Source organism: Tympanuchus pallidicinctus, unplaced genomic scaffold (assembly GCF_026119805.1).
Source record: "Tympanuchus pallidicinctus isolate F22 unplaced genomic scaffold, pur_lepc_1.0 scaffold15, whole genome shotgun sequence".
NCBI classification, from domain to species: Eukaryota; Metazoa; Chordata; class Aves; order Galliformes; family Phasianidae; genus Tympanuchus; species Tympanuchus pallidicinctus.
Genome location: NW_026294669.1, coordinates 5,499,150 through 5,571,238, shown reverse-complemented (window position 1 = coordinate 5,571,238; position 72,089 = coordinate 5,499,150). Strand labels below are relative to the sequence as shown.

At 38.8% G+C, this 72,089-nt stretch overlaps 1 protein-coding gene across 2 annotated transcripts; it reads left to right on the top strand.

The window, feature by feature from the left end:
• Positions 1 to 31,953: 31,953 nt before the first annotated feature.
• SPOPL (speckle type BTB/POZ protein like) lies at positions 31,954 to 65,669 on the top strand. Of its 2 annotated transcripts, none has more exons than XR_008204754.1 (11): positions 31,954 to 32,158; positions 46,805 to 46,938; positions 47,102 to 47,223; positions 47,482 to 47,633; positions 50,636 to 50,763; positions 54,897 to 55,074; positions 55,173 to 55,228; positions 56,730 to 56,852; positions 59,034 to 59,176; positions 59,262 to 59,420; positions 61,429 to 61,543. XR_008204754.1 is itself a non-coding variant. In XM_052675581.1 (11 exons), the coding sequence occupies exons 2-11, from the start codon at positions 46,861 to 46,863 to the stop codon at positions 61,571 to 61,573; spliced, it is 1,179 nt and encodes a 392-aa protein (XP_052531541.1). In that variant the 5' UTR covers positions 31,954 to 32,158; positions 46,805 to 46,860; the 3' UTR covers positions 61,574 to 65,669. The 2 variants fall into 2 exon arrangements, 1 of the variants encoding a protein (XP_052531541.1); XM_052675581.1 differs by having other exon boundaries at positions 59,262 to 59,315; positions 61,429 to 65,669.
• The last annotated feature ends 6,420 nt before the right edge of the window (positions 65,670 to 72,089 follow it).

Genomic DNA, 72,089 nt, shown 5'->3' with positions numbered 1-72,089 from the left:
TGCCAGGTTACAGAGAAATTTGTACATCTGATTAAAACACTGAGGCTTTAAAAAAAAAAAAAAATCCAGTCAAGAAGACAAAACTAACTATTTTCTACACTATTGCAAGACCACAAATTCTTTTAAATTCTAGTTATACTAAAACAGTTTTACCTGATTGTCACAGAAATTGAGTGCAGAGTTAATGCTACTTGGTTTAATACATTTTTCCAAATATTCTTAAATAATATCACTGGGTAAAATGACCATTTCTCTCAGTTTCTAGTCCTCTTAAAACAACCTTCAACAACCTCAAGTCATAAAGGACATATACTATAAACCACCAGCTTCATAGACAGACATGACAGGAATATTTTTTGCTGTTCTCACTTTCAATGTTTTCTCATCATTCAAGCTACTTAAAGTTACGACAAATCAAAATGCCACTGTGAAAGAAAGAGTATACCAACTATTTTAGCAGTCACTCTTTATAAAGTTTATAGTTTATAAAGAGTGGTTTTCCAATTAAATAAAAAAATCCAACAGGTATAAAACAGTTGTTATGATTTCAGAACAGGGGGAAAGATAACAAGTACTTTCAGGCTAAGGAAGTGTGTCCATGGAATATTGATGACTAGATCTACTTCTGAAGTGGGATCTACTCAACTGCACTTCTTTGACTCAAACATAAGTTTGTTTTAAGAATGTCTTCACAAGAGAGCACTCTCCCTTCCTCCTAATCCCCAACAAAATCTGACTTGAGCAATATTTTGGAAAGGATTAATATGTTTATAGCATAAATTAAGCAAGATTCAGGGTTAAGATATTTCTCATAAAGGATCCACTAAGTAGGATGGACAGAATAAAATCCAAGGTTGGTTGGTGTAGAACCTTTTCACTTTTTTCAGAACAAAAATCAGTTTGCAAGAAGTTAGCAACTAGCATTACAAGGAATTCTCCCTGACATGAGCCAGCCATTTGCACTTCACAAGGTTTCTGCCCTCCATGGCTAGAATAGGTCTAGGCACACTCCAGAGGGATGGGACCTCCTAAAAGTCCTCTGAAGGAAAAGAATTTTAGCAGAAGCAGATCAGCTATAGGAATTTCACACCTTAATCACTTACTGCTTTTCCTTTCTTCTCCTAGATGTGTCCTGTCATATGGCCATCTTTAACTGAGAAGAATGGGATGAGAGTAGAATGCTGTTGGTTTTTCCCTGTTATCGGGGAAAATAGTAGAAAGCAAAGGATCCTAGTTAGAATCCCAATTAACAATCTACAGTTAAATAAGAAGGTGATCACCTCTGCATTTCTGTTTTCATTTTGTTACTGACATTAGTAGCCTCATTCATGACTTTAGAAACTGATTAAATGACAGATTTAAACAACTGACATTAAATTAATTACCGAGTTAGTAGTAACCATCCTAAAACACTGCTTGAGTAGTGGTTGAAGCACTACTGAATAACAAAGTGGATGACCTCCATGCTTTTATTGTTTCAGCAGCCTCTTCTAGTGTCTCAAACCACACCGTGGGATTTCTCTACCTGGGAGGAGAGAGAGGAATACAGCACTCCAGTCTTTATGTGGAAAATAAGCTATACAGAAATATGAGCATTAAATGAATGAAGAGACACAAAGAGAAGTCAGCTGTCAAGATATTTAAAAAAAAAAAAAAAAAAAAAAAGCAACAAAAAATGTCAGTGACATTTAAAGAGAGAATCCAGTCAGCTTGGCATTGCAGACTAGCAGCTTGGAAATGACAGCTGGTGAGATGTTTTATAACATAAAGAAGCGTATCCTTTGGGTACCACATATATTATTGATCTTCAGGTATAAAGTGGGGAGACCAAAAAATACAGATTAGAAAAAAAAACTCTAAGGAAATCTAAATTTCAAGTTTTATAATAAACGCAATTGCAGTTTTCTACTTGAGAACAGCTTTTCTGACGCAGCACCTTCAGAACTGCTGCCACTCAACAAGATATTGTTATGCACTGGGAATTCTCACAGGCCTCAGCTGATGTCAACACTAATTGGAAAATCCGGTGAACAATGGAAACTATAAAGAAGTTATTTTTCAACATACAAAAAAGTATCCTCAGAAAAAAAAAAGTCACCCGGAGAACAATAGTATAGTGTAAAAGCTTCAGAAACCTTACTACCCTGCAAGGATACATGGGGAAATACAAGTACAATGCTAAGCAGACATAAACAGATTGAGCTCTGAAACAAAATGAATCTAAAAGAGCAGCTACCACAGCTCTTGGTGGCCTACCAGTAATATGCAAGAGTCAGAAGACAGCAAAAAATGTATGGAAATAATTTCTGAAATGATTACTGCAAGGTGTGACCCAATATGCAATTGCATAATTCTGTACATAGCTAACTTACTGAAATGTGACTGCTCATGGGGTAGTATGAGAATGTTGTGTGTGTGTGTAGTGGAAATGCTGAGTCACAGCTTAAAGCAATGATTAAGCACCTGGTGGGAAGGCAGGACCAACCCAGGGGAGCTCAGCTGCATGCAATGTACCTGAGTGACTGGAAGGGCAGGAGCCAGGATCCACCCCTTCCCAGACCTCATTTAAGGGCTGGCAGCAGAGGTGAGGGTGTTTCCTCTGGAGCTCTCTGCATACTTGAGGACTTCACAGGCCTTCTGAACCTTCTGAAGGTAAGCACCTTCTTTCTCTTATTTCTGTGCCTACTGTTATTTCATCTGAGCAGATCCTCACTTGCTACAACCTAAGACCTTGCTGCTTTTCCATCTTGTTATGCCTTCTATTGTATTACAGCATCCCTTGCTTTTTGTTTAAGAAATCACAAGCAACTGCCCCCCAGATAAACCCACACTTTGCATAATTCATTTCTAGCTTAGTATTGCATTCAGAGAAGATAAAAAGACACTGCTTGTATGTTAGGTTAGAAAAGAAGAATTTCAATGTAGGCATGTAAAATTGTATGTCTTACTCAATAATACATTATCTAATTTTTCCATCAACTCTATCCTATGTAGTTGAGGTAAGTTAGACATGAAAAACCAAAATCTATACTTTTTAAGTCAGGTGTTGAAAATTTCCATGAAATTATTATCTTACCTGGAAATGTGTTGCCTCATTAGAAATATGTCTGCTGCATAAGTATGCACCTAGCATCTAGTTCCCATTCTCAGGAACAATTTTCATGTGATAGTGGGGAACAGAGACTAAAAATAGTTTCCTACACAAAATTAATAGCATTCATTACTTTTCAATGTCTCTTCATGAATGATTTCAGAGGTACTCCAAGTGTTGTTACATTTAAATTAAAAATTAAGTGTGCGTAGTTACTACCCGTTATGTAAATTCACTATGATTGCTTTGTTTACTTAAGAACCTTTTTAACAATGTGGTTACAATAGGCTATCAAGTTGTAAATGCTGCAGCTATGAATAATTACTGTCAAACTGCACAGTGAATTATTAGACATCTTACACCACTGCTGCTGTACAGTTTATATTTTGTCCTGGAAATGCTGCCAGAATTGATGCTAACCAGAAAATTAATGAGATCTCAGAAAGCAGAGTAATAAACAAGGTAACAAAACAGACATATTAAGTAACTGTATGGATTAAGTCCCATTTTTCAAACATGAATATATCTAAAATTAGAATTTTACCTTCACATTTGTGAACCTAATTAGAAATCAGCTGACTGGAAAAGATACCAGAAATGTACTGGTCCAATGGGAACTGATATTCTCCAGTATTATGAAAACCCTGGCCTGCTCTGTTTGTGAGCTTACAGTTAATGCTTCGCTCTTGCAAAATTTGAATGCCTGCCTATGGGTTCTTTTAAGCATCTATTACTGAACTTTGATGCCTTTCTATGGAACCTGAATGTTTGCCATTTTGTTTTCCAAAGCTCCCTTCCCTTATAGGTTTTTAACTTGAAGACATTTCCTGCTTTGAGAAATTTTCATATTGTATCTTCTACACTGACAGCACACTGCTAGGGTTCTGGAAATCAACTGTATTATTAAATGATTATTTTTGTATGAGGTCATGATAATTACCATTCCTAATGCCTTGCATACCCTAATACCTTCAGGCTGGTAATCTTTAGCATGTCTTCTTCCAGTAAATGTTAAGAAGCTTATGCTTGAGAGTTTCAAACAACTTGGAGGACAAGACACATTCCTGTTGCATTTCCAGCCTCTCTTTAAACCAGCACGCTTTTCCAGCTTCAGTTCTCACGTGTTATCATTCTTTCATATATATCCAATCTTTATAGGAAGTCTGCAGGGTTCCATCAATTCTCAGGCACAGCCTTTGCACAGTGAATAATACACTTCTTTAAATTCCAAGACAACCCTACCAACCTATTATTTCCATACTCCCAGCCCTATTTGTTTATTCGTCTCAGCAAGATCATCTGAAAAGTATAAGCAACCTCTTCTGAAGCCAGATACACTTACTTTCAGCTTGTAAGAGCTGTAAGAGTACCCAGGAGGCATATTGAATAGACTAATGCTTTTTTGAATACGTACACAGATTTCTGCTCCCCTTTTTGAGCACCAAGAGAATCGCTACTACCTCGCTCGTCTTTCCTCATTATAGATACATTTGATTTGTCCACATTGGCATTTTGCTAACTAATGCCACTTCATTTACCTCCATATACATGATTTCAACTAAAATATCTTCCATTTACCACTGGCTCTCTGTTCTTTAGTTCCAAATCATTTTTAGCCTTTTACTCTACTACTTCTTTTTAGCTTATTATTGATAGCTAACAGTTCCAATCTATCTGCTACAAAACCTCTTTCAGCCCCAAACCAAACCTGGTTCCTATTGCAGGTTTCCAACTCAGATCAGTGACTTGCCAGCACAAAACAGGGATTTTCAGCATTCACTCACTCTTCTCAATCCTGAAAATCACACAAGCCAGTCACTCATAGAAGCGCTGGTCCCAGCCTAATATCTAAGTAAAATGCAGTTTATTTCAGGGAAACTATTTTGTTATGAAATTCTATTAGTTCTTGAAGGCATCTAGATATCAAAACAAACAAATGAGGATCAGGAGTCTTTGAGAATGCTTCCTGCCACTCCTAAAGACACAAAGCCTCCAACACATCCTCCCTTCCTTATTATGGCTCTGTAGGCAATTGGGAATGCAGGTAGGCTGACCGCAGGTATCTTAAAATTTTGATCCAAGCAGACAGCACTTCTAAGGAGAGAGATTGTAGTGGTCAGTTGCAGGATGTATTTTTGTAGCGATTGTCCAGCATGGCCACAGCCACGCTGCGTTTAAACCGATGCAACTGCATTTGGCTACAGTCAAACTATGCCCCTGGACAATGCCTGGGCTGGTAAGGAGAGCAGAGAAACCTGCTGCTGGTATTATATGCCTCTAAAGAAAGCATTTTCCCCAAGTATGTGTTTAAAATGCTTTGTAAACAGAAATAATCATGGCATTGTGACTAACGTCTAATTCTAACTTCCAATCTAAACTTGGAAAACTGATGATCCTTATGGGTCCCTTTGGACTCGGGATGTTTTACTATTCATTGTTGCAGGTAGACATCTGAACAGGCTGGTTTTGCAACAGGAGGGCTGGTACCCTCTCCTGTCTTCCTCCTTTGTCCCTCACTTGCTCTCCAGCTGCTGAACCTGTGCTGATTTGGCAGAAATTCCACAGGTGGGCAGAGTGAACTGCTGGAGAAAAAGTGGCAACATATTTTGAAATGCCAAGAGTGGATGAGCTGGAGCTCATTTCATCATCCTGCTAGGACACTCAGTGCATTCTCCTGATCTTACTTCATGCAGAACTGAACAAACTCCACAATAGAATCTGTCAGCTGAAGCAAACCGTGTCAGTGACATCTGCATAAAACAACCCAAGAAATCAAAGCAATGCATTTCTGTGGGGACAGCACGTAGAGCTTCAGCTGGAGCCATCTCCCCATGTCAGCATTGTGCTCTGCTGACTGTCCTCTTAGCACACAGGATTCTAGGCTCACAAGCAGAGAGATCTTATGGCTGTTGGTACCAAGTGCAGAAGCACATGCAGCTTACAGCCAGTGTGTACAGCCTCAGTGTACAGTGTGTAGCCCAAACCTTTTGTCTAGTTTCTACCAAAGCAGTGGAATAAGACTACTGCAGCTGCATTTCCTTCAGGAGATGTCCCTGCATGTGACAAGAAATCAACTGTCACAGTGAGATGCTGTAATTCCATGTATGATTTTGGTAGTAAAGGCTGATGCAGAGTCCGTATTCTCCAAAATGTATCTTCTATCTTTGCTTTGTATTGCCTACTCTCTTGCAAAGCACAAGTGTGATCACAGTATGAAATGAAGAAAGGACTGAAAAAGCCTTTTAAATGTACCTGCACTGAGTGTTCTTTTGACACATCTGCACAGATTCTTGTGCTGACACCAGCCTGGTTTTTGGTTTTTGGTTTTTTTCCTGGAAGAAGTTCTCAGAACTCATAGAACTACTCAGCAGATATCCCTGCTTGTGTATTAATGACTTGCTGATTACTTGCAATTCCTGGGATTTGTTTTCTGTGGTAAAATGTGAGGCAGTTCATACAGGCAGATTTTTACTTCGTTAATTTAGAAACCGATTTGAGAATTTAAAAACAAAGAGCCTGGTTTAAGTTTCAAAGAAATGAGGAAGATCTTAATTGCTTTGGCATCCTTTTCTGAAGGTTTCCCCATGCCTTTCCAGCTCAGAGTTGCATTAGAAGTTATTTTTTAGGCTGAACAGTCATATTTCTAAATAGCCAGATGAAAAATGGCTAAATATACATTCATTTTAAATAAAAGAGCATTTTAGGTATTTATCATCTCTACAGGTATTTATAATCCTTGACACTAACAGGTAACTCCATATGATATGTAATTTTGTAATTCTGTGACTATACTTTCATATTTATGCAAATGAGCTCCTCAGTGCACTGCAGCTGTTCCCTCAACCACATAAAGTGTTTGCTTGTTGCAGGAAAACACGCATAATCACATTAGGTTGGCTGCCAAGAAGTAACAGTGGTAGAAGGAAAACCGATCAATCAGACAACCGGTACATCGCTCTGTGCTGCAGCACAGCTGCTGGTGCTAGAAAGTGTGGGATTCATTTCTTTACAAACTTTCCAACTTTTAACAGATCAGTGCTATGTTTCTTTCCCTCCTTAGAGCAGGATGGTTAAGTGTGATACAAGCAGAGCCCTTTATTCTTCCTGAGTAATGGCAACTACTTTTAGAATGGCGTATCTTAACCACTTTCTTTCAAATAAATGTATCAGGAGCACTTATACAGATCCACATCTACACACACAGGCTTTACAGTATCAAGTAGATTTTTCTCTAGAGGCAGTTATGCAGAAGAGAGTCTCAGTATTCAATTTTGAACTGTGAAAATCATTACAGAAATATAATTGTAGGGGCAGACAGGTTTCAGACATCACAAGCTTGGCTGTTCATCTGAGGACAGAAGCTGTTTTACCCTTCTCTGGGTCCATCTTGCACAAACAGCCACCAAAAACTTCAGACATCAACTGTTCAACAGCGTAAGTAGTGCTATCTTATTTGTTGCCCTAGATCATATGGCATAGAGGTAGCTTGTCATAGAATGGCTTAGGTCAGAGGACATCTTTAAAGATCATCTAGTTCTAATCCCCCTGCCATGGGCTGGTTGCCTCCTACCAGCTCAAGCTGTTCAGGATTCATCTAACTTTGCCCCGGGCACCTCCAGGCATGGGGCACACGTAGCCTATCTGGGCAGCAGTGCTAGGGCCTCACCATCCTCTGAGTAAAGAGTTTCTTCCTAGTATCTAATCTAAAATTTTCCCTCTTTTAGTTTAAAGCCACCACCCCCTTGTCCTGTCACGATCAGACTGCGTTAGAAGTTCGTCTCCTTCCTGTTTATAAAATCCCTTCAACTACTGGGAGGCTGCATTGAGGTCTCCCCTGTGAATGGTAGTGTGTTTGAAGCTTTACAGTATGATTTCAACCTTCTCTTAATGTCAACGTGTTATAACAAGGCAGAATCAGACAGTGACTTACACTGACCACTTTTTGTCCCTACAACCATTCTGGGGTGGAGTGACAAGCAAAAAAATTTTCTGGACTATGAGATTGATGTTTTTGGCAAGCACAGGACAAAAAAAAAAAAAAAAAAAAGAAGATAACCCCTTAGAAACTATGTAGTAATAATAATGATCTAAAAGAACACCGGATTTCTGTTCTGTGGGTATACGTAGCCAAGGTTAGCAGCTTCAGTGACATATTCTCATGTTAAATTTGTAGTATTACAGCTTGAACGTGAGTTTTAGTTAGCATTTATTTAGCAAAGATACAATTTATTTGTAAGCTCCTTTGCAAATCTCATCTGTGAACTTCTCACATGAAAGCTCACAAGTGAAGGGCAACGTTTTATTGCAGCAAAGTATGTTTTGCCTTCTGTTCTCTATTGCCGCATCTCATAATCTGTCCCTCAAAAAATGAAGGTTCCTCTTATTTTTATCACTACCTTAGACTTCCCCTTTCATCACAACCAACAAAACTCTCATGCTGAATCACCAACCCAGTCATGGGAAGTTGGATATACCTCACACTAGAGAACAGCTGAGATACAGTGAAATGGGATGTGTTCTGTGCCAGCTGAATACGTTGCCTTATCAGCACTCATAGCCCCTGCCAGCTTGAGGGTGAAGGACTGAACCCAAGTTGGTGATTCATTTCAGTGCAGCTGAGCCACCAGCTCTGATCCCACATTGTATTAGTGTTTTCTCTTTGGCCTCTGTTGTCAAAGCTTTGCCACCCACTCACAAGAATGGGCTGCTGGTGTCTGGCTCGAACAAGTGCAGCAGCGTGCATCCTGTGGAACAAACGCAGCCAGCTCAGCACTGCCAAGCAGCCTGACAACAGGGGGATGGCTTTAGCAACTGGCAAGTCAGAGCCTGCAAGCCTCTGCTGAGATACAAGCACACAGAGATGAAATGCATCAAGCTGAGGCTTGTTGTTGGAGACGTTGTCTCTGGTCAAAAGGAGCGCTCTGACTTGTTGCCTACTCCATTTCAAAGAGGGCACAGGCATCATTAATTAAGCCTGGGTCTGCGGCTATGTGGCTGGAAACACAGCCTACCAGGAATTACCATTTCTGCTGAAAAACAAGTCAGAAATAACAAGAAAGTGTTGTTACCAGAAAAAAGTAACTGCATAATACTATTTTCTTTTATAGTGAATCTGATTCACAGTTTAATGCACACACCAGGTTTGTGAACCAAAGCTTGATGGGGCACAGAGGGCTGGCTGAACTGATCCAAAGGATGTCACAGCTCCAGAGAGGCATCCTACAGTGCACTCTAAATGAACTCCTACTCAACTATTGTAGAAAAGGCAATGAAATGCTCATTTACAACACTGCCTAACATCTGCAGGTAAAACCAGTCTCTGTGAGTAGACTGTGAACCAAAATCCGGTGATTACGGAAGTTCTTATGAAATAGCAAGGATTACTTGTTGAAGCCACTCAGTGCAGGTAAGGCCTAAGGCAGAGACAGTAACAGAAAAGGGACAAACCAGTGCATAAAGAGTTGGTCCTCATCAGCAGTTGGTGGCCGTTTCACTGCAAATAGATTGAGGAGAAGTCATCAATATATCTAATTACAACAAATCATGACTATTGTCATCTGAGTAACACGACAGATCTACTGCTGATTTACTATTTAAATAACAGCAATACATTTATTTGCTGAAACCTGGGCCCTCTACATCCCATTAAGCTCAGCAAATGGCTACATCGTAACTCTGAATGGGAGAGCCTTTTCTTTACAGTAGTCAAAATAATAATTAAAAACACAAGAAACAGCTAGTGTGTGCTGGGGACTGATTTCTCTCAATTATGCAGTGAGAAAATAATGAGTGCTCAGCAGCTTCCAGAATCCAGCCTAAAACACAGCAAGCACAGAATCTGTATCAGAAACAAAAGCTCAACAGGGCGAAAGAGTTAAAGGGAGTTTTGTTGTAATCATCAGCTTTACTCCAAAGAGCTTCTTTTCTCTTTAGGTCTATTCTAGTTCCTCACACAGAAATTTCACTGACCCCACTAAAAATTAATTTGAGCCTTGAGTCAAATTTCCTCACTTTCTCAAACTGATGTTATGCAGTGATACGCTGTCCTTAAATCCATAAGTCAAGCACATGCCAAATTATTTCTTCATATGGATTATGTCCCCATATCAACCCCAAAAGACTTATCAAATGCCTTGGTACTGCACTTGAAAGATTTTCACTTCTGACTGTAGGCACCTTTTGATTGTAAGACAATTGTTCCTTCCAAAAATAGTCATTTAACTAGAAGATAGATGTTCATCAATAGAGAAAGAAGTGTTAATCCCACGTATATCCGTATAACTAAGAAAGAGGAAGAGCCCAAATATATCAATTTTACTTTCAAGGACTTACCAAAAACCATAGATTAAAGAAGCTTATTTTCTTGGGATGATTTCTTGGTACAGCAGTATCTGACATCAATATAAGGCCATCAAAACTTCCTTAGTATGCAGCGAAGTGCCTAAAGTACTGTACTAATTATGTGTTTTGCAGTCAGCAAACTCATCTGCACCATGAGTATCTTTGTTAGTCACTGTGCAAAATGTAATGAGCACAGATCAACAAGCAAGCTTAAACAGCACTTTAAAAGATAGAAAAATTAAAAAAAAATTAAAAAAGAAGGAAGAAAGGAGCCTATATGAGTGTAGCATCAGTGGCAGGGTGATGTGATCCCTCTGCATGTGGTAGAATGAAATCTGCAGAAGAAGCAAATCCCTTCTCTAAACTCTCATCTATCTTGAAGCCATGAATACTAATCAATGTTAATGTAAATGTTGTCAGTCGCCCAACCATTATTTAGAAAAAGATACATTTCTCTAAGAAGCACCTTCCCCAGGTCTTCCTGCACACTTTGTGCTGTCTGTCTATTGTTAGATTTCACACTCCCAGGGCCAGGAAGCGTCATTCTTCCTGCCTCTTACAGTGCTAAGCACATTATTGAAGCTTAGCATCCATAACTACGAAAAGCATAGCAAAGAAAAACCCCAACATTTACTTTGATGTGGATGGCAGATCATAGTCCTGTTCTGACATCAGGTAACTGGACTCATGAAGTAGCTGTCAAGGCTATTAGAAAAAAAAAAAAAGTTTTTAGGGCTCATGTAGAAGGGGACAAAGGAGAAAATTAACGTTTCACTCAGATTTATTTAACTGCATGATACCTCGCCGTAAACACTCATTCACACTTGCAGTGGCTTTATTTTGATTAGAGCAGAGCCTCTCTGCATAAGAAAGGCAGTGTACAATAAACAAAATACTTCTGAATCTCTGACTGCTCTGTACTCCTGCCCCATGCAGTGATGAGAGCCAAGTCTATATACATACGTATATTTAAATACACAAATCATGCCCACAAAGAGAGTTAGCATCAGTAGGTGTAAACAGCATGTCACAGATTCACACTGCTGAACAGCGCTGTGAATTGTCAGATGACAGCGAGACAAGTCAGATCTTCATGGTACGCATACCTTTTGTCATTAAACTTTAATCTAGGCATTCACCGTTCCTTCTGTGCCCTTAGTTATTTCACACAGCTTCTCCTCCATCCAGTATGGGGAATGCACAGGCTGATACAGACTTTCTAATCTCTAGTTTCTACAGCGTGACAGTGCTATACCACCTCAGAACAGAATTAAAATGCCATCACACTGGGTACATCTGTAATGCCATTGTGAGAAAGCCTGTCTCATCCCCAATGATGCGTATTTATACTGAGGTAGTGATGAGATTCTCCAGCAATGTTTGGGATTCCGTTGTGTTTGTAATTTCATGCAAGTCTGGAAAAAGTCATTCCCAGCCCTAAAATGTTTCTTTGATCCAAACCTCCTGGGAACATTTATATCTCACGAGATGGAACCTAGATGACAGCACTCTTTAGCAAGACTGGGAATTCCTCTTATATACAAATTTTAAGACGAGTGATGATTTTCATTCCAAATTCAACTCTTCCTAGAAAGAGTTAGAAAACCTAAATTGCACTTCTTTCTGTCTGTATCCATTTTCAGTGCCACTGGGAATGTTGTAACTATGCTAAGACCTAGGAGTTAAAAGAACAAATCAACTCCTTGAAAATATTGGTAGCAAAGGATAACTGGTAATATGACTCTGGCACTAACCACTAGATCAGGGCTTAATCTTCATCTTCCTAAGTAGGACATGATGAATGAGGTTCACTCCATTTTTGCCAGTGTTGTTATAAAAAAGGAACCACAAAAATGTATCACAGTATCAAATGCGTGCAGAGATGCTTCATCCGTTTGGTGAGAGGAAACATAAATGATCTTTTTATCTGGACTACATTCATAGAAGTCCTGTTGAAAAGCAGAGAGACCAAACACTTTTATCACGTTATATTACGTATTCAACCAATCTATTGGAAGTAGACTGATTGGATGTACTCTGCCTATTCAATCCAATTCTCAAGCAATCCTCGCCTTCCTTGCTATTAAGCATCTCAGCCTCCCAATCTATAATAACTGGAATTGGAATCCTCTGTCTTTTACCACAGCATTTCCCACTGATTTAATCATTCTATTCATATTTCTTGCTGACCTGATTTTTCTCCCCTTTCACTTTTAAATCCTCTATTGACTTGAATTAATCTTGCAGAGGGCTTGTACGACTGGGAACTCACTGAGTTTTGAAAGCAAGCTCTGCTAGCTCAGTAAAGGTCTTCTCATACATCTATTTTCAAAAAAGGTTAAATGCCTAGTGACAGATGTAGCCAAGTGTCATTAAAAAGAAACGCAGCCCACTACATACACAAAAAGAGAATGAAAGTGATGGTTAAAGCAAATTTGTACCCAAGAACCTGTTTCAATTCATGTCAAAACTCACTTGGTGGAACCTGCACATTTTTGCACAGGAAAAGTAATGACAAAATTGCTCCTACAATAAAGGACAAGGCAGTTTCATGTATAATACTTGCAGTAAATTCTCTCGCTTCTGGCTGTGTCACATGCAAAACACAAAATATGCGTTGTGTCCATCAAAATATGGAGCTAGCTATAGTCCTCATGGCTTAAATAGCAGCAGGAAGCCATTTAGCACAATTTGATCCTGGGTTTATACTTTTCTCCCTGTCTTAGTACTGAAGGATATTTACATGAGAGCTATCTTTATTAACAAGGGGTCTCCAATATGAGATAGACTCATGCTGGGCATCCGGTATAAACTTTTGCACTCACTAAAAGAAAACACATTTCCATTGCGAGATTGTGAACAGAGGGCATTTCAGGCTGCTGCAGTTCCTTGTGAAATACATGTTTATTTCCTCAGCTTAATTGCCCCTTTTTAGCTGAATTAAAGTGAGAAGAGGATGTGATTTCTAGACACCTATTGAACATTGTTTATATAATAATCAAGCACACTAGGAACATAACGTCAAAGATATTTTGTTATATGTAGTAGGAAAGAATAATTTCCCTACAGTGAAAAGCATAGAAAGTAACATCTACTGGTGCTCAGAAAAATAAGAAGTAGCTCTTTGTTTTCCTTGTATAACAGTGATGGTGCATGCAGGGGCAAATATTAATTTCAAATACAGTGAGTGTACTCACCATTTCTACCATTATTTTACAGGTAAGTACATTCTGAGATCCAGAAACAGTACTGAACAACTTAATACATCTGTAGTAGAAATTCCTACTAAATATGTTGCATTTCACGCAATTTTTGGGTTTCAGGTTTATGAAGTGTTAGATAGCAAAGTCATATTAAAAGATTTACAGACATATGGAACATCTTCAGTATTTTAAGGAAAAAAAAATAATATAAGTGAATGTGACCCTGAGAAATGTAGAGGCCTAATATTGTTCCATAATTCAACTTCCTATCTCAATTACAGGGGAATATTAACAGAAAACAACATTCTCCAAGCAGAGAACAAGGGTTCGGATTTCAGCTGAAAATAGAAAGTTATAAATGGCTACAACCTAAACTTTCAGCCAGGAGAAGATACTCTTATCCAATTACATAAAAACTTCTTGTCCCTTCCTGAGATTAAACCATTTGGCTGCACTATTAATACAACCACAGCAGTATTTTATATCTAAAGAGGCGAAAGCCAGCACATGCAAACAGAGCAGTCATTTGGCAAGGGAAACAGTGTCAGCTGAAAGGCACAGAAGGCATCATTTCACAGCAGAAACATTATTAACAGGGTTTTACCCAATACTTTTTGCTAAATTTTCCCTCTCTGGACTACGTTCCTGTGTTTTTTTTAATAGATTACTGAGAGCTCTGGGAGTTTTTGGCATGAAAAATATTGTGCAACTTCTGCACTAAGACAGAAACAAATGGAAACGTTTTTCCTTAGCTGCTTAGATATATGGGGTAGGTAAAGGAGAAAATCGTTTCAGCTGAGGTGACTATTGCACTTAACAAATGTGCATGTAAAAATATCCATGAAGATTAATTTCAGATAACAATAAAAGGTACCAAATCTTTTTGCCTATTTTGACAATTCTCCTCATCATAAAACCAGAACTGTTGATAGGAGTCTTGAGAAATTACACATTACAGAAGACAAGAATGTTACATCGCATTTTCCTTCTTTATGCTAGTATTTGGACCTTTGAATACTCGTGCAGATAATATAAATGATTATATAGCTGTCTGTAAGTTTATGCCCAGTATCAACTGAAAATATTTGCAAATTTAAAAGAAATAATTTTCACCCTTAATTGCAGTAGCAAAACTATTCTTACTACTATTCTTACCATAAAACTGCAAAGCTTGTGTGGGCAAATTATCCCTCTTGCTGCTAGATAAAAAAGCTGAACGTGAAGATGCTCAAATAATCTTGCAGTATGGGCATTTAAAACTGAATTTAAAATGTTATTCAGAGGTTCAGAGTATGAGCAGTAAAGAACCCTTACTGGTTTTATACCTACGTGGTGATTTAGCTCATGTAATTTCTTTTACAAAACTATTTCATTGTTCAAGTGGCTCTGAGAGTGTCATTAGCTGTAAATTCGACAAAATGAAATGTTGCTTTCCATCAACATGTGCATTAAATCCATTACAGATTTTCCTCTAAGAAGTTTATGTCAGTTAATATAGGAGCCGTACATTTCCCACTACTTACTGTATCAAATTAAAATGAAGTATCTCATAATCAGAACTAGACATTAATACACTGTTTGCAAGGACTTGACAGAAAACCCTTAGTTGCATATTTTCCCAGCTTTCCCAAATCTGTGGTTAGAGAAGTAAGTAGTACAAGAGCTAAAGGACAACAGTACTGAGAAGAGAAAAATGTGTAAAAAATGAAGATTCAACAAGGCATAAGAGCTCTTAGACATTCATACCATAACGTCCAGCTTACTGTTAAACTGTCCTTCAGAAGTATGCATAGGGATTCCAGCACAAGGCTGTGATTTATTCTCTAGATAACTGTTCCCATTGCCAAGACTGCTTGCTACCATCATTTTAGTAGAGAGAGGGCATTCAGAAAGACAGCAACCTTTCTCTGGAGTCCATCCACAATCTAAATAAGCGTTCTCCATTTCCGAGGGTTGTTAACAACACCTTCCTACAAATCTGAGCAAGCCACATGTCCTCTGAAAATGCTTTCTGCCAGGAAGACTTCTTCATGCCCATCATTCTCTTAAATTTTACAGCAATGTAAAGAATGCTGATTAACTAACACAGTGCCAGTTTCTGGTTACAGCCTTATCTGTTTGTCTACTATTAGATGTCTTGTCCCCAACAAGAAAAATACTAAGTTCAAGACCATTAATCATACTCCCTGCCAGAGTCTGATTGAACAGGCACAATTTTAGGACCTACTCCTATGAGAAGAGAGAGCAAAGAGTATTAAGTTCTGCTTAAGCAAATTTGCCACTGGAAATTGAGCCTAAAAGTGGTGGATAAGTTCACCTTTTCCCTATACTAAACTGGTTTGTTTATTATTTGCAATTGTAGCAAATTGAAGGGCAGGTTCCTGGTTTCTGAAGATTCAAGTTTGGTTCAGATAAAAATGATAGAATTAATTCTTCCACGCATTTATTAGCTAAAGTGTCAAAAACTTTTCTATTAAAGTAAAAAACAAAAGGATAAGATATGACTCCTCCAATTTCTGTTTTGCCTTGAAATATCCAATCCATTTGGTTCCTACTCCATGTCATATTTGGTCAAAACAAAGATTCAGAAGAAGGAGAGATGGTAAGCTTAGTAAGTACTCAGATATTATAATTCTTCCAAATCAGTTTTGCCTATATTAAAAAAGCCTATACTAAGCCTAAGGCCATGAAGGTCTCTGGTCTCTCTGATTTTTAATCATATTTTAATACAGACTACAGATATGACACCAGGAGAAATCATACAGCTTAGTCTACTTAAAAATAGTACAGCATTACACACTCAAGGATACAGTTTTGGTGTTACATTTGAATTAGTACTGCTGAAGTATATCTATTTACAATTCCAAATCATTGAAGTCACTTAGGAGCAGTTTGGTACAACATTCTAAGAGTCTGTACAAAAGTCCTGATCACTGCAGTGACAATACAAGAAAGCACCACTTGCTGTTGTAATTACCATCTCTGGAGAACTTGTCTTTCTTAAGTGTGAAGATCACATTATGAGGATTTTGCTTCCCATCTGGGTTTCAAAGTGAAAACTGAGCCACTGGAACATTGTAAAAAAAGAAAGAACCTTGGCTATTTTTCAGAATGAGATCCCCAAAAGCATTCAGATATAATTCACTTTCGTATGTTAAATTGAAAAGGAGAAGATCTGAAGTTTCAAAGGCCTATTTATCTTCCTCCTAATCTAGCATGCTTGTTCTCTTTGCTGTGGAACTTTTACTGTTATTTGCTCCTGTCTATTACTGCATGATCCAGTTCCTCTCCAGTCTTTCTGACCTTCACCTGCACTTGCCGCTTCTCTCATTCCAAGTTCCTCCAGGGAATCCCAGCTCTGAAATGAAACAGAGCTGCTTCTTTGCAATCTCCTTTTTAAAAATCCGCATCTGCTGTGACACATGTAAGCTCCGAGGTGACTAATAACAGGTCTACCAAAGGGAACTTGGGAAATACGTGACAGTAAAAATAACAGTGGCTGCTTTTAACTTTTATTCTTCTTTTCTGCTCTTCATTGATTGGTTTCTTAGGGCACGTCTCCACCGTACAATACTACATACCACGGAGACACCTGAGCTACTACCGAATGAGTAAGCTCTGCAGGACAGAGCTAATTAGCCCAAGCACAGTGCCTTGCTAACAGCATTACATTGCTTTAAAGAAAGAAGTTAGTACATCTGCAGCGCTGCATTCTGCCCTATCGCTGCCTCAGTGGCAGCACAGTGATCTCTGTATCCATCAGAGAGGGGCGTTTCATGAGCAATTGTGCAAATGAATCTCCACTAAAGTTAGCAATGTTCATATGAAGATGTTTTTGTAGGTAGGTGTGTGCAGACATATACTTTGTCCCACCGATTTTCAATTTCCATCTAAATATTTAAATGCACACACACACAAAAATAAACAGTTTGCTTGAGTTTAAAAATATATTCAATGCTGAATAAAATCAAGGGCATAAATTACTCAGAACTGGGTGACTTTCAGTGCTTGCATATAAACCAGCCATTTAAAAGGCATGGAAAGCAGCTTCTTAACTTTTCTTTAAACAACTTCTATCATTCAATGATTGTTCTCTTTCTGTGCTCTTTAAACATTGAATAATTTTGTATAACTACAAATTTAAGTCCTATTTACATAAAAAAAACAAACAAAAACAAAAAGTATTTCTATACATTTGAGGATTACACTACCCTGTGAAAATTTTGTTTTATACCGATAAATGGAAGTCCATATTATGCACAAAAGCAATGTGGACAAAGCCACAGTAGTTGTTCAAGCACCAAATACCCCAGCCAATAAGTCTTGCTGATTATAACCTAAAATTAGAAGATGAGGCCCCAAAACATTATAAACCAGCTAAATGAAAGAAATAGGCACAGTAAGATGTAGGCAGCCATTAAAACCTTCCGAAAGGAAAAAGGAGGTGAATAAAGTGCTTAAGCCAAGCTTGGGGACTGTTACAGCTGACTAATTAGAGGCATCTATAATCCAGAAAGGAAGCAACCAGACTAGACTAAAGCAATATGACCAAACAGTGTGAGTTTTATAAAAAGCGATTCAAAAATATGAATTCTTGTAGAAATCTCCATCATGAACAAGTCAGCCATACAAGACTAACTACAGGCAGTGAAATGTAAAGCTAGACCTCAGAAATCTAAAAATCTGAAAGTCAAAATGGCAAGACTTTTGAATTAATGGACTCTTCTGAAGTAGGTCTTACCTTCTTTCACAGACATGGTGCAGAGGCCTCCCAACAGCAGGACAGCTCAGCTAATCTGTTTGCTCACTAATGCACTGAGCTTTAACACACCACTTCCACCCTGCTATGCACTGCAAGGCACTCACTGCAGATGCCATGCATGTGACCAGGCACAGCAACAACTGACCACTTCTGGAATAAAGGCCTGGCTGCAACCAACTTCAGACTCCTTTGCATGAACAGCTCTGCAGTATCACAGTTTTTAGAAATGTAAACCACTGCAAGTAAAGGGTTTATCTATGATACAGTGCAGTAAAATAAAATAAAATAAATTCTGATTAACAGCGTGTTGTGACTTTTTTTTTCCAGGGTAGCCGATTCCATCAAATACATTTTTAGGATGTGCTTATCCTTGACAGTTTGGCTTCTATTCTTCCCAAGTGGGTCGCCTAAAGACAGATTTCCAGCATGCTCCAAAGTGACTCAGACATCATCTCTGCACTAGCCTGATCACCCTGCCACAAGTTCTCACTCACACAGATCTCTACACCCACCTTCTGAATCAGACCGGGAGCCATATCTTGGTGGAGTGGCACGAAAGCTTTAACAGTGATTACAGAAATGTTTTTCTTCTGCTCTAATAACAGTGAACTTGGCATTCTATTAACCTTTAAATTACTGGTATTCTTCCAAGAAAGAACTGTAGTGAATAGTTAAGAGAAAAGTTCTGTGATTTCAATGCAGAGAAAATGAGCAAGAAACAAAATAGAGGCAGCATACATTGATGGGCACCACTGCCTCTCATAGGCCAGGCCCTCGGCTGGGATGGATCAGAATATCTTCATTGATTCTGGGAGTCCAGAGTCTCTGTAAAGGACTGTTTTTACTTTCAGCCCTTGGATCTCTCTACAGAAAAGAGATCTGGGACTGAATCTGCTAAATATAGAGTGGTGGGTACCTAACCTGTGAGTTGGAAATAGTGAGACACCACTGTTTTGGACATACCCCTCAGCATACAGGAACAAACACTGTTCTGGGCTCACCGTAATAACCATATGCAATAAAACATTAAAGATTATGTCAGAGAAATTACTTTCTTCCTTTCGTGGTAGTCTATTGTCATCTGTTATAAAGTTGATTTTATTTTTTATTCTGCTGATGAGTTTCCTTAATTTTAAATTGTAGTATCTTTTTCAAAGAAGCTAAGGGAAGAAGTGGTTGGCAGAGATGTAGTGGAACAAGTCAAATGCAGCAAATATTTTCATGTGTTCTGAAAATGGTGTTTAATCATTTAGGGATGCTTAGTAAGAAGAAATTGGTTTTGTCCCTCTGTGTCGTCCAAACATTTCTTTCCTTTAAAGGAAGCCTGTGATTATACTTCCCATGAGAATAAGATTATCCAGGAAAAACATGAAACCATTTAAGCTGATGCATATTTTTCACTGTTGCTTCTGGCGGATGTGCCTGTTCCACAAAAACACTGAAGTAGCCACATATACAATCATCACAAACACTTTCTGAAGATGTAATTAAAAATTTCTGTTTACAATGACATATGCAGAGACATAATACAGTAACAACACAGGAGAACGAATGATGGAATAAAATGACCTTATTACCTCATTCACATCTGGAAAGAGCCTATTCCAGAAGATTATTCACTGAAACGTAATTATTCTCTCACTCTTCTCACTCACAAGACTGGCTTTCATAGACAGTTCTTTAGAATTCTGCTGTGTTCATTATAAGTACATTTAGGAATATTACTTTATGCTGTCTTCTCTGTTTTTTTTTTTATTATTTCTAGTTACCATATTTATATGTATCAACTCTGTGCATTGTAAAACTTCAATCAACCTATTTATTTCTGCAGAATGAATGCTAGGTAAAAGAGCTTGCACTCACAGAATTTTTAAAAGTCAACTCTCATTCCTATTTTTCAGCATCTTTTCTAAGAGCTGTTGTAGCTTATCTAAATTATAATAATAATGAAAAAATAAAAAAAGAGAAAAGGATTAGGTGAAGTGAATGCTAAGAGTCTCAACTGAGATTCAAATCTTTGATCTGAACCAGGCAGAGAAGGAACTTGAACCACTAGCCTACTTCCTCACTGCATGACACAGCCACCATGCCATAGGCAGTGCTGGATTGATTCTCTCTGTCTGGGTCTGAAATTTCATCTGGGATTTCAGATCACACAAGAAAACTGAAACTGCCCTTTTCAATGGAGAAGTTTCAGAATTTCCTCAGAAGAGTTTTGTCAAGTGAACAAACCATCATGACCAGCTGAACTATATCATGTTCCAAAACAGACGAGGTTTTAGGCATATGAGATTAATTTTGAAAAGTCTATGCCTTTAGAAGCCTTAATCTCACTCAATTTCCTTGAAGGTGAGAACAGTCATCATGGATTTACCACAGGTCAGATGAAGATTATACAAAGCCAGAGGCATCCTGGAGCATGTAATCGCAGTATAACTCTGGTGGCATTAAGAGCACAGTGTTTTCTGAGCCTTGGCTGAGGTGAATGACTCCAATGCAGGAGCTCTTAAATTAGCACACACGCTTAGAGAAAATGCACCTACAAAGAATTCAGTTCTAACGAAGCGAATAAAAGGAACTGAAATTGCTTAGTTTATATCTTTAGAAAATCTTATTCATCTTAATGTATTGGCATTGCTATAATTAATAGTCTATTTGAATTTCCTTTACAGTTTCTGTTACAGAAGGTTTATAATTAATGCATAAGAATCTTACTGTGAGCTGAAACTTGCTAGTTAACTTCTTAGCTCATTTCATGCAGCTCTTCTGCACAACTCAGCTCACCCCCTCCCCCAAACACAAACAAAAGTGCTACATAGGGTTCATCAACCTAGTGTGCTGATAAAAGGTCAGCAAGCTCTGCATGCTGTCTGGTGTGAAAGTTGTAAGAGTGTATTTCTAAAACAATCACCCGGACCTGCCCAAGAGAAGATGGGTCAGAGCTCAGGAATTAGCTCTTCTGATTAAACTTTTAACACATTCAAAGACTATCCTTAAAAATGTACTGACTTCTTATTAGTGTAACTCCAGAATGAGGAACTTAATTCTTAATATCTTAATATCACCTTAAATAAGGATCCTACTGGCCTACAGGTTTTTGAGATGATCTTGTAGTGGGTAGAAGGAACAAGCACAGCATACCTGCTGAGAATGAGACTGAGAAAACAGAAGCAAGAACAGACCAACAACCAGGAACAGACCAAATGTGAGCCACCTAAGGGACTAAGGGATAACCTGGGGATATATTCAAAAAACAACTCAGAAATAGGTCAAAGGAATGAGCCACTAAGGGAATGGAAACAGAACCTTGTCTGGAAGAGACTTTTACAATGGCAAGAGGATGATGACACTGGGATTCTTTCCAGATTTGACATTACTATTCTGACTCCAGCCATAACACTACAAACATGACACCATATCTATTCAGTAGCAAAGCATTTTTCCATGCAGATTTGATTCAAATCAGTCATGGATGCAAACTGCACAGAACAAGTACCTTCAGACCAGAACTGTTAGTTACATAAGCATTCTTATTTTGTCATTTCCTATCTTGTGAATGCTTGACTTTGCTCTGCTGAAGCTGTTTTTATGCATTTCTGTATGGGGATGAGGAGATGTCACCCATGGAACATCAGCTAGATTGGAACTGGCAGTAAAGATCTTAGGTTTCATTTCCCAGCCCTGGCACTGACCGTGCCACTCACCACGACAGTCACTTTCCTTCTCTATTCTTCCACATTTATAAAACATGAATACCATTAGTCATTTACTTCACAAAAAATCTTAGCAATTTAGTTAATCAAAACACTGAACTGAAAAATAATATATGAACTGCACTCAAGGAAAGAGAAAATAACAACTTGTTAGTTGTTAGCAAAGTTCCTGATGAGGAATTATAATGAGAACAAAACTAGTGGTAAAATATTTTTAAGGGCTTTGTCAAACTTCAAAAGCTATCACCTATGAGCATGTGTTAGAACAGAATTCATATTAAAGTACAATCCTACTCTATGTATGATCACAGATGAATACTGAAGAGGCAGCCACTGAGGAAGCTATGTTTCTACTGTACCATTAGATCAGGAAATACTGTCTTCTGTTTTCAATTTTATGTGCATTGTGCCAGAGCATGACCAGATTCTATATCAATTCTTGTGCACTGAGGCAGATTTCTCATAAACAGGGAAAACTCCAAGGTTGAATTCACATATTTCAAATCTGAGGTTGGCAGAACTTTCATGAACCTTAAAACTAACCTACTGCATAGGGTCTTATACATATTCTCTCTTCTCAAGAGAGAGACAATAACCTCTCAACTGAACTGTACTTTGATACTAATGACATCCACTAAGCCTGGATTTCAGCTTCACCAAGTACAGGCCATCATGTTCAGCCTGGAGCTCCCATTAAATAATAGATGCTTCTTCACTTTGCTCTATTGTGACGTGTTAATTTTGAAGAGAAAATTAGGAAAAAAATATACAAAATTCAATTAATGGGGTGTTCCAACACTTGGTTTGGGTATGATTGTTTTTCCAGTATGTACCACATTAGAACTGGACGGAATATTTCTGATATTGAGAGAGAAAAAAACTAACTGAACTAGAAAGGTTTATAAATTCTCAGATGAAATGATATATGATTCATTTGAAGGCATCTACAGCTGAGAAGCTGTCCTTCGCTGTGACAGATTGCAAAACTACAGTACAATTTGTTTTTTCAAGCTGTCCCTGAAAGAAGATTCTGGGTGAAGTTTTTCAAGTGAAGAAACATGTGCCATCTTCTTTGCTTCTGGTTTATATCCAGTTTACAGAACTGAGAACACTTTACATCCTTTCAGTTTGAGTGTTTATAATTGTGACACTTGCGAGATTTTGTTAGATCAAAGACTGGGGTTTGTAAAACTGTGAAGTGTGAAAATAACACAGTCATTCACAGAGAGCTTTGTTTTCATAAATATTTAAAAACAGAGGACTTGTAAGCTCTCAGGTTCTCTTAAACAGATATATGGAACTGTTGAGTCACGGCCTGAGCTACAGATTGAGCACCTGGGAAAAGAACCCAGTCAGCCCTGGGAGCACAGGTGAAGGCAATTCAGCTGTATGACTGGACCTCATACTTTCTTAGACCTCATTTAAGGGCTGATTGCCACTGGGGAAGGATTTCTTTTCGGAGATCCCTTCTTGGTGAAGCTTTCCCCTGCAGATCTGGAATCTTCTGATATGGGTGGGCAATCTTCTTCCCTTTCTTTATAGCACCTTTCTGCTCCTTCTGTCATCCCACACTGAATACTTGGCTAAATACTCGCTATCTACCAGAATGTTGAACTGCACTGAAATTAGTGATTCTATGTTAAATTTTGTCTAGGCACGTCTGAAAAAAGGTAGGTAGTGTGAGAAGTTAACCTGTTTGAGAGTAGAGGAAAAAACTCCGTTTTGATGTTAGACAAACATTTGGTTTTGACTTTTCATTATGACATATTTTAGGGGCCTCTTTAAATTAAAAAATAATAATAATAATAAAAGAAAATATGTAACTTTATTTAGAAGAGAAGTGAAACATATCTATGGTGAGTCAACCTGTTGGTTTATGTGAGATCCTTACTCAGCTGTTTTGAGAGGTAGATTTCCTGGAAGGCAGGGCTCTTCTGTGCCGGTTGTTAAAAAATAGTCATCTTCTTGTGAGGGATGTTTTGAAAGCCAGCAATTATCCACCGCTTTCAAAAAGCTCAAGCTCTCTTCTCAGAGTCCCCTATCTCCTTTCAAATACAGTTGATTATTAGTGATGCTGGAACAAAATTGCAGCTCTACCAGCCAGCAGAACCCAGCTGGCCACTAGTCTAATAGCTGAGTGGCAGAAGTGGCATCAGCTTTTTCAGGATATGGAGAGTGCACATGGAGAACAGCAGAGAGAATCTTGTCACACAGTCAGTTCGTCTTTCATTTGTTGTCTCTATGCATGATCATAAGTAGTTCAACTTTCATTTTCTTCAGAGAACAAAGATACTGTTCTTGTCCACTCAACTCTCAGCAAAATTTACAGGCTAAACATTTTTCTTCCTCTTGCAGATATGCTGAACTCAATGTCTGCTTTCTCACACAGTGTCTGACTGCTCTGCTTCCAGGTTCCTTTAGCTTGAACTTTTGTATTTTTGTTTTTTGTTCTGCTTTAATGGTCACTAATGTTTTCATCCTTCCCACTGTACAGTCTCATTCTGCCTCAGGTCATTATTCTCATCAGACACTTATTACCATTCCAGTATTTCAGGAATTGTTCCTTGTAACAGGGTCAGTCATTTTCTGTCCTTGCTTCCCAATGCGAAAGTACAAAAAGAGAAGAGAAAATCCCAACTTTGCCTTCATTTTCTTATTATACTTCTCATGATCAGGCCAGTTTATGGGAAGACTGAATTCTTGTTTTCGATATTGTGCAAGTTCTTCTAGGTGTGGATACCCAGGTGAGCAGATGGCTTGTCTGTAGGTGTTGCATTACTGTTTTGTTATTTGCTTTTTCTGGCATTTTGTAGTGTCACGAATCTGTTCACTGACATGAAATTCCATCTAAGGAATGCTGAATATCAACAGCTCAAGACTTAGAATCAGATTGTTCTTTATCCTAGAGGAATTGGAATTCTAGAACTGTGACAAATTTCTGAGTCACATGCAGGTAGTTTTGTGGCATCTTATCCGTATGCTTCTTTCTTGCCATTTATGCTTCCCGGGCAAGTGCTATCCAACTTACTGCTTCCAAAGAAGACTACTTATTTAAAATTTCAAAATCCTAGATGCTGAAGCACTTTACCTGATAAGACAGCACGGATGGATTAAAAGCACAGTTAACTCTGTTAACTTCAGGGCTGGACATTAACCTTTTCCTTAAAGTAAGGCTTTGAGCTCACAAGGGTGAAAGCTAAGGATGCCACACCATGAGTTTATAAAGGATCTGACGTCTAGAAAATCAGAGGTTGGAATTCTTCAAAGGGTGATGTTCCATGTCAGATCTTAAATTGTATTAGATTATAAATGAATAATTGACTGACAAACCAGCATAAACTGTTTTCAGCATAGCTGACAGGATACTAAGTTTTCCTTCAGTATATTTTGACCTTCTTTCCCCCCTATTCATGCAAGCTAGCTACTTACATGCACTCTAAATAGGTTTTGGAGAACCAAACTGATGATAATACATCGCAAAAATTAATCTCAGTAATGGCTGATAAAGCTTACTCTGTCAACAAAGACTGATCAAAGTACTAAAACCAAATTGTTCTCTATCCAGACATTATGGAATTCGTAGACTTCTCCACAGAGTACAGGATGAAAAATTAAAACAGATTTCTAGAACAACAGAATACCAAAGCTACAAATCAAAAGTATTTCAAAAGGCATTTTGATTAACTGAGCTCAAGTTACGTATTGTGCCAATTGATCTCTGTTTCTTTCTTGCCAGGTATTGCTTCTGATTTATTTCTTGTCTCTCAAAATAAACTGATCATATTCAGCAGTGACCTTAAAATTATCATTAAGGAAATATGACTCAGACAACCGTGGATAGCCTTGAGCTATTCTGTGTTTATGAGATCATGACTTCCTTTGAATCTATTCATTTTGAGGATATGCTGCTGTCATCTTCTGTTACCTTAAAACTCATAGAACAGAACATTTGTTTTAGATGACAAATCCAAACTTTGACTGTGTTCTTAGAAGGTATTTTTTAAAATTTCATCTATGACTGCTGAGACTTTGAGGTGGTAATGCACTTCAAGAGTGTGCTGGCACTCAAAGGCAGTTCAAGGTAGTCGTCCAAGATGAGTATCTTTAGCTTTTTTTTTTTTTTTTTTTTTAAATTACTTCATACCCTTATAAATACATCTTAAAAAACTGAAACTCAGAAAGATACATTATATTCCAGTTCTTGATTATACAACTACTGAAGCACAAAAAGTATGTCCACTTTGTTATTTATCTGCTCTTTATCATGGTAGCACACTAGGGAGCTATTATTTACTTGTTCTGAACTTAAATACACTGTTGCAATTGCCAGGTCAGCTCCTGCTTTTTAGATGCCATCATTACTGAACCAACAGAGATACTTGGGGATACAACAGAGACATGAAAATATCAGATTCTAAGCTTCAATTAATTCAAGTAAAATGGTGGAGGTATTGGGGGGGGGGGGGGGGGAGGGGGGGGGGGGGGGGAAGACAAAAGAAATGAAACAACTCAACTTTAAGTTGTGAGAAAATTGGCCTTTTAAAATATATATGGGAGAACTACTGAAAGTTCTTCTTTAATTAATACAAATACATACAGAATGAAATCTGCATGTAAATATGCTGTCATGATGAATAACTACTGCAAGTCTCAAATTTTCCAAATCAGTGGTGTCAATAGAATATTTAAACAAAAGTGACGTTTACATTTTGATAACAGTGGAATCCTGAACCTCTCAGAGGATAATGTGAATGTATAATATTCTTTAGCAACAGGCACTTGTCTTATGTAAATCTGGTAAAGCAGCTGAAAGACAAAATCTCAAATGAAGTTTGTATCCAATTACAGTACTGCAAAATGACTGTTTTACCACTGTGTTTCTTATGTCAGACAAAATCTTACAGAAGATCATTATCTGCATCAATCTACCTTTTCCTGACTAGCAGTTTTAAGCTATCTATACATACAGAATATCTCCATTGCTGACTGACACTTTTTACTCATACTACATTATTCATCTGAGCCTTTGCTGTAGGAATAGGATACTCCCATACTGGTCTCTCAAATCCCATAGCAAAAGGAAGCTTATGAATCACGATGTCTTGAGATGCAAAGTGCTTGTCAGCAAGGAGGACTGAACTAATGAAATCATCAGCTGTGCAAAATCTGTGCTAATGAGAACTACAGAACTTAAAGCGAGCACTGTTTCGTAAGAAAAGGTGTTAAGTCTCAGTAAGCACCAAAGTGAATAAAAAATGGATATGAAATTCTGATTTATCTTAGAATGAAAGTTCGCTACTTCAAAATTTTAAATGTCAAACACAGTCCTATTAGCAATCACAGTGTTCTGTGTTCTCAACTCTGTATTCAGCACGTGTATTGGTATCTTCCATGTAATTGTAGAATGTGCTTTAATTTCTTTTCCCTTACCATTTAAGACAGCTACGTTGACTTCTGTTTGTAAATAAGTGACTCATATCATACAAATCTCCAGTATTTCTTGGAGATGCAACTACCTGTTCTGTGTATAAAAACAGGCATTTACTAAAATGACAGTCCAGATTTATTTTAGTCATTATCATATGTGAGATATTTACTGTTCCATGCTCAAAATATTTGTTCTGCATAATGTTACGGAAGAGCTCAATCCTAAAATACTAAATTACAAGCAGTATTCGGCTTTTCCCTTGAGTAGTGATAACTGAGCCAAGGCCTGGCATGGAGCTCTACAGACTTTGGGAATATTGATATTGAAAAGTACTCTTGTGAGGAGTGCAATTAAGGATTTTATCAGACAGAAGGCGGGAGGCAATTTCAAGAGGCAAAAATCTCAAAGCAAGAGTTCAAAATAACTTGTCTTCCTTACGTTCTGAAATGAGGTGGAGTTTTTGCTCTCTAAATGTAACTTAGCAAAGTGATTCAGTGGAGAATCTATTGAATCTTCTGTGAATCTATTTGTATTCCCTCAGAGCCAAATAAATTATGTTTAGATGTTAGGTACATATGCATTTATAAATGATGGTTGGGGCATATAAAAGAAAATGCAGAACTTTACACGTGCTTTTCTCTTTGAAAGTTGCTTTTAAAGGCAGTTTGTATTTAAATGAGGACGAAGACTATGCACTTGGATTCACTATCAAATTCATGAATGTAAGCCACAAACTTGCAAAATATGCTCTTTATTGTTTGTTGGTGTAAGTGTACAAGTGTATGTTCATTTCTGTTGCATTTCAGAGAAGAGGAAGAAAGTTTCTGTATTACACTTAGAAGTATAGATTTTTGATTTCACTCTTTGGGAGAGGAATGCTGATATGCAAAAAAAAGAAAAAGCAACAAAAAGAAGGCTTTCTCATCCTTTCTATTAAAAAAAAAAAAAAAAAAAACCACTCCATCTTTCCCACTTGAGAATGTTATAAAAAATTCTACTGCATACAGGAATGCATTTAGTTTCCAAGTTACAACTTGGGAAGTTGTATTTCTAAAAAGATGGGGAACAAAGCAAAACTGTGTTTTCCTGTTTCACGTTTTGGAGGAAAATCTTTGTGTTTGTTTTTAATGCATGAGGTAAGGAAGTGCACAGAACATCTGCTGAACTTATGCGAAGCTTTGAAGTCCCAAGTTCAAGCTTCTACTAAAATGAATGTTTCTTTAGCATAAGCAGGGAAGAATGGGTAAGATTCCTACTGCATGTCAGCAGGTAGCTTGGCAGTTAAGGTGATGTAAAAAACTGGATCAAAAGTTTCGCCTGAACGGGGAAGAACTGAGACTTGAATCTGACCCACCCAACACTGTCAGACTCTTCCTAATACTTACAGTCTCTCTCAGAAACTGCATGTTTGCTAAAATCTTTCTACCAAAGCTAGCATATGTTTTGTAGGGAAGGCTGCTGGTTTCAATACTTTGACCTTTTCAAATGAAGGACCATTCTGCTGAAATGTTACTAATTAATTTTACAGCAGTTTCACTAACGTGTAAGAAATTAGTTGTTTGTTGTAGCTTAATAAGATTTATTGTTTTCCTTTTTACAAAGAATACCTAGAGGCAAAAATATACAAAAGTTAAGGTGGTAAAGTCAATATAAGTTGGTAATGAATACCCTAACACCCTGGAATTTCTAATACCAAAAGTAATTCAAATTTATAATGTAGCAGCTTTCACAAAGACTGAAAAACTTTTTGATTAAAATTTTATATCCTTTTAAAACTGAGCGTAAAATTGAGACTCACAGCAGCCAAAGCAGGCTTCGAATTTTTTTAATGCAAAACCAAACATACGGCCTGGCAGTATTTTTGAAATGTTGCTCTTTTAAGAATACATAGGGTAGAACAGAAATATTACAGATCTATAACAATTCCCTCAAAGTTTCTTCATTTGGACAACGGATATGAAAGCAATACAGAAAGCAAATAGCACCAACAGCATCATGAGTTGCCTGCCATTGATTTTTTTTTTTAATCATTGTTATTAACTAACTTGCTTAAGAAATTAGACAAAATTACTACTCACGTTTTGTGTTTCACTCAGAGTTGATTTTAGTGATTGAATCTCGCCTTCAATCTGGAGAACATGTTTGTATGTGTGTGTGAAACGCTTCCTTTCACCGAAGGGATCTCCAAGAGTTGTATCATGAATGAGAAATTAGAACGCATAATTTCACTATTGAAATGCGGTTACCTATTGAGTACAGAATTACTTCCATTTCTAACTTCAACTTGCATATCACTGAAGTGCATCTTTACATATGCAGCTACTTCCCTTAAATTCTGTGGGCCTGCTCAGATGCCTAGCACTGGCAACAGTCTGTCTTAACATCATGTACAGCAGCTGAATTCATACAGTCAACCTCACATCACACAGAGAGGGTGAGGAAATCTGGTCGGTAACACGGACTGCATTCTCTATTTCGAACAGCACGGGCAGACAGGGTTGTGATGCTGAAGGGTTTATCTGAGGTGAAAGTCCCAGAAGCCTGAAGCTTGGTCACCATGGAAAGACAAAAGTTTGTATTGTCTGCCCAGATCACAGCAGTTCACATCTCCAAACACTTCTTCAAAGTGCTTCCTTATTCTTTGCAGGAGCATTCATAAATAAAATTATTCTGTTAAGAACTGCTAGGCATGGTGATTAAAGAAATGCACCCTCAAGAGTAGGTCCACAGAGGGAGAACTTCACAGAGAAGGATGGCAGCACCTCAGTGCAGTAGACGATGAAAAGAAAGAACATCCACAGAGGTGTTTTTCTTTTTGGCTATTACCTCTTTATAGACAGTAAAATGACACGGCACATTTCCCTGAAAAGCTTTGATAAGGATATAGTAGTTAAAACAAAGAAAACTAGAATTTCTGCCAAAAATAAGCCTATGTGTGTATTCCTGCAGAGCTTCTTTCTGACTTGGGAAAGTGCCTTCTAAGTAAGAAATTCACTCTGGATTCAGGAAAGTTGAGTTCTCCCCCTGGCCTCTGCTGGGATCTTTGTTCTTGAAGCGTAGTTGATCATTTCATTCTGTTTTGTTTTTATTTACCGTTTTCTGTCCTTTGCAATTAGAACTTAAACTCTCCCTTTGTCTCGTATGTTTTGTAAAACGTCTGGCATAAAGGGCCACTTATCTCAATTGACCTACTAACTGCTGCTGTAATACAAACAACGATGCGTCCAGACTTGACGGTATTTCACCTCAACGTGATGCAAGAGGTTGGTGCACTCTAATTTGGCAGAGAGGAGAAACAAATTTAGAATATGAAAATGGGAATAGCAGATAAGGACAGAGCTGTTGTTGGGGGGGGGGGAGGACGAGGGGAAAGTAGTACAGGAAAATAAATTCAGTTTCTCATAAAATCAGTTGGAGGCTCAGATCTGGAAAGTGCTAGTTGCTTTACTTGGCAATCATTTACATGCCCATCTGTGGCATTTGCCCACACAAAGGAATATCTGAGGGCGAGCAAAAGAAGTTTGTCGGCCAATGGATTTATGCATTGGTGGCTGCCAAAAAACTTCTGAGCTGTAATCTCGCCTTTTGTCTCCTGACAAATATGCATGCGTTCTTCACAGCTTCTGTTAATGATCCACCCTTGCAGACCTTCTCTAGAGTGAAATTTGAAGGAGATGGTCGATAGTTGCTATCTACAAAAATATCTTAGCTTTTCCCGCGTGCTAAATCTTAGAAAAATCACCGTAGAGGCTGTTCAGTTGTAAGTTCCTCCTCTCAATGGCTCCTCCAGCTAAATGGAATGAGGGAATTGAGGGGCCACTGAGACCTGGCTGCGCCCACAGCAGACATTTGTTTGCAGCGCCGTATACGGCATTTCGGTTCGGGATATGCCGGTGACTTGGAGCAATCTATCCCACCAGGACCATGGGAAACGGCTCCTCTCACAACTGCTGGGTGCTGCGAGTGAGTGGGAAGGGATTAAAGCAGCCGTGTCAGGAGCCGTGCTGACAGGGACAGGAAGGCGAGGGCTGTGTCAGCACGCAGCGCTGTGTGTGTGTGTGACCGACGTGTTGCTGAGAGCGGCAACAGCCGCAGCTGGTTGGGTCAGCTGGCAGTGCAGGGTAATTTTCAGCTGAACTTCAACTGGAAACAAAAAAAGGAAAAAAAAAAAAAAAAAAAAAGTCCCGGGAAGCTCCGAGCCTGGGATGGGGACTGGGTGCCTGTTTCACACCACGGCCCTCGGGCTGCCGCGTCCCCTCAGCGCAGCGAAAGCCACCCGCGCCACCCCCGTCCCAACGGCCGCCTCGCGCCCCGCCCCGCAGGGGTTTTTAGTGAGAGGGGGGGGGGGGGGGAGCGGGGGTGAGGGGCGTGGCCTCGCGCAAGGCCCCGGATGGAAGCGGCGCGGCGCGGCACCGCGTGACCCCTCCCTGTCCGGAAGTGCGGCGGCAGCGGCTGGGCTGTACGGGAGCCGCGGCGTACCGGCGGTGAGCTCGGCGCGGTTCGGTGCGGGCAGCGATGCGGCTCCGCTCCCGTCCGACCTCGTCTCTTCCTCCAGCCGTCGGCCGTCGGTGACCGCCACGCCTTCCCCCGCCTCGGCGCTATGAGAGCCGCCGCGCTCCGGTACGTAACGCCTGAACGGCGGGAGGGAGCAGGGCGGCGGGGGGGGGAGGGAGGCCTTTGTTGCGCGGAGGGGCGGGCCCGGTACCCTGCCCCGGGGCAGCGGCCTGCGGGCCTGAGGGAGCGGCAGCGGGGCCTCCCCCGGTAGTGCGGGTAAAGGGGAGCCCGATCTGGCCCCGCCGAGCTCCCCGTGCCGGCTTCGCGTGCGCGCGGGTGGGATCCGTGCGTGCGGCTGCTGACCGGTGCGAAGCCGTCCTGCTGGGAAGTTCCCGTCTCGCAGCAACAGCTGGGCTTGGGGGTGCTGAAAAAACTTGGCGGAGGTGAAATAACAGCGAGGGTTGTGCCGGCGGTGCGGCGTGCCCCCATCTTACACATGGGCAGGAAGTGCGGCTGAGCGGGGCTGGGTTTCACCCGGTGATGTCATCTCGTGAAATCCGCCGGTGAATCAATGCGTCAATGAACGTCAGAGGAGGGAAACGAGGAGGCAGAAGTGAAACAGAAGAGCTCCCGAGGCGCTCCGGCCTTCGGCCGCATTGTAGCGGGCGCGGATGTGCAGTTAGAAAGGTGGCCGCGCTTCGGGAAGGTGTTCCTAACTTTTGACACGGTGTCAGGAGTTACAGGAATGGCGTTTGAACAAAAAGGATTGTTTCCAACCTCCTGCCGGGAAGCGCTGTGGGACTCCAGCTGGGTCGTTTCTTGCTCTTATCAGCTCTGCAGAAGGCGTTATTTTGATAGCTATTCCATATGGTTGGGAGGCTTTGTGCCACAGTGGTGCTGAGACTCTTTGTTTGGCTGCTCAGGTGTTTGTAGTGCTTTAAAACAAATGCCACCACATTTCTTCTTCTTTTTTTTTTTTTTTCGGTTTCTGCTGGATTTTTTATTTCAGGAAGTAAAATATTCCTTTATAAAATTGCTACCTTACCAGTCACTGTAAAGTAAAAATACTTGAAAGTACTGTAAAATATTTTATCTGCTTTCTTCACCTGGTCACAGAATCACAGAATGGCCAGGGTTGGAAGGGACCTCAAGGATCATGAATCTCCAACCCCTCTGCCACATGCAGGGCCACCAACCTCCCCATTTAATACGAGACCAGGCTGACCAGGCTGCCCAGGCCTCCATCCAACCTGGCCTTGAACACCTCCAGGGACAGGGCATCCACAGCCTCTCTGAGCAGCTGTTCCAGCACCTCACCATTCTCAGAGTCAAGAACTTCCTCTTGACATCCAACCTGAATCTTCCCTCCCTCAACTTAAAACCATTTTCCCTTGTCCTGCAGTTATCAACTCTTTCAAAGAGTTGACTCCCCTCCTGTTTATAGGCTCCCTTTAGGTACTGAAAGGCTGCAGTGAGGTCACTCTGTAGCCTTCTTTTCTCCAGGCTGAACAAGCCCAGCTCCCTCAGCCTGTCTTGGTAGGGGAGGTGCTCCAGTCCCCTGATCATCTTTGTGGCCCTCCTCTGATGTCCTGCACATGTCCTTCTGACATGCATAACTGGGACAAACCTGGATGCTTGTGAAGGATTTCCAGTGTGTGCCCTTGTACCTAATTGGCTATTAGAATCCCAGAATTGCTCAGGTTGGAAAAGAGCTTGAAAGTCATCAACTCCAACCAGAATCTGACCGTATTAAACTTAACAAGCCTTCGCTAAATCATGTCCAGGAAAATCAAACTGAGAAGATTGCTTTTAATTAGCATATCGACCTGATACTTGAAGATTATATAGGTACCAAATACTCCATGGTTGGATCCATGATCCTTAAGATTTTTTCCAACCTTAGAGATTCTATGATTCTATGAAAGCAAATTTAAATTTAAAAAATGTCAGTGTTGTGTCATTTTCTCTTGTATCTTTTTAGGTCACTACGAATACTAGAGCACTTTGTCTTAGGAATCGTAGTTGGTGGAAGTGGTTAAGGAAACACCAAATCAGCTGATAGGCTGCACTGTCAATGATGGGCTAATGTAACAAAACACTGATACATCAACTGGTGTGAATTGCATGGCTGCAGAAGTCAGTGATCATGGTGAAGTTGGAGGAACATGCAATCCTTTCCTGACTCAACAGGGGTGGTCCTCATGCTGAAGAGGAAGTAAAACCCAATAACTAAACACTGTTTTGTCATGTCTTGCACTCCCAGGTTTTGAGGGTAAAGTAGGAAGCCCTTGCCTTCCTGGCTGTCTGATGTCTTGGAGCTGTTGTTCCTGGCTTGAGGCTGTGATAGAGTTCTGCTTCGTCCTCTCAGAGAGGGCTGTGCAAGAAGTTTCCATATCATTGCTCATGGTTCTTTCCTCCTTCTTTAAAATACTTATGTATTCACAGCAGATTTCTTTTTCTGCTTTGATTTCTTGAGAAACTTCCCAGTCTGTTTCCGTATGGCTCTTTGTCCCACCCATCCCAAAAGGAATCTCTCAGGAACCCTAGCTTCAAATGAAAAGAGGAAATCTCCGTGTAGTTTGTGCTTGATTGAGAACTTCTGCTGCTGTGTGAAGTGTAGAGGGAGATTCATAATGGCAGTTTTGTTGTTTCTGAGACAGGGTGGCCACTTGCTGTTGTTGGACGGCTTTAAGTAGTGTGTGTACTATGTTATATAGCATGTGTATTGTGTTTTTGTAGTGCTTTTATCTGTTGCAAACGTGTGCTTTGGCAGGACTGTGTTCAGTACTGGAACAAACTTAAGCAAAAAAACCTTCAACTTTCACGTTACTATTTTGCTTCTTTAATAGCTTTCTTCTGTAACCTTTGGTAACCAGCTTTAAATTTGTTCTTTGTTGGCTATAAAGGTTTTTATGTGTTCTTTGTCTGAATGCTTGCAAAGAGATTCCTTCTATCTGCCAGTGTTCTTTTACCAGTATTTGCATTTAGGAAATGTAGTGGAAAGTGGAATGCTCCTGCTGTTTCACAGACTCATTAGCATGGAATAATCTAGGGAGATCATACATACAGATTTCCTGAATTACCTGAGTGAGTTACTCATGATGCTACCTTGCATCTCCCCAAAGCCATTTATCTTTTTTTTTTTTTTTTTTTTTTTTTAATGTTTGCTTTTTAAATGTTCTTTGTTGATCACTACTCTTTTTCATTTTGTGGAAGTCCTCAGCAAAAGTGACACAAACCCAATTTAGTATGTTGTCCTGCTTCACAGTTGGAGAATTTGACAGTTGCTTCAGTGGAAAAAAAAACTGTCATCTTTTCCATGCTGCTTGTTCAGATGCTCAAGATGGACTAACTGATTTTAAGTGGACTTTGTGTAAAGGTGAATGCTAGGTGAGCAGAGGAGAGGTTTTCTGTGGTGAGTCTTTATAAAAGAAGCTGCTATACATACTTAGATGCTTTTAACAACTTTTTTTTTTAAGCATTAGAAATATCTAATGTGCTTTTCCTGAATTCATTTCTGAACGTACAGAATGAAACTGAGAGGTTTCATGAACACTAGCAAAGTGGTTATATACTTTTTGTGAGTGTATCTCTGTGAAAAGCTGTAGCTTGCTTAGCTAGTAAGCTGTTTGAAGCTCAGGTTTGATCTGTTCTCTTGCTGTATGATTTCTGTAGAATGCACAACTGCTTAGCCTTTAATTAGTGTTATTTTGTGGGTTCAATATTGAACAGTTGGTGTTAAGTCCCATCTGCTTTCATGGGAGTCATGTTTGCTCTCTGCACTATATTGTGACCTTCCTTCTTGAGTAATACAAACTTGAATTTGTCATTTGACATGTCATTTAACTTGCTGCTTTATAGAATGAAAAAGTAATTGTGTTCCAGGGAGAATGCAATAGAGTAGCTCTTGGCTAAGGCAGTGCTGTTGGTGGAGGGAATGTCTCCAACAGTTGGGAAACTTCCAGAGTTCACGGGGTGGGAACATCTTGTTGTACCAGCCTGTGCTGTGGAGAGGATCTCCGGATGAAACTTGGGAGCCAGGCTTTCTCTTCTTCCTGACTGCTGCTTTAATGCTTATCCCCTCCCAGGTGCTCGCATACCAGTTGGTCGAGTCACTTGCAAGTCAGTTTTCATGCAAGGCTACAAATGGCAATGAAGGGAATGGTGGGAAGTGATGACTTGCACTTGATTTATTTGAAATGCCTTGTTTTGTTGTGTATTAAATGTTTGGAAAATTAATTATGCTTGGGTGTTAAAGGGTTTGAGGTTAGTTGCCTTAAACTCAGCTGTTGCTTCCTGAACAGCTGAAATTGCATGTAGAAACAGCTCTCTCTGGCCTGAGGAATAGTAGCTGTAACTTTCTCCTCTGGTGTCATACTTTCTTGTTCTCTGTTCCATGTTGACATTTTCTTTGGAAAACTACATTTCCCAGAAGTTTTGTTCCTGGCTTTCTTTATTCATACTCAGTTTCTAATTGATGGATCTGTTTTCTCCATTAGCATTGCCTGTGGCCTCTGAAGGGTGATCATTTGCAATGTTCAAATAAAAACCAAACAAAATAACCCAAACCCACTGCTTTCAGTTGAAAACTGAAGACGAGTCACTTATTTTGAGCACTTAGTGTATGGGTGCAATGATTCGTATTAGCTAATGATTTCTTAAAATTCTTTGGAGCAAGGACTTGTTGACTGTCTGCAGCATTTAACACAGTAAGGCTCTGAATTGCTTAATCTGTAGACATTACCTCAGCAACAAAACAGTACTCTTAAAATTGAAGAAAGTGGCACCAAACAGATGGATTCTTTGGTAACTAGGTTTATTTTCAGAGACAATTGTAATCAAAACTCTTGAAGATAAAATCAGCACAATTGTTTGGTGATGAATTTAGCCAACAAGTGCTTAATATAGCTTGCCTCAACTTCTGGGACGGAGGAATATGTTACAACATTAAACTTCCTAAACTGCTTTTAGTGAACGTCATTTACTGGCCGCACTGATACTTAAGCATCAAACTGAGTAACTGTTCTTGTAAAAGAGAACAAAATGCAGTACTTCCAGCTCATGTCTCTGATGTGTGTGAAGATAATTTCAGCAGTTAATCACATACAACTAAATTTGTACCTGATTTTAGCTGCTTTTTCTATGCAGTCAGAAACTTCTGTTTGCAGTCTACATAAACTCATTTAAAGACTTCCAAAACTGCAGTAGTATCAATCTAATGTTAGACTAGAAACCAAATTATCTGAAATCTCTAGTTAGCTTCTTTGGGTAGTAGTAGATTGATGTATAGCAAGCACATTGCTGTACCAGGCATTGCAGTTGATGTGAGCTTACTGCTGTTAGGACTTGTAGTGTGTTTGGTGTATGTGGTTTCAGAGGAATAAATTGAGTGTAATCTGTGCAGTATCTGCCAGCATAGACTTTGGCGGCTCTGTGCATGAGGGAAAAGAACTAATGGTGTCAAAAGGGAAGAATCGTTAATGTGAAATATGTGATATTGTTTGTGAAATTATTATTTTTTTAATTTAAAAAACCAAAAGCACTGTGCACGTTGTTGACTCGATAGCAGAGGTATGGCAAATACATATGGCTTGATTTATACTGGAACATCCCAGAGGCTCTTGTGATGTTTACGGGCAAAATGTGTCTGTTTGCAATCACTTGATCTTAGTGACTTCTTGATTTTCTGACAGTAAATGGCCTGTTTGTTTTCCTTTTCTGTGAAAGCAGTTTTGTGGAGCTGGTGGGTGGTGGAGGACAGGTGGGCACAGGCAGAAGGCAGCTTTGCTTTCAGCCTCTCTGAAGATGGAAGCAAAGTGACTTCCTGGGTCTTGTGGAGGCCCTCATATGCTCTGGTGTTTGAGGATGAGAGTCAAGCAAGGGGAGATTTGACTTCAGGTGGAGTTGAAAGGCCATTGTGTCCAGGACTTCAGCCTGTTGGCCAGAAGCTATGCCTCCAGCAGTGCAGCTGGCTGCAGTGGTAGTTAGCAGCATTCTGCTGAGCATGTTTCTCACAGCAATCTTGCAAAAGCAGCTGAAGATGTTTTTGATAAGGGATCAAGGCTTGGTCTGATTGAACTTGCTGCCTTTTGTCAGCTCAGTTGCTCTTGTCAGACTGAGATCAGCTTCACCATGCCCGGATAAGCCTTGCCACCCCAGCGGTTCTGTAGCAGCCTTTGTTGTGTGCCTTATTGCTCCTTTTAACCATCAGTAAAACACAGTCTGTGTAGGGGAACAAAGGATGGTGTGAGGAGGTGAAAAAAGTGAGCAAACATCCTGCTTAGCAAAGGGTGAGTAAGATTTTATGTATTCACACTTGGGTCACTAGGGCTTTTTGCAAGACAGCGTGTTTTCCTATTGCTCTAAATGTGGTCCTAGGCTCCGGTGCTAATCCTCAAATGTCTTGCATGGATTTTCTTCAAGTGAACAGATGATGTTTTAGCCTTCTAGGGAACGAGTTCTCTGGCAATCATGAGCATTGCCTGATGTGGGCCATCCCCTGCTTTCTTTCCCTTACCCCTAGGTAAGCGGCCTGCAGCTGCAATAAAAGCAGCTGGGGAAGCCGTGGGGCTCAGTGTTGTAAAGCCACAGCAGTTGTTGCTAAGTGATCATTTCTTGTGAGGCAGCAAATGGTTCAATGGAAATTGAAAGCCTTAGAAAAGTTCTAGCAACTTTTAAAGCAATAGCTCTTGTGGGGGGTGGGGGGAAAGCTGAATACTGCTTTGCAAAACCGCAAATACCAGGTTGTTTCTGAAACAGCTGAGTAGGGAAGATTGTGTACTTGTATTTGAGCTTTGGAAACCAGCCTCCACAGGTTAAGAACTCTTAGGATTGTTTTTTTTAACATTGTGTGATCATGTTGACATCTGTCTCAGCCTGTTTCAGGTTCTATTGGTAGTGATGGTTTTCACCAGATGTGTTCACAGTGCTGTACCTTCAGAAGTTCCTACTTCATATTCACCAGAGCAAGTGAAAGTGCATCTCAGCTCTTGAGCTGCCCGCCTCTACTGTGGTGCTGCTTAATCAGCTGCTGTGGGTGACTTCTGATAGCGTGTCCACTGAAATTCTCTTTTGAGACTGTTTAGGTGAGCTAGCATCAAAGTGCAGTCTAGTTCTCTGGCAGAATTTTCTTTTGGTGTTTGGAAGTCACATGTAGGGGTTTTTTGTTCAGTTTCCCAGCATACAGATGTAAGTTGTTGCTCTTTCCACAAAATGTAATATTCTTTGTGAGTGTTTTGGTATGAGGTATAGAATAGGCTTGAGATGAGCTGTGCTTATCAGAGCATTTCTGTGATACAGCTGTGTAGGCAGATTTGTTCACTTGTTGCTGTGATAGGTAGCAGGGAAGTAAATGATCGAAAACCTCATCTGATAACATTTGTTAGTATAAGGTTTTGGCTACTGAAAGCAATTGTTAGCATCTCAATGTGAATTTTGCAGGTAATAACAATCTGCAAGGGTTAGTGAGCAGAGCGTTATGCTGCTGTTGTTCTGTAGTAGATGAAAGCTCCCACCTCCAAAGTGTGCAGTACAATGCTTTACACTCCTCTACTTAATGAAAAAAGGACAGCCTCCCCATCCTTTAACCATCGTGAACTAAATCTTCCAAAGAAGGGTACTGTTGTTATGCAAGGAAGAAAATCAAGGTTACTGCTTTCAATTTGGTAAATTCTTGATTGTGTGTAACTGAACTGTATGGATATATAGTAATTCTTCATTTAGTGTACTTCCACTTGACAGTGATTTAAGTAAGAGAAATGGAGTGAAACTAAGGAAGGAGAAAGATCGCTTTGGCTCTGTACCATGGGGGGAAAAAATGACAGCAGTAGATTATTAGAATAGAATAGCTTCCCGGGAAGAGTAGTGGTGGAAATGCCAATGTTTTGGATGCCATAAAACTAGACTAAAATGAAATTGAAATGCTGTAAGAAACAGTTTTGCATTTCTTCTACAGGGAAATGTACAGATGAGTCCTATAGGGAATAGTTTAGGTTATCTAATATGGAACATCATCAGTTTCCTGTATTATAGAATAGTAACACGAGGCTGAGGGATTTTTATTAATAAGCTTGGCTGATGTAAACTAGCAGAGTTCAAACTCTGCTAGGCAGCGTTTCCTCTTGGCTGAAGGAAGATCATCTTTATATTTCAGAAGCTTAAGGAAAATAGAATTCAGAGAAAAGCCTGTAAGTGACACATACTCAGCTGCAGTTTTTACAACTATCAGTATAATCCTGTGAAATTTGAACTGCCATCTTCAGTGCTGTCGCTAACAGTTGCAAAGCCATCCTCTAGAGGAGCTGTGTGTTTTGCACGTGGGTCAGTTTTGCCTTGTTGGGACTTCTGCTGTAGCCACCTCAAGGATGTGCTTTTAAATTGATGTCTCAGCTGTAGCTATTTTAAGATGTTTCTGACCCCAGCTGTCTGTCCTCTTTGCTGGAGTTCAGTGTCCCTGGCACAGGGTGGAGGGGGATGCGTGCGTAGTTTCTCAGCTGTCACAAGACAGGCCAGGGCATTGGTTTTTCTTTCTGAAGTTACTGTTCAGCTCATGGTGTGGGTACTGGAGGTTGGTGATGGTGAGAGCTTATCCTGAAGCAGCTAGAGCTTGTGATTTATGCCCCAAAACTGGTTTAGGCTTGTGTGGTTTCCAAGTAAATACATGCTTAAGTAAGCATTTTTAGTATTGTGTTCTATAAACCCTCTTCCTTTAACTATTACAGACCTTGCACATCTTCAGTAAGTCTCCATAGGGTTTCTCTGTGTGTAACCCAGCTGCTGTTCCCTTCTGCTTGCCCTGAAAAGAAAACTCTTGTGTTGGAAGTGCTACAAGCAACATTAAGATGTAGTATATGTTCAGTCGACAGCTTCAGTGTGAAGGAGGTGGGAGTATATAAAGACCTACACACACTTGTGTGTATGTGTGTGTATATATATATATGAAATCCACAGTTAAGTATCAGTTACTCCAAGCACTCAAATGCAACAGTGATAGAGATTAGATTCAATAAATATTAAACACTACATTTCAATTATCTTCTAGGTATATCCCGAGTCTATTTTCAGAGGTGCAAATGATGACACTGAATAAATTGGAAAACTGCCTAAGCTAAACAGATCCTTCAAATGTCTGTTATTGTGCTGTGTATCATCCAGCAGAAAATTTGGTTATAAAATACAGTTTGCTATATAGGAAATGTGTAGCAATCCTTCTATAATGCTCAGTCATGAGGAAATGCAAATCCTGCCAATTAAGAACAATTCTGTCTTTTACCACATTTTCTTACTACTACTAAGGTCTTATGAGTTTTCCCAAGCATAATCAGCTTACAAGAACAAAAAAAACTCACATTCTCTCTTCAACTGGATGATATTTTTATGTCTGTAAGATTTGGAGAGGAAGATGTTTCTTGTGGATTTAATCTGCTCAGGAGTTCCATGCCTCATTGAGATAAGCCTGACCCAGCTGGTCAGGTTCTTACAGCAGTCAGTACTTCTGCACCAAGCTGGAAGGAGCGTGGCTCTGTCATTTAAGTTGATGCTACATGGAATTGTGAATCAAGTAGAGCATCAGACCAGGGAATCAGATGGGAAATTCAAAAGGTACTTAGTCTGGGGCCTGAAAATGTCTTTCCCTTCAGATTTGACTGTTTTGCTCTGGTTCATTTCTGTTACTTCTACCTTTGAGTCCATTTTTGTATTTTCTCTTACCCAAGAACAGATAGAGTGAATCTTAATACAATTTGTTATGTTCTCTTTAATTTCCCTTCAATTTTAAAAAGTAACTCATGAAAAGTAAATAAACTTATTCTCTGGTGATATTTCCTCAAATTAAACTGAAAGTGGTATCTCTGTAGCTATTGTGTGTTTATTTATACTGCATATTAGGAAGAAATTCTTTACTGTGAGGGTGGTGAGACACTGAAGATGCTGACCAGTAAGGCTGTGGATGCCCCCTCCTTTGAAGCACTCAAGGCCAGGCTGGATGGGGCTGTGAGCAACCTGGTCTAGAGGGAGGTGTCCCTGCATATAGCAAGGGGTTGAAACTAGATGATCTTAAAGATCCAACCCAAACCATTCTATGATTCTATTATTTTTGAATGGGTTTCTGTAAGATGATTTTATTGATTAGAAGACTTGCCACCTTAGATTAAAAAGAAAAAAAAAAAAAAAACCAACCAAAACCCGCAAAGTTTTGGCTGTGGGAGTACACAAATTATATGTGGTTTCTGAACTACCTGTTTACTTGGAATAAAAACTTGGAAGAACACTGTGTTATTCAGCAATTAACCTTCAGAAAGTAGGTCTTTGTTTAATTTTCAGTCAGTGATGAAATATCAGTATTTCCGAAGGTTGGGGGGTGGGGAACATTCATCACAGCTTTGCATTCCTTGAGATGTTCAGCCCCTTTCAGGAAAAACTGGCCATTCAGTTGAAATACACAAGACATGCATGTGGGATTTGCTTGGCATACTCGTTTATTAGGCTTTCCTTAATCATTGCTAAATGATCCTAACCTCAGTCACTCTGAGACAGTAAGTAACTCTAGTTTCTGTTAGCTATTGAATGCTTGATGAAGTTTGGCTAGAGATGTTTGTTTCTGGCAGAGCAGGCTCCTTGGCCTGTGGAAACTCTGTCCCATGATGGTTTGGGAGTGCACCGTGACTTTCCTGTTAAATGTTCATTGTTCTTCAGTCACTGGACAGAACTTGAGAAGAAGCCCATGCTGTGCCTGACCAGCTCTTGCTCAGCTCTATCATGCGGTGAGTGCTGAAATCCTGTGATGTGCCAAAATGCAGCAGGGGAGGGAAGTGCTTTGATCCTGGAGGCTGAACCCTTTGCCAAAAGGGACAGCAGAGAAGAGCCTTGGAAGGACTGCCCTTCCAGCTTGTGGTGTGCTTTTCCCCTGTGCTTTTTACAGGGTGGGATGGGGTCACTGATTTGCTTGGCAGACTGATCAGTGGTTCGGTTCTGGCAGGCAGGGGTGCCCTTCTAGAGGATTGGCCTCTAGATAGGCCATCATTGGATGGCCTGTGGAAAGCAATTTGTCTGTCCAGCTCTATCAGTAATTTGTTGGCTAATACTTTATTGAAATAGAAAGATAAATAGAAAGACCATTGCTATGGTCACTACTTATATAACAGGCACACACAAGCACGTGTTAATACTACAACTACCCTGATGAAACAAATACTAGGGTATAGTAGTTCCACTGAGCTTCCACTGTTACATGAAAGCTGGCAAAAGATCCTCTTAACAATAAAGACAGTTCTTCAATTAAGCTTTGAAGCGTTTTGTGGATTTACTATTGAGGGATTAGAGAATTCCTGTTGATATTCCTGCAGTGCTTCCTTAAGATGTTGTCATTTTTCAGGTATAAAAACTGTTGGTTCCAACACAAGATGTGGGACTGAATGTGGAGTTCTGTAGTTTGGAAGTTGAAGAGTTACTTTATGTAGAATAATCTTCATAAATATTGAGTTTTTGAATATAACGTTGGTAAGGGAAGCATGACAGTATGCTTGAAATTTAACATGATGCTTACATATAAGGCATCTTTGAAGGTGTCTTTAAAGTTACAGGAAGGAAAGTTTGAACAACCGATACAGCTTTTAATGAAATTCAGTGTAAATAATTTTTATGGGGGTAGTCTGTATTCTATTGACACTCCATGAGCAAATAATATAATGGTAATCAACTTCAGTTAACTTGGAGTTCAATTCAGATATTTCTTTGAGTAGGCGAGTACTTCAATTGCGAAATATGCTTTGAGGAACCACTTTGATATATTTTTTTCTTTTTCCTCCACTTGCCCTCCTGCTCTGCAAGTAGTGCTGAGCTCTGTGAAGTTCTGAGTTTTAGAGAGACTGGATTATTTGACAGAATGATTAGCAGTTGCCATCAGTACCTTAAGAAGCCAGGAGAAGCAAGAAGCTCATTCTGTTCAGGATATAAGAGTGCAGGTTAAGTAATGTACTTTTGAGCATCTCTTCCCTTGTTTTGAAGTAAGATAGAGTAAACTCTCAAGAGTCTTAAGAGTTGTCAGTAACAGCTGCGTGTCATCTAGTATGGATATATCACTTTATTTAAAAAAAAGGAGTAAGCTCCTTGACACGTTTCAGAAATATACCTATTTTCCATTTTTTAAAGCCAGAAATTTTTGTCCTCATCCCCTAAAGCTTTTGAGTGTTTCCAAGTGAACGTAATCATGCGTGCCTCTTCTGGTGGTTGGTGAAGTCTTCCTAGCAAAATGGAATTGGTTAAGCCTTGTCCAGACAGCTATAACATTGCCTGAAAACTGTTGGAGGATGTTACGTGGCTGTGTCCTATCACCTCTGATGCTTTGTTCACAACGAGGTGCAGAGGAGTAAATGCAGATTCCAGTGTGAAATTGTGTTACTTTGAGTAAGTGGTTTCATCCTGCAGATAACAAGCCTGTCTTCCTGCACTTCATTGATTTAATTCCACCTCGTGATTCCCTGACAGGTTTTGTGAACTACAGCTCTGTCTGTTCCCAGCCATTTGATCTAATAGGCTGTGAGGGGGGATTGGTGCTTGGAAACCTCTTTGTCTGAGCTGATGACAGTGGCTGATCAATGATTCATAAACTTTTCTTCAAGGTAGTATTTAGTCTTTTCCCCAAGCAAAGTATAGTACGTAGAACAAAAGCTGAGCGTGTAGATACATCTTTCTTCTCACCTTCAGTCTGTCCTTGGTCCTGTGTCACTATCTGGGGGTGAGGAACATGTGGCCAATTGGGCACCAGCACCAGGTGGGAGGAAATTCTTTCCTCTCCTGATGCCTCTGTGTGTCAGGATAGCGTTTCTATGACTCGTTGCTTTCAGCTTGTAATTTTGGTAAATATCCCTACCACTGCCTCCAAATCCTGATTAATTAGTCAGGTGAAGTTATTTAAGGTAGATTATTAGTATTGCCAATAGCTACCCACTGTTCTCTGGCAGTCCTTGGGTACAACTTGCCAGACCATTTCCTTTGTTCAGTTTGCTGGGCTTGGTTTGCATTCTTCAAAACTATGCACTCAGGCATATTTAAAAACAGAGCAAAACCAAGCAATAAACAATCTACACTCCTAAACTCAGACTCCAGTATATCTTACCTGTTCAAAGTTCTTGTTCTCTGTTCTGCAAAGGCATGTCAGGAGCTCAGGGAAGTCAGTCTCTGCTGCTAAAGCAGTAATTAGAAACTTTATGAGGAGCCAAAGTTTGTGAATGACTTGACAAACGTACTTAGTCATGGCTTCTGTCAGAAGCTGTAGTGAATAACAAAAGCCACGCAGCAGGTTGGAGCAGTCTCAAGCACAAATGCCCAATGTAGAACCAGGTGCAGCGGCAGACTGAACTGGAAGTGATGGAGTGACAGTTAACCACCTTTACTTAGACCGTATGTGTCCAACCCACTAGATTTGTTTCTGTTGCCCTTTTTTAGTATTTTAATAATGTAAAAAAGTCGAGGTACTTGTGTACACTAACTATATTGCATGTTTTATATGCACCCCAAGACAATTTCTCTTCCCTCAGTGGGGCCCAGGAAGCCATAAGATTGGACACCCATGATGTAGATTGTAGAATCATTAAGATTGGAAATGACCTCTGAGATCATGTAGTGCAGCTGTCAATGTAAAATCTCAGACGTCACCTCTCAGTTTGTCAGGCTGATTTGGCTGAGGCAGGAAGGAACAGGCAACTACTGGTAGCTAGCCTGAGGTTACTGGGCACTTGGTGGAGAGGCTACAATACAGCCAATTTTGAGGCCCTTTTTCACAAAGGGAGCCCTTCAAAGCCTTTTCCAAGATCATGGATTTCTAGGAGCTGCCTGTCCTAAAGTACTGAAAGAATTAGGGACGTATTAGAACTGGGTCGGTCCCGTGTATCTGACAATGAGGAATGGTCTGTATTTCTTATTCCTTTCTCTTTAACTTTGGAGAATTGAAGAGCAGATGGGTTGAGTGAAGCTGAAGTAAACTCTAAAAAAAATTTAGGCTATAGTTCTATGTAAGTTCCATCAGCTATTTGGGTAATAGCATTGGTTGTTATCACTGAGTAGGATGTACTTCCAAAAATAATGGTCATATAAGCACCAAAATGCTCGCTTTATGAAAGAGAGATGTTCACATATATCCTTTCAGTGAATTTCTTTCTGGATGGCTCTGTCTAGAATATCAAAATGAATTGTGAACATCTAAACAAAGTTTGTGTAAATGCAGCTTATGCAATACTTGTGACTCCTACTTAAAAGGAAAACAGAAAAGAAGGACCAAGCAAATTCCATGATCTTACATGTACAGTGGCTGATTGTCACCTGTTAACATTTGTGGAAAGCTCTAATTAAATACCAAGGGTTGCCATGAGTAAATACAAGTTTTATTTTGACAGAAAAATTCTGCTCATGGGAGGCCTGCTGAATTGTGTATTTGATTACACTTGAACGTCTTGGTGATCTCTATCTTTCTGGAGACTTAGTTGGTGATTTATTTTCTTTGTTCACTGAGTTCTGTTAAGACAGCTGATTATAGCATCTGCTTTCTCATCTGATGAAAACTGAGAATTGTGTTTTTCCTTGAAGGCTTTATATGTGCATCATTTGGAGTGATTCCCATGCCAGCAGGCTTTAATATACGAGAGTAATTCTTAGAATAGAGGAGGTACCTGGAGGACATGAAAGAGACCATCCACTGAGGATCAAAACATAATATTTTTCCCATGCTTACAGAAAGCAACCAAATCTATATTCATTTCATATTTGTTTTTATTTTAGAAGAATTGCTGAAGTTTGGATTGCTGTTTAGATACTACAACCTGCAGTAAGTGGCAATGTCAAGGGTTCCCACCCCACCTCCTCCTGGGGAGATGTCCAGTGGACCTGTGGCTGAAAGCTGGTGTTACACACAGGTAATTTGCATGAATTCCAGCAGCTTCATTTTTTATTCATAATTACTGTTAACAAAAAAAAAACCCTAAAAACACTGAATTGTGCTGACAGTCTAATATTTTCACAGCTAATGGTGGATATACGAGCTATATTTTATTGAAACTTTCTACGTCTTTTGTTCAGGTCAAAGTAGTAAAATTTTCCTACATGTGGACCATTAATAACTTCAGTTTCTGCCGAGAAGAGATGGGTGAAGTTTTAAAGAGTTCTACATTTTCATCAGGGCCAAATGACAAAATGAAGTGGTAAGATCTTCATTCTGACAACTGCTTTTTTTGTTGTTTTGTTTTCACTAGCAAAAGTTGAAAATTCAAGTTACAAATAAGTATCAAGACTTTGTTTGTGATGTTTAATTGCAGGTACAGGTTGCTTCTGGTTTCATAGTTTGAAGTAGGGAAACACTTGTTTTAATGGGGTATGGCATTCTCTCTTTAAAAAATGAATATCTATTTGAAATTATTCTGTGTAGGATTTTAAAAGGCACATTTTTTCCTTTCCCTTAGGTGCCTGAGAGTGAATCCAAAGGGATTAGATGATGAAAGCAAAGACTACTTGTCATTATACTTGCTTTTAGTCAGTTGTCCAAAAAGTGAAGTCAGAGCAAAATTCAAATTCTCACTGCTGAATGCAAAAAGGGAAGAAACTAAAGCAATGGGTAAGAGAATCTCACAAGACTTATAAGAACATTCCACAGAAGGTTTGCTTAGTAATTTTTTCTCTCTTGAACAGAATTTAACTCTAAGGAAACTTGAAATATCTTCTTTAAGATTATTTTAGAAACTGAATTAAAAATCTTGTTTCGCACAGTTCTGTTCACTCAGTTCTCAGTTCTATTCACTGAGCACTATAAATTGCAATGGGTTACTAACTTCTGTCACTCTAGATTCTTGTAGCCTAACTTTTCTAGCAGTTTATTCTTGGTTCCTGTTAGTAGAGTTGTTTTTGCTTTTTTCTAACTACAGTGAAAGTTATAGTGCCATATTATATAAGGATGAATGTTTTTTAGATGCTCCTTTAGAGTGTTTTTGTCTACGTCATCTGATTTACACTAATTAGTGTAAAAACATGGATCTCATACCAAAAGAACTCAAAGACTTTGTAATAATTGATGAGTTTATTTAATTGCCTTCTTGCTTTCCGTCTTACAGGCACCACCTTTACTGGAAATGCTTTTTGGTAAAGCTGTAATTCTTATAGAAACATTTCTGAAAGTTGGACTTTTCTTAACACTAAACACTGTAAGGTCCCTGATAGTGTAGCAGGCTGTGGACATTTTAGACTGAGCATTTAAATAAAATATTTTAGTGTATGCTAAGTAAAAACATAAATGATAGTATGACTTCTGAAGGCTACCTTTCAGCCAGATATGGCAGATATTCAGTGGGATAAAGATCATCAAATCTGATTTAGGTCAACAATTTAATGCAAGCTTTCTTTCCCTTCTTGTACTGCAGGGTTTGTTTGTTTGTTTTTTTGAACATCTGTCGTTCTTCAGTACTTAGCTCCAAAATCTTCAGGAGGGTTTGCTTTGATTTTAGGTTTTTTAGTTACTGTTTTTGTGTAGCTCTGTGGTTTTCAATCTCTAACTTGCCTTTATTTCTTTACATATTGGGTCTTAAAGTTTTGGTTGAAAATGGCAATTCCTGTGCTACTTTCTCCTAGTGTAACTAGACCCACTGTAATCTTGAATGTAAATTCACAAAGCGGAGTGCAAATCTAAATGCATTAAATAATTTGACTCCTTGGAAGAGAAATAGATGTACATATTTTGCTCCATATTCATCCTCTGATAGATTTTACTGCGCCAGTCCTTGCAAGACTCATCTCCATGAGGCCAATGAGTTCTTAGCCCTGCAATTGTACACAGGCCTCTTAATTTTTCCTTTTTCTTCCCCACACTGTTGTGCATGACTGTGCAGACACATGAGAAAGGCACCCAGTTGTGCTCTTTTCTCAGTAAAGGTGTGAGAGCTGCTCTCAGTGAGGGCTGTTCAGTGTAGGATGGAGGGGTTTGAAGATCATTTGCTTATTGGTATTCTAAATGCTAGAATTCACAAGGTACAAGAGAAATACAGTGAATAGATGTCTTCAGTTTATGCTATAATATCAGTCCTGTCTTTGACACTGTAGAAATTAAACATATTTTCATCTTGGGAAATTGCCAACAGAAATCTTAATTCTTAGTCTTTCCAGCCATTTACCATCTGCTCATGGAGATGCTCTGTTTTTATATATAACATGTAATGATGCCCAACTTCAGACATCCTTTGTTAATAATTGATGCACAGACTGCTGCTTCAAGCAATGCTTGTATGAGATAGGTAAAACTAACATTTTGACTTCATTAGAAAGAAAACACTTTATGCTGTTTTAGTTCTACAGTTTTGTGTGTTTAAATGGCTACTGATCTTGTAATTTCAGAGGGCTGATACTGGTTCTTGCTGGTAGCAGTAGCATCTAAGGCTGCAGAACAAAGCTTTGGACTGAATCTAGAGAATTTTTTTCTCCTGAATAAATTTGATTTTATTTTTTTATTCAGTTTCATGGGCTTTGTGAGACGTTGGAAAATTGGTTTTAAAAAAAAAAAATATGTGAAAAATGCTGACAGAGATGCCAAAAACCTAAACTGTGTTTTTACAACGGCAGACAATTTTTTTTTCTTGGCGTACAGATATAAAAACATGAACACTCTTCTACTTTGGTTCCCTCATCTCGAGGTCCCACACTGCACTTCAGTAAGTGCATTTGCCTTTGCTTCTGTGTTTTACATGCGTTCTTATAGCAGGTGAATGTTGATACAATTTCTCACCCAGCTTTTTTGGAATTAAAGAAAAGCCCCTCATATGAGAGTGTGCGTGGTGTTGTTTTTTTTGTTTTTTGTTTTAAGTTTCAACTATAACTTCAGAAATATTCTTGCTCTTTTTCTTTTCTGCACTCTTTCTAAATATAACTTCCCATGTTTTATGTTCAAATAAAAGTATATAGTGTACTTTCCTGTGGTCCATTTTGTGGAACAAATGACCATCTTATAGCAGGCGTGCCACTTAGAGTGACTAACCTTACTCAGTGCATGTATTTGCACTAATATGACCATGGGAACCCTTTTGTGGGCTGAGACCATTAGAACAGGGAAAATAAAAGGTTTTGTGGTCGAACAGGGAAAATAAAAGGTTTTGTGGTCACAGCAAATTGTTAAATTAAAAAAAAAAATAATTAAAAAAAAATAGTCATAGTAGCTTAAAAAAACCAAAACATTTGTCAACATATGTTTTTACAACCCGAGAAATAGTTAGCTGAAAGCTTTCATTTCTTTTTTTTCTGCTCTTTTGCTCTATTCTGAAGTAATTTGAACTTGGGAAACAAGATTTTCTGTTTCAGGAAGAAGCTATTCAGGAAATAGATTGTTATGACAACTGCAGAAGTGTTGTCAGCAGGCATTTGTGATGACAAATTCATTGTCACGGTACTTCCCGATGAACAGTTTCTGTTTGGACTCTTATGCTTGAATTGGAAAATTCTTTTGCTGGTTGGTGCCTAAGATAAATCTAAAGAGATGCTGTGGTTTGAGTTGCAGGTAGTATAGACTTTTCAGATGTTAATGTCTGGTAATATTTGTATTTGACTTGCTTGATCTGTACATAACTGTCTTTTTATCAGAAAGCCAAAGAGCGTATCGGTTTGTGCAAGGCAAGGATTGGGGTTTTAAGAAGTTTATCCGAAGAGATTTTTTACTAGATGAAGCTAATGGTCTTTTACCGGATGACAAGCTGACGTTATTTTGTGAGGTGGGTGTGATTTAAGCTTTTGTTCTCCTTAAAAAGCCCAAAGTTTCTGCTTTATGTTCATTTAAAGAGCTCTATGACAGTTGCTTTCTGTAAGTGATAGATATAGCAAGAGTATTTTGTTTTTGTTTTTGTTTTTTTTGTACACATATATCAAAGTGCAGAACAATTCTGAAATGATTGCTTGTAAACTCCACAAATCAGCCAGGGTACACTGAAATTTGCTGTAGAATTACCTATGAAAAGGTGGCTGATGTGTGGTGTCTGTAGGAGTATCATTTTATTAAGGTTTCCTTTAAATAAAGAAGTGGTGTTTTGGAATTAAAGAATTGTTCATCACTGGATAGGTAAAAGGAAATATCTGTGGGCTGGCTTGCATTTAAAAAAAAAATATAAAAGCACAACTGCTGGCTGGAATCTACACTGCAATATTATTATTGGTGGCTTTAATCAGTGAATGGTTTTTTCAATTAAACACTTGATTTTTACAGCAGCTGTAAATTTTTTTTTCCTGAACAAATGCAAGTTTTCTGGGATATTTCTTAATACTGAGAATGATTATGGAAAACTGCAGTATAAGCTTAACTTTCTGGAATGTTATGAGATGCTTTTGTAGTATTGGTTTTGTTTGTAACCTCAGACGTCATACTAAAATTGAGTGAAATGCTTACTACATGTTAAAAATGGAAACTAGAGAAAGTTGCAGTATAGGAACTGTGCATGTTAAATGCATGTTGACTGGCTGTCTCTGCTGCCATAGAGTGATTAGTGGCTTAGGAGGATGATAGATGCTTTAACTGCTAATAAGTTTGCTTTGATCTGTGTATTTACAGGAAATGTGTAAAATTGTCTTGGCAAGATTACAATTTAATTATATGTTGTTATGCTGTGTAGGAAGAATAATTGAAATGTGGCCCCTGAGACTGGATATTGCAAATATAGCGCATCTTATTTTCACATAGACAAGTTAAATTAGCTGCATGATAAATTTGTTATGTATACAATTATTTTGGTGATAAAAGCAGAGGTAACAAGTATTTTATGGTTCTGCAGGGATACTCAGGAGTATTTCCTCACTTGGAGTTTTTCTTGTTATGAATAGTTTGCTATAAGTTGCTTTTAGTGCTCATTTTTGGAACTGTCTTTAATTTTAGAGGGAACAAATGCTGATATTTTTTTCCTCTCAAAAATACTTTGTCTTGATGCTAATAATTGAACGTAACTATGTTTCCTTACAAAACATGGAGAAGTTTTGAGTGTTCAAGTGTTTGACCTACCCTGATTGTAAGTGTTGCAAGAAGTACAACATTTTAGTTACATGCAGTGAGGGTTTCAGAATATCTTCTGATTTGTTTCAAATTCGAGCAAAAAGATTGGAGATGGAGGTTCTTAAAAATAGGTTTATTTGCTCTTCAGCAACTAAAAACAACAGGTATTCTTTGAAGGACTTGTATTTGTATGTGGGTCTGAAATTTGTCTTTTTAAATTTGAAGCGCTTATTTCTGTGTTCACCTTCCTACTTGTATCTGTATTTGAAGACTGACTTACCTTTCTAAAAAGGTTTTGTACTTTGCTTGGTAAAGCTTCCTGGACATGGTGGGTATTCAGTAACGATCACTGAATAGCACCTGTACTGGCTTTCTCCTGTTTATCCTGCTAGTTTTGCAGAAGGATTATTTGGTCTTCTCAGGCAGCGTGTACCAAGATGCTGCAGGATGTTCTCAAGATCACTGGATATGTCTTTGGACTGAAAACAGAAGGGTTAGGTCAAATACTTAGCAAAATCTAGTGCTGCCCCTGCCAGCCCTACTGAATGTAACTACGTAACTATCTTTTGAAGCCTCTAGGTCAAATTTGTAGTTTCACAGAATCTGAGATTTCCAAAGTCTGGCAACTGTTTTCATTTGCTGATAGAACAGCAATTTATCTGCAGAATTTTTTTCCCATGGAGTACTTTTGCAGCTCTTAGGTGACTTTCATAGAGAGCAGTCTGGAGTATCACAGCTTATCACGCTTACTGTTGGACCACCAGCTTCAAACTCAAGAAAGTGATGACTTTTCCCTTGTTAGCTGTCATCTTGCCTACTGAAATTGGACAAGTCATAATTCCTATATTTTTACATATCCACATACACGAGGATATACAATTTAAAAAGGATCTGTGCAGCCACTGTAGTGTGAAAAGCTGCATCTTGCATAGCTTTCTATGATGTAAGTACATCGGACCTCATGGAGTACTTGGATCTCCTGCCTAAAATACTACTCTTCTTTAAGATAGGTTGTTTGCAATTAGTTTTAGGGTCTCCTCATCCTGCATTTTAGGGAAGAAATAGCTTCACTCTCATGAGTTATTTTATGAACACCACTATGAAGCGCCTGAAAGAAATAATTAGTATGAAGTGTTCTTTGGGGAAAAAAATGATTCTAGTGTTAAAATGATTGGATTGTAGCTTAATTGTAATGATTCATTTACAATGAACCCCAAAGCACTTAGATTGTAAGCATACTGCCAGGATATGTGATACATGAAACATCAGATTTGTAAGTTAGTAATGACTTCTGAAGATCCTACCAATAGATGATACAATACGTTCATTCAGCTATGGGAGATACAAAAAAAATTTTGTTCAGGTTGCATCTAAAAAGAATAACTCATACAGTGTTGCACAACCATCAAATATATATTGGAAATCATTCTGAAATACATTCTGAAATGTTGGAGACCAGCTTGGGTAAATGTAAAGAATATGTAGACGACCTTTCTAGGAAAAGTCTGTAGCTAACAAGGAAAGAGATATCTGTGCTGGCAACTTGGAGCAGAAAATTAAGGTGAAGTTTTGAGGAGCCAACTCTTTCCGTTGACAAATGATTAGCTTTGTGAAGCTGGGACTCCATTTGTGTATATTCATACTTCGTGAGATTGCCTTGTGTGAAAACCAAAGTTTTGATCTTTGGATGTTTTAAAGATACAGTCTTATTGTGAAAATGAAAAAGATATTTTTATTCCATTTTTTTTTTTTAAAGGTGGAAGAACAGAAGGAAAGTTTTTATAATCACAAGGGGGTATGGGATGAAAGGGAATTAGTCAGTGAGTCAAATCCTCAAACTGCTGTCTTAATTGGATCGTCATCCTCTTCTGAGCTGGTTGGTTTACACTGACTTTCTGTGAAGCTTAGCTGTGCTATTTTTGCTTTATGCCAGATTTATTCCAGCTGCTTTGCCTCTAGAAATCAAGCAGAGCACCAATCTTAACAATATCAGCATTTTCTTCATATGTAATTCTAATTTTCTGCATTTGAGAGTTGCAGTAATTGAAATCCCGTAGCTTTTCTTCTTTAGGAAGGTTTTATTTTAAGGAAGATTTTATTCTCAGATGCGTATTCTCAGACAACAGAAATAAAACCTGCTGAGCATTTTCCCAACAGACTGATTAAAAGGAGTTAGTATGCAAAGGTATTTGACAAAGGCAAGTAAGAATGCTACCGTTCTGTTACTTTTGTGAAAGACTTAAGCATGGAGAGTAGTGGTAGCATTCACTTCAGATGCATGTATCTCAGTTTATCCAGTTCTGCAGAAAACTTAAAACATGTGAGTATGCATTTCATTATTTATTTACTGTGCTTTATATTCTGTTGACATGCACTTCTCAAATAATGGCTTTTAATATTGCTTGAAGAAACAATTACTTGCGAGAGTAACATGGGGTAACAAGAGAGCTGTGCCACTGGTATTTTACAAATCTTTTCTGTGCTGTAGTGATCCTACTGATCTGTTTAGAATCTGATTTTGTGTACACTTTACTTAAATATGTGAAGACTGAAGTGTTAGTTTATCTTTGAAATAGAATTAACATGTATTTATGGTGTCAAAGGAACCATATCTCTTGACTTACTGTTGCTTTTTTATCGTTTGGTTGGATAAGCGCACAACGTTAGCCTGTAAGTAAAATCCTATTTGTTTTATGTTACTTGTAAGTAAACTGTAAGAAACTGTTTTATGGTTCTGGCCTACTGCCAGAGACACCACTGTGCTTTGCTTTGCTTTGGAATTGCTGAACTTCTAGCAATAGGTGCTGTAATTTAATTACTGTTGGCGTTCAGTTATGAAAGAATTGTCTTGCTGTGATTCTCTGTTAGGTAAGCGTGGTCCAAGACTCGGTGAATATATCAGGACAGTCTAACACAAACACTTTGAAGGTACCTGAATGTCGACTAGCAGAAGATTTAGGGAATCTCTGGGAAACAACAAGATTTACAGACTGCAGTTTTTACGTAGGAGGACAAGAATTCAAAGCACATAAGTCTGTCCTTGCAGGTACTTTCTACTTTTGTATTGCTATTACTTTGTTACTAAAATTGCTAAAAGCTTAAAAATTGGTCATATTTAATAAATATTCACCTCTCTTGCTCTAGCACGATCTCCAGTTTTTAATGCAATGTTTGAACATGAAATGGAAGAAAGCAAAAAGGTAAGCCTTACTGAAGACTTTGCACATAAATACTTGTACACTGTGAAATGGGGATAGCTTGCTGAGTGTTTCAAGTGCTGCTTAACAGGAAGGCGTGTGCTGTGTGGTAGTGCGTGATTGGAGTTGGTACTCCTGCAGCCTCCCATGCATGAGTTCCGTGGGAGTTTCTTTGTGTAGAAAGGGCATATAGGGCTGACTGTGGAAAGGTTCTGGTGGACTTTGTTCTGTCAAATATTTAAATCTGCCCTAGACTACATTTTTGTTTTTTAACACTTCAGCTGCTAATGCAATTCATCTTGTACTCTTTCCCCTTTTGCTTAAGCTTCAACTCCCATTTAAGCCAATGGACTTGATTAGTACGATAGAGCAAAACATGAGTTTTATGTGGTCATTAGGACAGAAAGGACCAAAAGGTGAATTATAACTCGCATTAAGCCTTGAGGCAGTGAAGTGCTTTTCATTCAGATTCCTTGCAAACGCTTGACCTATGTAAGTGTTTTGGATGGATAGGTATTTAGTTAGCAGAGAGTTGCCTCTGCTTTTATGCACATCTAAAATGGGTTGGTTATAGGCAGAACCTATGAAGAGGCAAGGAAGTGATCAGCTTGCTAAAGGACTGTAATGGATGATCATCATTTAATCTTGCGGGCTGCTGTGGTAGTAGCATTTGTGTCTATGAATCCATCAAGTGCAATGCAACTGTGTGGCATTTTTTCCTTCTTGCAGTTTCCCAGGAAACTTTCTCAGGCAGAATTGGAATATAGAAAGCACTTGCTTGGAATTCTTGATTTAAAGAAATTCAGATGCATCCCACCTTCATTAATGTGCTTTGCTGAGTAGCTTTATGTTAACAACAAATCTCCAGTGCAGCCTTGCTCTTGTACATCATCCTGTGCTTTGGTGGTTTTGTACCTGCGTCAAAAGGCTAATGCTTGCTTCTGCATCTTTGTCACTCCTTCCTCCCTTATTTGCTTATAGGAGATAGCATGCAATACCACTGTTCTATTAGGAAGACTATCAGATATGTGATGCCCATTAGATGTCTAAGCAAAAAGTCTTTGCTTTTTGGATTTTTAGAAGAAAACAGGAACTGTTGACTTTTAAGTTGGTTCAGTGTTCTCTGTTGCTCTGCTTTCTGATTTTCCAGGCATGTCATTGTCAGGTTCAAAACTCAGAGTGCTTTTAAATATTCCTGAAACTACCTTGATTTTCAGGTGCAGCTTGTGTAATACAGTCCACAAAGTTAGATATTTCAAGAAGGAAAATGCAATTAATTCTTCTTGTGTAAGGTTTCCCAATTGATTTCCACCTGACTCTTAAGAGCTACTGTTTATTTACTTTCTGCTTAATGTTGTGGAATGGTAGTTTGAAATTGTAAGGGTTTTGTATGATGGGTGTGAAGTGAAAACATGATGTGCACACAGGTAATACTTGATATACTCGCTTCAAAAACATAGCTGAATTCCAAAGGTTTTTGATAATCATTCTTTTCCTTTACCAGAACCGTGTGGAAATAAATGATGTAGACCCTGAAGTTTTTAAAGAAATGATGAGATTCATTTACACAGGAAAAGCACCAAACCTTGAAAAAATGGCTGACAATTTGTTGGCAGCGGCAGACAAAGTAAGTAACTAATCCCTAAGGTCTCAAAATTGATGTTAGTTTGTGGAATGTTCTTCTAAAATAATAATCTTCCTTCAGTTTGATATATGTTTCAATTTTTGAAATACTACAGGAAAGTTCTCATCTGAAATACAGAAAAATGGGAAGAACAGAATTCTTTATCAGTAGAATTTTAGCAATCTGTCAATAAGTTTTTCTTTACTCAAGTGTTCCAGACTTTAAGTAAGTACAGTAAGGATAAGTAAGGATAGTAAATAGAATACACTATAATTAATTAAATAAAAAATAGAGACCATTGATCCCATTTGGAAAAGTGGATCTTAAAATCTATCCTAGGTCTTGATTTTCCTTACGAGGATTTACACAAGCATTTGAATAAACCATGTTCCATAAAATTACTACTACTTCAGAACTTTGGTCTTTGTCTTCCCTACAAACTTCATAGTCTCTTCTGCATTGGGAATCTTGTCTATTATTATCTACTTGCCTCCTCTTGTTTACTACTCGAGGTGAGAGGACTTAAAGCAACACTGAAGTTGTAACTTAGAGTTGTCTTAACTTTTTTTAACTTGATGCAATACCTTCTTTCTTCTTTTCACTCCTTCATAGCTTAGATTGAGATTTTAGTTAGCTATCAGCAGAGGACAAGTAGTTGTCTCTCCTTGAGGAGCTGTAAGTAGCTTAGAGCTCAGAGAATGTTCCTTTAAATATATGAAATCTGTAACCTATTCACTTGCAGTTCAGAGTATGGTAATTTCTTAAACCACTTGTGTGATTTCTAAATTGGTTGTGTAAATACATCCTCAAAACATTGATGGCAAAGCTTCCTGTTCTTGTAGTCAACTCTGTGGCAGTATTGTAAGCCATCCCAGTAGTTAATTTCAAGAAACAATTATTAAGTTTTCTTGGCAATTTAGTATTCTTTTTTTTTAATAAGAATTTTTGAACTGGCACTGCCCTGGCTTGGGTGACTTACCACGTGTATTCATTTGAAATGAATACCAGCCAGCCTCTCATCTTCTGAAACTCAGTGCTTTGTCCAGTTCTATACACCCAAGTGGGAAGGTGGAACAGTGTCATTTTATGAATGCTGGCTTTTATTGAGTACACTGATAGATTCTGGGGAATGTTTTAAGGTGAAGCTACATAATAGTCTGCAATAGCAGGGCGTAAAGATAGTGAGTAAGGAGGTACCTTCAGCTTCTTGTAATGGTTAAAGTCTTTCAATTTCTCCTGAGTATGAAATAATAAACTAAAAATAGTGTTCTGCATATTACTAGAGAGATTGCACTGCTTTATTACATGGTATGTACAGAGTTAACATAACTTTTGTGTTCTCGAAATAGAAGTATCCTGTGGAATAGGGCAGTGATAAAAATGGATGTAAAAAATGCATAGGCGTAGAAACATTGAAAGTTGGCCCAAGAATTTCACTTTTCCTCAGTGGCATTTTTTTGTTGCATAGTACAGTTACTCATAAAAATGTGTTAGATGGCAACTCGACTATATATGTGCCATTTATGCATCTAAAATTTCTTTCAGTCTTGAAAACTGATTGTTAAATTAAATGGGTTGGGGATGATTTCAGCAGAAGTGTATGCAGCTGAATGAAACCTATTCAATGTATGACATCCTTCAAAATATAAGCACATTTTATTCATGCAGAATATAGTATGGAAACGTTTTACATACCTTTTCTGGTAGACTGTGTTAAAGTTATAAGTAGTTGTTTTTAAAAGAATAAATTCAGAGAGGGAAGAAAAGCAACTTCACAGCAAGCCAGTTTCAAGCAGACTAATATACTTTTGTTTTGAGAGGTTTCATGAAACTTTCCTTTGTACATCTTTTTGCCCCGTGCTTTGAGATGTAAACTTACCTGATGATGGTTTTAATAAGGTTACCTGTGTCTTCCTTGCTCTTCTTTTGCCAAACTGAAGGAAAACAAACTCTTAAATGAGTTACTTCTTGTTGATTGTTTTTTTTTTCAGTCCTTCTAATAATTTCTAGCCTGATGTCTTACCATTTGAAGACTCCAATGCAGCATATTGAATTTCCTGTTGGCTCTTAAGCTTGAGAGACACTAAGTGTTTTCATGACTGGGTCTGTCTTAAACTGTCTTTTGAACTAACGGTAAAAAGAATAAGTTTGAACAATAATTAGTGTAGTTTTTTCTTTTATCAGTATGCACTGGAACGGCTGAAGGTCATGTGTGAGGAAGCACTCTGTAGTAACCTCTCGGTAGAAAATGTTGCTGACATCCTTATCCTCGCAGATTTGCACAGCGCTGAACAGTTAAAAGCACAAGCAATAGACTTTATTAACAGGCAAGTAATGTTAATGAGAATCTAAATATATTTTAACTTAGGCTTTGCATACCTTCTCAATATGAGCACATGCTCTCTCTTTCAGGTGCAGTGTTCTTAGACAACTTGGGTGTAAAGATGGGAAAAACTGGAATAGCAAGTAAGTTTCCCTGCTTCCTGATGTTCTGTACAAACACTGCTACATAGACTGCAGATCTTAAGAACTGTTACTTCATTTCCACACTACTGAGGCCTGTCACTCACTGTAAGTAAAATAGGATTTGGCAGATATTACCACAGTTACGATTGTGACTTCCCTTTTAGATGATATGGGGAGTTAACTGCCCTCCAGTGCGAGGTCATAAAAACAGCTAGGTTTCAATCCCTTTCCTAGGAAGAGTCAGTGCTGTGAGAAAAGTGGCATCAGCCCTTAGTAAAGGAAATCTTTCAGTTAACCAGGTTGTGCCTGGTGCACTGACAACTCTGATGTGATTTCAAGACTTGCTTAGATGAGTCTGAGCCTGCAGCATTACCAAAAACAGAAGGGCAGTTTCTTTTCATGCCTCTGGCAACATTTTTGTTACTGCAAACAAACCTTCCCATGTGCCAGCATTTACACTTTTGAGGCCACACAACCCGTCAGTCATGTCCCTTGATCTGACTGATTCTCTAAGTGCTCATGCCTGCACTAAAGATCAGTTGAGAATATGTCCCTCATACTGTAGGACTGATTGCAGTATGTACTTAAAGCAGCTCAAGTAAATCATGGAGCAGAAGACAGCCAGCTTCACAATGAATAGTGGTAAGCTGAAATGTAGTAAAAGGACAGCAGGGTTTTACTTCTTGCTGTCAGAATCTCCGGAACAGTTAAAGAACTTGTACTTATACCAGTAATTTTAGTAGTGTTTTCCCTGAAGAACTTGATTTTCATAGGTGTCACGAATGAGCATGGTGTGGAAAAGGAAGGGTATGGTAGAAAGAAATCGTGGCATATGAAGTAGGAAAACTAATAAAACTCTGTGACCAGCGTGGACTGGTCGGTGTGTTATTTTTCCTGTGATTTGGAGCTTACTAGTTGGCTTTGGTCTAGGATAATTGCTAGTAAGGGTACTGGCTGTCTTTATTTCCCTGATGCATTGCGGATGATTTAACTGAAGCAATTTGAGAGGGCCTGGCTTAACTGACTGAGAACTAGGATGTCCAAACGTTGGTGTTATTGCTCAAGGCACTTACCTCTATTGACTTGCAGCAGAAGATTAAAGGCTGGCATTAGAAATCCGCAAAAAAACTTTTCTTTGAGAGAGATTACACAGCGTAGAGATCAGATGCTAACTTTATGCCTGACAATTTCCCAAGACAATATGAAGATTCTTACGAAAATGCAGCAGTGGAAGTCTGGGATCAGTGGCTAAGCTGTTTGTTCCAAACAACAAATTTATCCTGTGTCCATGTGCCCCATGTCTCAACCAGCATAGTATTCTTTGTTTGCAGAGTAAATGTTATGGCTTTGCTTTATATTATTTCAAAACAATATTGCATTGACTTTTTTGTAAATAATATAAATATGTTGAGAAAATACATTATTATTTCATGAATGTCAATATGATGCTTGCTGAAATCTGTTGTTAAAAATTGACAGTGGCTGCTGAAAGCTAGTCTGAATGCAACCTGGGATCTTGTACTGAAAAGAGTTGAATATCCCCAGGTATCTGTCATCCACTGGTACTCAGACTGCAATCTCTAACTGAAGGGTTCTGCTGTCACCCAGCTAATCTGTCTTCATGACTTTTTCTAGTACGCAAACTACTCATTTTTGCTGCAGTTTCAGCTGATTCATCTTGTCATCTTTCCTTCACCCCCACATTGAGTGTATTCTGTGTAATGAGATTCTCATGTCTTCCTCTGGTTTTCTTTTCTCAGCAATGAACTTTTATTTTTCTTCTAGTTATCTGAACATTTTTATTGCTTTTCGTTTGTGATTGAAAGGTGGTTATGTTACACTGTGCTCTGTATTGGACACAGTTCCCTACCTGAGGTCTGCCTAGTGTTGAACAGAGCAGGATGAGTAGCCTGTGTACTACACACGCTGTTACTGGTATACCCGAATTTGGTTCTGCTTCCCAGTGGTGTTGTTACTGCTTTCATAATGTCTGTCTTGTAATGTGCAGCTGCTCTTCCACTGTAATCTTGCCCTGTCTGCTCTTTTCTCCGCCGTGTGTTTGTGCATTTGATTTGTAAAAGTGTGTGACTGTTCTCAATACTTTTGTTTTCAGCCAAGCAACAGACATAATGGAAACAGCAGGCTGGAAGTCCATGATCCACTCCCACCCTCACTTAGTAGCAGAGGCCTTTCGTGCACTCGCGTCTGCACAGTGTCCACAGTTTGGCATTCCACGCAAACGGCTAAAACAGTCCTGAAATCTTCCATGGACTTAGAGAAACTGAATTGACTCTACTCCTCCATGTCCAGAGGTGTTTTCACAAACCATAACAAGAGTTTTTGTTATCCTTGTCCACAGAACAGAAGCTGAAAAAGCCTATTGTTTGCTTTTCAGATGGATAATTTATGGTTTAATCCTCAGCTTTAAATTAGACTGATTACTCTAATTCACTGAAAGGCCTTAAATTATCTTCAATGACTCTAGTCCATATAGTTTAATGTATCTTGATTTTTTTATTATTATTATTTTTTAATGTGCCTTGTCTTTTTGACTAGGCTCTGCAGGATTGCACTAGCTCCATAATGCAGTAAAGTTGATAACTGAAGATTAATTTTTTGAAAGGGATCTTCCATTATTTTCAGAAGAAAAAAAGATTATTATAGTTTGGTCCTGTGCTAACTGGAAGGTTTTAACTAGCCTCTCATTGAAAGCACTTGAACCAGAGGCACAAATGTACCCTAGACAAGTGCTGTGTATGGGGAGAGCCTGTTTACCTTCAGCGAATGCCTACAGGCTATTTATGGCAATATACTGCTTTGAACATAATTTATTTTTCATTGTGGGGGCAAATATGCAATGGTTTGGCCCGAAAATGTATTTTCATTACAGTTTGTAATGCTTATTGTGTGTGTGTCAAAGCTGTCCAAACGGTGAAAAGAAACACAGAATATGAACCTCTTGCTTGTGTTTCTTTGTGGTCCATCGCTAGTTTACATTTAATGCAGAACTGAACAAGAGGTGAAGAGTTCAATGTGAAAACAGAAAAGTATTGTATATGGAAAAAAATATATCCCACATGTACGGTTACATAGAAAAGTAAAGAATGCATAGAATGACCAAATGTAAATTGAAGAAAATGGGCCAAATGGATTCTTAATATGCACTTTTAACGTGTAACTTTTGTATGTTGTGTGGTACATATATATTTTGCTTTTGATGAATTAATGAGGTACAGGTAATTGTGGCTTAACTTTTTAGATACGTTTTCAGATGCCCACAGCCACATGGGATTTAGTTTTGTTAGAAAAGAAAGGCATGTCTTTTTAAGACTCATTTGAAGGTGACTATTGCAAGCTTTCATATTTAAGTAACAGAATACTTCTGCTTATTTGAAAGAGGCACGTGGAAGGCAAAATTGTGGAGGAGAGGCTTTCCCCATCTCAGTGTGTGCACAGCTTCTGTTAGCACCTGGGAAGCTCCACAAGCATCAGGAGGAATATTTCCCTGAAATGTCAGATGTGTCGGCAAGCAGAGACTTGCTCAGTCTTGCATTTCAGTTATTGTACTTGCATTGTGGATGGTTTTGGAATTCTGCATAATGTGAAAAGGATGAAACGTTTATAAAATGCTTGTCATGGGCCAGTTCTTTATTCCATGAACCTTAGCTTTAATACCAACTTCCTCAGTGTTTGATAGCTTTGTTTACAATTGAGAGGAAAAGTTTGCAGTAGTGCACACTCAAAATGTTTCCTGAGTTATTACATGGAGTTTACTGTAATAGTGATGTGTTGCATTTCTTCCTTGGGAAGACTTGGGTTTAGCAGTGGGGATTGGGAGGAGATCTCGCCTAATTTATGATCGTGTTTGGATAAAGGCTTTAGTTTGCCTATTAACAATAAAAATAAAAAAAAAAGTTATGCAGGGAACAGAGAGGAGGAATTGTTTACTCTCTTACAGTCTCTTTCCATCCTCATTTCATTAAGGTTCTTATGAATTGCTCCAAATGAAGTTTTTAGAGGAAAGAATGTATACTTTTATACTCCGGCCATTAGCAAAGGCAAATTGGAAAAAATGCCCACACCAATTTCTTAACAAAATAATCTCTAAACATGCATTTTTCTTACTTTCCAACTAAATCTTTTATGATGGATAAAGTGTAAAACCAGAAACTTTAATAGTACGTAAGGCATCAAATTATATATTTACAGAGATTTATCCTTATATCAATTTTTAAATATTTATCTAAAATAAGGTCTCACAAGCATTTTTCACAGCAAGATGTGAAGATAATTGTTCCCTCCAAAACAGTGCTGTTGTGGCTGCACTGTGTAACGTGTTAGAACACATCATACCCTCATACCCATCACCAGTAAAACTTGCAGCCCTAGCACACTGAGTGACTTGAATATTTAGTACTGCAGTGATTGTCCAGATCAGCTTGATCTGAAGTAACAGCGTACAGTAATCTAATGGAAAGCTTAAGGATTTTACAAGGATTTTTCTTTTCTTTTCAGAAGCTTAATAGCACACTTGTACCAAAAAATGTCAGACACTGTGCTGTGGTATTACCTACATTGTGAAGTGTCCACTTTTCAAGTTAGGCAGTGTATACCGTACATTACGCTGACAGGAGAGAAAACAATCCATGTAATCTGATTGGATTTGGGTTTATTTATTATGTATCTTTTTAAGTTTGGTCAGCTCTTAAGAAAGAGGCAAAACAGTTGCTGTATTCTTAAGTGAGTGCACTAAAATTCACCTCTTCTGTTCTTTAAACACATGCGGTGTTCTTATCTTACTGGGATGGGATCGCTGTTAATTGCAGCCCTCTCCTTTGGATTCAGTAGCTTGTTTTCATCCCTTACATCTCAAACACTTGCCCTCAAAGCATCAGTTGTCAGTTCTAAGTGCAGCAGACAGAAGACTGTGTAATACGATGGACAGATCTTGGGTTGGTTTTTCTTTTTCAGGATGAAATCTTAGGATTTTTTTCTTAGTTTTGTATACAGATTAGGAATATATCGTATGAAGGTGCCACGTTTTGGCTTGCCAACACTACTCCCTTGGATAGATGTGAACCACCGCTTGCATACTTTTCTGGGGAGAACCCTGCATGTGTGTCCTGTGTGTGTGTGCGTGTGTATGTATGACTGTGTGGTGTTTTTTGTCAAGAATGACTTTCTAAAAATAAGGACTCCATTTGCTGTTAAAATGCTATTATGTATTATATATATTATTATTTTTATTTTGTTTCCATTTGAACCTCTCCTAAGGAGATGCTTTGGGTGGAAGAGGCTTCAATAAACAATCCTTATTTTCTAGTCCATTTACTGCATGCAGAAGTGTAAACACATTGTGCCTTTTTAGGAAACTGTTGTGATGAAGGGAAGATTTAACAGGAAACAAGATCTTTTTAAAAGGTATTTTTTAAAGGTGAAGGAGAGTATTTGATACGCAGTTGAGACAGAAGTTACAGATCATGCCTTTGAGCTCTGTTGCATGTTGACTCCTGCTTTTGCAGTTAAGTTTCGCTGCGAAAAGTGTGGAATAACAGATATAAGTTGAATAATGGTCTATTTTGTGAAAATGTGAAAATATTTGCTGTTACAAGCTGAGTGTGTGTCAAAATGTGATAATCATGGACATGAAGTTAGTTTTATAAGTCACTCTAGTTCTGATGTTTTTCTCAACAATGGGTGTTTAACGCAAAATTCACCTTTCTACAGGTCAGTAGAAGGCCTACGTGGAGATTATTCCTTTTAAATCCTCATGGGAAGGCTTCTCCCTTGGGAGAATAAAATGACGTGCAGTATTTGAAACTGTGTTTCATAAGACAGTGAATTGCAGGTGTGAGGTATTGCTGCCTGAAATATTGTTGAGTTACGCTGAATTTTACTATTGGTTAATAAAATATCTTGATTTTTTTTTTTTGACGAATGGAATGTTCTTTATCTGATGTTGATAGCTTCTGTAGTAAAGAGCTTAGCTCGTTAGCTAGCAAGACACTGACTTAATTTCATAACTTGGCTTCTGCTTACAGTAAATGGACTATGTTTGTAAAGGGAATTCACTATTTCAAGTGTTTTGCAAGGAACTTCACTGTATTTGTAACCTGTTTTTTGAAGGCTTAAGATAAATGAGTCCTATTTTAGAAATCAAGCCAGTGAAATGACTTGGACCTGTTTTGGGGTGGAGATGATTAAGAGAATTCAGATATGTAAACAGTTGTATCGAACCATCCAGCCTTTTTTATCAGCTGATGTTAATGGTGAAATACTTTTTGTACCTTGTTGCTGAAAATATTTTTGCGTTTCAGCACATCAAGTTACAATAAAGTTGTTACTTATACAGAACGTGTCTGTGTGGCTTGTATTTTATTCCCCCAGTGCATGTGTTCACAATGGCTACTTAACTTTGTGTCCTTTCAGAAAGCTGTTTTACCAGCACTGTATCAGTCTGGTGTAAAACGTACTGCTGTCCTTTTGGAAATCATTGGGTAGGCTCCTGTTGCTGTCTTGCCCCGAAATCTACTGATTACTTTTCTGCATTGACACTTGCAAATATCTGGGAGCTCTGGATAGTTTATAACTTGCTGGCCTGAGAAATGGCTGCCTTTTGCATGCACTGTCAGAACTGATGCTCAATGGGAGGGAGAGTTGATGCTATTCAGTGAGGCTTGTGGTTTCTGACTTTCTTTACCTACAGTTCCTTTTTCTGTCCGTGAACACAGGTTTACAATGACCACATGCACTGCAGTGCAGTTCCCATTTACATGGGTGAAGTGGTCTGTAAGTATAACCCATGTGAATGGGTCATGAGCTTTCATCCATGTAAATGAATTTCTTTAATGAAGTATGTAGAACTGTTAATATGCTGTTCTATGCATTTGAATTTGAACACTGGACTCTGGGAAAAAATGGAATCAAGGCAGGTTACCTTTTGTACAGTGACACAGGCCATTGGAATGAGTGCAATTAACTGCCTTGTGTTACTTGGCTATTGCAAGAATGTAGCACAGTTGGTAATTACAGCTATTCCCAAGATGATTTGGGTAACAAATATGGCTACAGGGATGGCTTGAGTGTCTCTGTGGAATGCCACTTCTCTGTGTGAAGGTACTAATGAGATTCTCAGTGTGTGCCCAAAACTTGCATCCCTTAATCACTGCTCTGCAGTGATTCAGTTTGAAGTGCCTGGTGGGACTGATAGCAGCAGTGGCGTAACTTGTCCCATCACAGCTCATCAGCAGCTTCCAGTGGAACTTGACTGGGTTGCATGGTGAATGGTAATCAAATTTATTTGTGGGCTCAACTTTGAGATGAAGGATGTTGTGCTTTTTCTTCTTTGTAAGAAGGCTGTGTTATACCCTTAGTCATCTTAAAGTATTTTTTTCTCTAAGATGCATATCTTATCATCATATACCAGGTTACTACACAACTCAGCCAATCTCTGATTTAGGGGGAAAAAAAAAACAAAAACAAAAACACACCATACCTGTTTTCCTTCTAAACTGGACTCTAGTAATCTTTTGTGTGGAAAATGGGCCTGAGTATTTCGCAGTGTAATCTGTATGAATCTTGTTCTGACTAAAACATGAAAAAGCTTTTCTTCAGCAGCTTTGTGAAGGGCGATCCTTGAAGAAAGCTCCTCTTTCTTTAAAAGATATTAAAATAAGAAGCATCTCTCACTATGCAGCATTGCCAGCTCTGCTGAAAGTGTGGTTTGATATCCTGCTGAGCAGTCCCTATTACTGCCAACAGAAGATGAGTACTTCAGAGTGCAGCCTAAGCAGCCACAGGTAGTGTATGCCAACTAAGGTGCGTGTCTGTGCCACTTGTCCAGGCTGTGGTTTGCATGCTGTCGTGGCTATTCAGTAGCTCCTTAATTTTACCTTAATAAGTTCAGATTTATTCTAAGATCTTGCAAGTTTGACTTACCTAAGCTTAATGAACGCTATGTGTTTGGTATGGAAGAATATAACCTTACAATATTTGTGTTCTCCCATGTTTAGGTGACTTTTGTTAACAGCAGTATTTAAACAACAGTACTGCATGCTCCACTACAGATTTTACTTTCCAAATTTGGGTAAATTACATTGAAGTTAAAACTGCTTCTGTTATACGTGAAGTAACTTTATATTTAACTTTCTGATTGTCTGATAATAGAGGAAGTAATCACTTTAAAGCTGTAGCATTTTTGAATGATATTTCTGCTAATTTTGTTAATTTTCCCCCAGAGTAATACATCTTACATCATCTTTTTTGAAGATTCCTCCTTGTTCTCAAAGAGAAAGCTGGGAGAAATGCACATGTGGAAGCCAAATTGAAGAATTGCAGATCTCTGATGGAGGCTTTTTCTACTTAGAACTGCTGCATCTAGGCAAAGCAAACAGACAAGCAGCTGTGAGGATTCATGAGTGCTTTTGAACAGAGGTGCTATTCCTGTGTTTGCCAAATAATCACTGTATTTTATGTCGTATATGAAGTTGGTGCTTTAAGTGTAAAATTAGGTTTCTAATAAGTGTAAATGATAAATGAGCTTGTAATTCTGCGCTTGGGGAAAAATAATTTTGCAGAGTTTGCTTGGCCTTATCTTGTAGAACAACTACTAAGGTTGTTTTGAGTTTGAGTATTTTGAAGCAGCCTTTTTAGCACGAGGAATACGTGGTGACCATCCTGTAAAGCAGAGAGGCTGCTCTTGTTGCTTCAAAGACATTACCTGACACATTTGTGCTGCATTCTTACTGGAGTTTGCAGCATAACAATATTTCTGTGCAGATACTGTAGTTTAATCAGGCACGTATATGATGAGTGTAAAGCTGTACTTTGCCTAACTTATGTGTGTTTCATGTTTTAGCAGTGATAGTCGTGTAGAAAATAAATTGCACTGTGTCAGACTTTGTGCTGCTAATCAGAAGGGAGGCAACTTGTGCTGAATTTTAAGCAGCTACGGTTTGTGACTTCCCACATTGCTGAAGAGTTGACTGAGCCATTTCTGGTAGCAAAGATGGATTTTGGAGAGGATGCCAGGCATTCTAATAGCGTGACTTCTTAAAGCATAGATTTTAATTGCAGGCTAACACACTTCAATCTTAATTGCCAAGTAGACACTTCAGTATTTTCTTTTTTTAAGTTAATAAATTTGTGTGAGCTGTAAAATGAATTTTATGTATTATGTATGTATAATTTTCTGAACCAGCTGTGTTAAGTTTATCAAGTATTGAAATGTTGTTTCATTTCAATACTTGATAACTGCTACTGCTACTGAAGCATGGAGCTGAAGTATTGGCCTGCTCTGCTCAGCAAAGACTAAAGCTCGGTAGGGTCCTTGTGCCACCCCGAATTAAGAGCTGTGTTGCTCTCCATAGAGCTCACACCCCTGTTGTAATAGAAACAGAAGATGTCTAACAAGTTTTTCACCTTGTCCCTGTCAGATCTTACAGATGGGTTATTCCCTTCAGACACGTGGGAATTCTTACAGTGCCAAGACTTCATTTCTCCCCTATAGCAGGACTGTGTTTTATGATGTTTTTATAATTATTTATGTTTTAATTAATAACACTTATAGCAGCACAACTCAGGAGGAATTGCCTGAGGGCATCAAATACACGGATGTAAGATTTCACTGCCCTTTTTAACAACTGGGTGAAGGCACAATCTGATAAAAAAGTGCAGCTGAAGTTGACCAGAGCCGTTCAGTTCTGATTGCTGCTGCAATGTCTTTCTTCATGCAGGCAACTTCTAAGCTGCCTCACTGCTGTTACTTATAAATATCAAAATGCTTCTGGCTGTTCCTGTTGTGATGAATAATGTCCAAAACTCATTGCATAGTTTGTTGTGTTTTCTGGCTATGGTTGAAGGCTTTATATGGAACAGGATGGAGATCTTTTTGACCTTTCCCTGTAAATGTCTTGTTGGATTTGCAGTCTTTTCTGTCTTTTTACCCTTTTATTTTTTTTTTTCCCCTCAGAATGTGGGCTAGCATCTTTGAAATGATATAAATAATAATACCTGCAAATGATTTATAATAAAATACCAGCACGTTCAGTTTCATCATTTAAAAGACATGGAAATAGAACTTCTATCCACTTTGTAGCAGTGCCTTTGATTTGAAAACACATCACATCAACTTGAGTCAGCTCAGAGCAAACTACAAGAGGAGTTACGTTGTATAACAGATGAGGAAAAGTGTGTTTTACCATTAATGCCAAAATAGCAAACATCTACTTCTGACAAGCTGACAGACCAGAAGACTGAAACTTAATGAATCTTAATGCTTTCTGTCATGTACTTCAATTTTCTCAAATTGTTTCTCCAATTAGTTCTACTCTTTGTGAAGGAATGACTAATGATAATTAATACATTCTTATCATTTGCATATTCAGGCTCCAGTGTTTCTAAAAAACAGATATGTGTATGAAGGTGAGCCACGTTTCTGTAATTTCTTTGGGCTGTTGGAGTTTTTCAGCTTTTCAAGTGTGTATTTTCAGCTAAGCAGGGGGAATATGGTGGATGCCTTGAACAGCCTCTTATGCCTTTGCCATAGAAATAATCTGGGGATAACTGATGTCTTAAAGCTCTTCTGTAAAGAGGTTTCTTCTCAGCTGCTCTTTAAGTGGGAGATGGGGAATGTAGGCATGCGGTGTCTGCGTACCTCTTGATGTCATTCAGTTTTGCCCTGCTCGTAACGTGCACGTGTGGAGAGATTTGTGCTAATACATCATATGAATTCTGTATAAAATCAGTAGGGTATTTTTGCTGTTGCTTTTGTTGAATTTCGTCTGCATAGGAACTGAAGCTTTCCATGCTGCTCTGCAGGTACTTAACCTTTAACTCTAAAAACATCTTGGTTTCTGCTTAATTAGTCCTGCCTCTTATACAAATGCTAATTCAGAGGAAAGAGAAGAGATGAAACAAGTACATATTTTCTCCATAAATAAAAGAACAGCAGGATAAAAATCTATAATGGATTGGCAAGATGTGAAGCAGCAGCTTGAAGAAATGCAACTCAATATTTGGCAGAATAATCAACTGAAACAGATTTTGTGCGAAGGAGATGCTTTAAAACTGCTAATGCAGAAAAATACCTTGAGATTTTAATGAATGCAGGATAGAACCTTGTAGAAACAAACAAAATGGTTCACTATAAGCTTCCAGCATTCTGCTCCTTGGATTGGTGCTGCCCCATCATCTCAAAGGGTGGCTGTGTCCTCACCAGCTTCTTGTGAGAGGATTGCCCGTTCTCCACAGCTTTCCAGCCTGCAGCTTGGAGGACAGAAATGGGATGAAGTGGGATCTGAAATAAGATGTTTATTGGGATAGTTTGTTGCTGGTAGACCCTCAGAAAGCTTCTGGCTGGATTCAGGGCTGTGTTCTGCCTGTGACTGGTTTAATGCTCCTAAACCGTGAGGTTTCAGTGCTAGTGATTGAAGCTACCACTGAATCTGGCGCGGGTGGAAGAATGAGGCTGCCAGAGCCCTGGAAGCCTGCAAGGACTGCAGTCTGCATGTCTGAAATCAGCATTGCCAGAAAGCTACAGAAGGGCAATTTATTCAGATGTGCTTTATCAAAGCAATGGAGTGCTTGCAGCCTCAGCTGCTTTATCAACAAATATTTCATACCTGCCTTGTCACTGGCGTAGTTAAGTATGCGGTATGTAGCGGGGCAGCTTGCCCTGGTCATGCTCACCTCTGAATATTCCATACAAAATACTCGAGCAGAATAGCAAAGCTGGCTTTCCAAAAGAATTTTCCTGAAAGAAATGTTGTATGTACATCCAGGAATTGTTGGGATAGAGTCTAAGCAACCGAATAACATATTCCACATGTGTTTTTGGTAAGCTGGTCCAAGTGCCACGAAAAGGGCATCAGATAGCACAGAAAACTGCTTAGGTTTTAGAAAGCTACAGAATAGAGAGAACAGGATGTGGTGGGAAGGGATTGGGCAGTGTTGTTCACAACTTGAAATACACTGGTTGTACTGTCTCTCCTTTGACATCTTTTGGATTCAGTGATGATAACCAAGTTGGGTTTTGATAAGTACGGTTTGAGGTAAGATCTCCAATATGTATTTCAGTACCCTTCTCTTAAGATGCTGACCACCCTGGGCTGGCTGCTGAGTTAACTGACAGGAGGAAGTTTTCTCACACAGAGGGTGGTGATGCACTGGAACAGGTTGCCCAAGGAGGCTGTGGATGCCCCATCCCTGGAGGCATCCAAGGCCAGGCTGGATGTGGCTCTGGGCAGCCTGGTCTGTGGTTGGTGACCCTGCACATAGCAGGGGGTTGGAACTAGATGAGCATTGTGGTCCTTTTCAACCCCAGGCCATTCAATGATTCATTCTATGATTAATGTGCTAGCTAAAAGTTCAGTGTCTTCCCTCTTCTCGTGTTAGCAGGCAACAAACTACACATCTGCTCTAACTTTCTGCAAATAAAATGTGTAGCGGCAGCAGAGGGTCTATAACAAAAATCCTTGCTTGTGTTTTAGCAAGAATTACAGACAAATGTTTCCTGATGTAATCTTTTTTTTTTCCCCTCTCGTTTCCTTTTCAAACAAGCCCGCAAAAATACAGTGCTGGTTCAGCAATGCTCTGTGCCACTGAGGTCACAAGAGTAATAAAAATAAAAGCTTATTTAGCTGTATGTAGAGATTCCTATCGCAGAACCATCAATATTGCTGGCAATATCAGTAGTGCGGGCATAATTTTGTCATCTTTATTGGGCTCCTCAAGGCTAAATTTTGAGCATCAGAACTGCCTTTTCCTGCAGATAAG

Bases quoted from the DNA above. Each gene is read 5' to 3' on its own strand.
- SPOPL (XM_052675581.1), top strand. From the start codon at position 46,861: ATGTCAAGGGTTCCCACCCCACCTCCTCCTGGGGAGATGTCCAGTGGA. The intron at 46,939-47,101 runs GTAATTTGCATG...TCTTTTGTTCAG, and splicing joins AAAGCTGGTGTTACACACAG to GTCAAAGTAGTAAAATTTTC. The intron at 59,177-59,261 runs GCAAGTAATGTT...TCTCTCTTTCAG, and splicing joins GCAATAGACTTTATTAACAG to GTGCAGTGTTCTTAGACAAC.